The sequence below is a fragment of the Heteronotia binoei genome, chromosome 1, assembly GCF_032191835.1.
Source record: "Heteronotia binoei isolate CCM8104 ecotype False Entrance Well chromosome 1, APGP_CSIRO_Hbin_v1, whole genome shotgun sequence".
Classification (NCBI taxonomy): domain Eukaryota; kingdom Metazoa; phylum Chordata; class Lepidosauria; order Squamata; family Gekkonidae; genus Heteronotia; species Heteronotia binoei.
This window is the reverse complement of record NC_083223.1, coordinates 2,250,689-2,322,777: the sequence shown is the minus strand read 5'-3', so window position 1 is coordinate 2,322,777 and position 72,089 is coordinate 2,250,689.

Here is a 72,089-nt window from a genome sequence, read left to right as displayed (position 1 = left end):
AAACCGCTTGGAAGAGGATCTCGCTTGCTGTGGAAAAACGGTGCACCAACTCGTCGCTCCAGAGCAGCTTGTGCGAAAACGGAGAGAAGCCCCAGGAGCAACAGGACTCCCCACCCGGAACAAGCCTAGTGCAAAATCGGTGTCTGTGTACGGTTTGGGGCAATCTTTCTCCATGTCTTTGTGAACCCCAATGATGGTTAGGAGAACTGATTTAATTGAAACTTTACAAAAAAATATAGCTAACATCAGAGGAAATTGTAGATATTCCCTAATTAAAAGGAGCAGAGAAGAAAAAAAAAAAGCAATGGTCTATAACTATTCACTCGTCTGTATGATAAAACTGACCCACATACTATCAAATCCTCAATCTTAAAGTTATAGGTATATAAAACCCTGACTATGCCCTAAAAAAGAAGTGAGGGCTTGTTTGAAGTCTTAAACTCAAACACCGCATAAGATCTTTTTTAATTGGAAGAATATTACATTGCCTCTTCCTTTGCTTAAACCAGGTCACGTCTGTTACTCTGACGTTTCAAAACTTTTGAAGCTGCTAAAATATCTTCCCTAGGGAGACACCATTCTTTCAGTGATGTCAGTGTAGCTCCTTTATAACTGCAGTATCAGGCACACGCATTTGCACATCTAAATTTCAGAATCAACCTGTCTTTGATCTAGAATACAAAGTAAAGATGACCGAACAGAATGTGCTTTTAGAATATCCAGTAGCAATTTGCTATCTTACATTTACCAAACGTCTTTTATGGCTTATGTATAGGAACATTTTGCAGATTATAGATTATTTATTAATGAGAATTTAGTATTTGCAGATTGTTTCGGCTTTGAGGATGAAATGTACTGGTTCCAAGCATGAGGAGACTTAGTTACAGTTGATCACAGCTCTTTATTGGGGATTATCGCATTTTGATGTTGTTCAGTCACGCAGTCAAGTCCGACTCTTTGCGACCCCGTGGACAAAGTCACGCCAGGCCCTCCTGTCTTCCACCATCCTCTGAAGTCTGCTCAAATCATTTTAGATACATCAGAAATGCTGTCCAGCCATCTCATCTTTTGCCACCCCCTTCTTCTTTGGCCTTCTGTCTTTCCCAGCATCAGGGTCTTCTCCAGGGAGTGCTCCCTTTCCATTGCATGGCCAAAGGATTTGAGCTTCAGCATCTGACCTTCCAGGGAACAGTCAGGGTTGATTTCCCTTAGGACTGATTGATTTGATCTTCTTGCAGTCCAAGGGACTCTCAAGAGTCTTCTCCAGCACCAAATCGAACATCTGTTCTGTTCAAAAGCATCTATTCTTTTCCGCTCGGCCTTCCTTATGGTCCAGCTCTCACAGCCATACATTACTACTGGGAATACCATTGCTTAGACTATACGGACTTTTGTTGGCAGGGTGATGTCTCAACTTTTTATTATACTGCCAGTGCCTAGATTCACCATAGCTGCATGGCAACGGTTAAACTAAACCTAAAGAACTGGGCCAAAGGGGCTAACTATATACACTCAAAGTTCCTGTTGTGTCCTAGGCTTAAATGGGAGAACTGTTACTTTTGGAGGGAACTGTTACTTTTGGAGGGAAGCTGAACAAGCCACAGCTTGTACTCCACACCAGGGTTCCAGAGAAGGCCGAAGCGTGCCCAGTCAGGGGAAGGATTGAAACATAAGTAGCCAATCAACATCTAGGCTCATACTGTACCCTGATAGGCCCTTAGGGCCCTGTAAATAGCCAATCTATGTAGATAGTTAAGGACCAATCAGAAGGGGGCAAGAATTGTATAAAAGAGCGGGAAGTTTGAATAGAGCTTAGTCTGTGTGTGTGTTCCTGAAGTAAAGCTTGCTGAAATCACTCTCCGACTCTGGTCTCTTACTGCGCCAACCCCAGTACTTTACAGTTCCCGTGCTTGAATCATTTGAACCAGCAGGGGGCTTGTGATTGGTCCAGGGAAGCAGAGATTTGGATCCTGCTTCTCATTGTTTCCGTGTCCCCAAGGTCATTTCTCGAAGCTACAATGAGCCAGGCAGGAACAAACAACTTCCATTAAAGCATCGGGTCACATACACAACAGAGGAGATGGCTTGGTTTTAATCTCTGTCTTCATTCTTCATCTCTCTCTCTTTTTTTTTTGTCTGTGTTGGTCCCACGTTAATTCCCCCCCTTTCTGTTTATACTGGTATCTTGTATCTTTGTGTTTTATACCAACAGAACCTCCAGGTTTCAAATGGACCCACTTTCTCCCTGAATCTGAGCAGCTTTGAAAAGACATTTTTTTCTGAGCAGAAAGTGTATTAACTCCCATCCAGTCTGAGACCGATTTTGCACTAGGGCTTTTTTTGCGCAAGTTGATCCAGAGCTGCAAGTTGGCGTGCCGTTCTTCTGTGGCAAGCAGAAGCCACTTGGAAGAGGATCTTGCTGCGGAAGAGCACCGCACCAACTTGCAGCTCCGTGGCAACTTATGTGAAAATGGGGAGAAGTCCTGGGAGCAAAAGGGCTCTCCACGCGGAACAAGCCTTGTGTGAAATCGGTCTGATTTTTGTAAAATTAATGTTTTTCTCTCTTTTTTCCCCTTTAACAGCTCGTTGATTTACAAAACTTGAGCAGGAGGGTTGGTTTTTTGTTTTGTTTTTGAAGTTAACTTCATATCTAGAAACATAAATTGTTCAATGCATTGTGTTCTTAATCTCCAGTGATTTAGCTTATTTGGATTCCTGTTCTGTTGTAGATTTGTTAACTTCATCTTGGTAAATACATCCTTGAAGTGGTCTTTCTGTTGCTTTCCATTTGAGGCGGATACTTTCCCCCCAGCGGCTAGGGAAAACTAGATGGGTTGCCTTAATAGAATATTAAACAAAATCTTTAAACTTGTTTGGGTACCTCTTGAACATAATTAAGCAAACACAGCTCTGGAACCACAGGAAGTTTAAACCGTATACCCAGTGAAATTAGTTTTATTATTATTCACTGGCATTTACTGGCTCACATGGAGAAAGTTAGCATGCGTAATTTTACAATGGCAGCGTTTCCTGTAATTTGTTCTATACATTTTAGCTTATTTGCTAAGTGATAAATGTCGCTGAATGGCCATTTTCATTAAGCTTTCATGCAGCGTGAGACAAATTGATAAAGTTGTACCTCTTTGAAATAAGAAATTCCATAATGAAAGATTAATTTCACATTCTAGGTCTTTAGAGAATTCTGCCATATATTTTTAAACAGCTTTACTATAGAACCAGCGGTAAATCATAGAAACTGGAGAATTTTCTGCTTCTCTCTGACAATCATTTTTAAAAAGTCTGTCATGTTTTTAACACTGCCACTTCTTCAGTGGACATCTAAAACATTCTTTGGCCCATTACGCATGCACATCTTATTGCAGATTTTCAGAGCAGTAAGTCTTTAAGTTTGACTTTGAATTCTGTGCCTGCCTTATACACTAATCTTTTTTCCTCCGGTGTATTTATTCTTCAACTTCAATTTTAAAAATGCACTCTTCTAGATCAGGATGGAATGTCACTTGTGACATGTGAAGTGTGGTGTCCATTTTATTTTTAACAGCAATACTGATCCTGTGAACATAGGCAGATCATGAGACGGAGGGCAGAGGGAGGTAATTATGATTTTCCTGCGTTGTGCAGGGGGTTGGACTGGATGACCCCGGAGGTCCCTTCCAACTCTATGATTCTGTGATTCTAAATGTATGTAATTGCAGATGTGCAATAGTGGTCCAGTAAGCGATGAGCTACTCGTCACAAAATTCAGGCTTAAACTGAAGAAAACTGGGGAAGCCATTAGACCATTCAGGTTTGATCACATCCCTTATGAATATACAGTGGAGGTGAAGAATAGGTTTAAGGAACTAGAGTTGATAGACAGAGTGCCTGAAGAACTATGGACAGAGGTTCGTGACATTGCACAGAACACAGCAATCAGCACCATCCCAAAGAAAAAGAAATACAAGAAAGCAAAGTGACTGTCTGATGAGGCTTTACAAATAGCTGAGGAAAGAAGGAAAGCGAAAGGCAAAGGTGAAAAGGAAAGATTCACCCAACTGAATGCAGATTTCCAGAGAACAGCAAGGAGAGATAAGCAAACCTTCCTGAAGGAACAATGCAAAGCAATAGAGGAAAATAATAGAATGGGAAGGACAAGAGATCTATTCAAGAAAATTGCAGAAATCAAGGGAACGTTCCATGCAAAGATGGCCATGATAAAGGACAAAAATGGTAGGGACCTAACAGAAGCAGAAGAGATCAGGAAGAGATGGCAAAAATATACAGAAGAATTATATAAGAAGGATCTCAATGTCCCAGACAACCATGACAGTGAAATCAATGACCTTGAGTCAGACATCCTGGAGTGTGAAGTCAAATGGGCTTTAGAAAGCATTACTAACAACAAAGCGAGCGGAGATGACGGTATCCCAGTTGAGCTATTCAAAGTCCTAAAAGATGATGCTGTTAAAGTGATGCACACATTATGTCAACAAATTTGGAAAACACAACAGTGGCCACAGGATTGGAAAAGATCAGTTTATATTCCAATCCCAAAGAAGGGTAATGCCAAGGAATGTTCAAACTATTGCACCATTTCACTCATTTCACATGCCAGCAAGGTCATGTTAAAGATCCTACAAGCTAGGCTTCAGCAGTATGTAGATCGGGAACTACCAGAAGTTCAAGCTGGGTTTTGGAGAGGTAAAGGAACTAGAGATCAAATTGCCAACATTCGATGGATTATGGAGAAAGCACGGAAGTATCAGAAAAACATCTATTTCTGCTTCATTAACTATGCTAAAACCTTTGATTGTGTGGATCACAACAAACTGTGGCAAGTCCTTAAAGAGATGGGAGTACCAGACCACCTCACATGTCTCCTGAGAAACCTGTATAAGGGTCAAGAAGCAACTGTCAGAATGGGATATGGAACAACTGATTGGTTTAGAATAGGAAAAGGAGTTTGACAAGGATGCATATTGTCACTCTGCTTATTTAATTTATATGCAGAGTACATCATGCGGAATGTTGGCCTAGATGAAGCACAAGCCGGAATTAAGATTGCCAGGAAAAAAACATCAACCTCAGATAGATATGCAGATGACACTACTCTAATGGCAGAAAGTGAGGAGGACCTAAAGAACTTTTTGTTGAGGGTGAAAGAGGAGAGCACAAAAGTAGGCTTGAAACTCAACATCAAAAAAACTAAGATCATGGCATCCGGCCCCATCACACCATGGCAAATAGAAGGGGAAGACATGGAAGTAGTGACAGACTTCATATTTCTGGGATCCAAGATCACTGCAGATGGTGACTGTAGCCATGAAATTAAAAGACGTTTGCTCCTTGGGAGGACAGCTATGGCGAACCTGGGCAGTATAATAAAAAGTAGAGACATCACTCTGCCAACAAAAGTCCGTATAGTCAAAGTGATGGTATCCCCAGTAGTAATGTATGGCTGTGAGAGCTGGACCATAAGGAAGGCCGAGCGCAGAAGAATAGATGCTTTTGAGCTGTGGTGCTGGAGAAGACTCTTGAGAGTCCCTGGGACTGCAAGAAGATCAAATCAGTCAGTCCTAAGGGAAATCGACCCAGACTGTTCCCTGGAAAGTCAGATGCTGAAGCTGAAGCTCAAATACTTTGGCCACCAAATGAGAAGGGGGCACTCCCTGGAGAAGACCCTGATGCTGGGAAAGACAGAAGGCAAAAGAAAAAGGGGACAGCAAAAGAGGAGATGGCTGGACAGTTTTACTGATGTAACAAACACAAATTTGAGCAGACTTTGGAGGATAGTGGAAGACAGGAGGGCCTGACGTGACTTGGTCCATGGGGTCGCAAAGAGTCGGACTTGACTGTGCGACTGAACAACAACAAGCGTCTTCCATTTAAATCCTTGTGGTTCAGGTTTTGCACATGCATTTTAGCATTACTTTGTTGAATGAAAGGGAACAGAAAGCAACATAGGCAAAGGGGGAAAAAAACCAATGTTGAAATTGACAAGACTTTTTTTAAAAACTGACAAGCAGCTGTGAAGCCCTGTTTTCCGTAAGGCAGCGCATTAGGGGATTCCCTGCTGTGAAAAATGGGGGTCACATGATCTCATTATAAGGGGAGAACACGTTGAGTGTACAGAATGCACAACAGAACTCCCCTGACACTGGCATTGCAAGTTGTGATCATGGGCAACATATGTGTGTGTGCACACGCACTAGCGCAAAGTTAGCTGCAACTCCAACACACCTTGCACAGGCTCCTAAATGATGGGAATCAGTCTTTTTTTTCTGAGTAGTTCATAGGATAAGTGAATTGTAGAGGATTCTTATTCTCAGTACTTTAGACATAATGTCCAGGTGTTTGCATTTTGTAGTCTATACCTGCGTGATTTTCTTTGTAAGGGTGATGGTGTTCGCTTCTATGCTGCTTAAAGTGTTACATTCTGTGAAGATAGATCCATGTGGGCAGCCATGTGGGTCTGAAGAAGTAGAACAAAGTCTGCGCCCAGTGGCATCTTTGAGATCAACTAAGCTACAAATACAAGTTGAGGGGGGTGTGAACTGGCAGAGACTGACCAAGAGAGAGATCTTGGGGTCGTGGTAGATAACTCACTGAAAATGTCAAGACAGTGTGCGCCATGCTGGGAATTATTAGGATGGGAATTGAAAACAAATCAGCCAGTATCATAATGCCTCTGTATAAATCGATGGTGCGGTCTCATTTGGAATACTGTGTACAATTCTGGTCACCGCACTTCAAAAATGATATTATAGCATTGGAAAAAGTGCAGAAAAGGGCAACTAGAATGATTAAAGGTTTGGAACGCTTTCCCTATGAAGAAAGGTCAAAACGCTTGGGGCTCTTTAACTTGGAGAAATGTCGACTGCTGGGTGACATGATAGAGGTTTACAAGATTATGCATGGGATGGAGAAAGTAGAGAAAGAAGTACTTTTCTCCCTTTCCCACAATACAAGAACTCGTGGGCATTCAATGAAATTGCTGAGCAGTCAGGTTAAAACAGATAAAAGGAAGTACTTCTTCACCCAAAGGGTGATTAACATGTGGAATTCACTGCCACAGGAGGTGGTGGCGGCTACAAGCATAGCCAGCTTTAAGAGGGGATTGGATAAAAATATGCAGCAGAGGTCCATCAGGGGCTATTAGCCACAGTATATATATATATATATATATATATGTGTGTGTGTGTGTGTGTGTATACACACACACACATATTGGCCACTGTGTGACACAGAGTGTTGGACTGGATGGGCCATTGGCCTGATCCAACATGGCTTCTCTTATGTTCTTCTGTGAAACAGAGTGTTGGACTGGATGGGCTATTGGCCTGATCCAACAGGGCTTCTCTTATGTTCTTATGTGACACAGAGTGTTGGACTGGATGGGCCATTGGCCTGATCCAACATGGCTTCTCTTATGTTCTTATGTGACACAGAGTGTTGGACTGGAGGGGCCACTGGCCTGATCCAACAGGGCTTCTCTTATCCAAGGTATGAGCTTATCCAAGATCATACTTTTAATAAAACTTTGTTGGTCTTAAAGGTGTCTGACTGGACTCAACCTTTGCTTTGCTGGTTCAGACCAACACAGCTGCCCACCTGGATCTATCAGAAATCTATTAAGTCTGAGTGCTAAAGATTCCAGCTAAATGACTGCAACATAAAATCTGAACCTCAAGCTGAAAATTGATTCAAGCTAAAGATGTATCGATAGAGGCACAGTTTATATAGGGTTTCATTCAACTCAAGCGAAAGTTAATTGCCAAACTGGAATCTGTTATAAAATTATACTAGTTCCTTATAGGATTACAGTTTTTACCCTGATTAAAGAGATAATTAAACCACTGGTAAAAATGACCATATGAAGAAGATTTCCACTAAGAGTGCCTAATCAAGACAGGAATAATAATTGATTAAAGCAGGGGTGCCGAACTCATTTGTTATGAGGGCCGGATCTGACATAAATGGGACCTTGTCGGGCCGGTCTGGGCCATGTTGGGCCACACCATGTGTGTACCTATTTAAGATCAGGTAGCAGAGATATAAATCTCCTTTGTTTCTACAGTAATACCAAAGTCCAGAAGGCCTCAGAACGTTTTGCAGCAATGTATCTTCTAATTACTGTGAGGATTCAGGAGCATAAGGTGAAATTCTGTGATGGAGAGCTCCTCCCTTTGTAACACTAAAATCATGCTTGCTTTCATTCATTTGCAGGGCTTTATTTTTGTAGCAGGAACTCCTTTGCATCTTAGGCCACACATCCCTGATGTAGCCAATTGTCTTGGAGCTTACATTAGGTCCTGTACTAAGAGCCCTGTAAGCTCTTGGATGTAATGTATGGCTGTGAGAGCTGGACCATAAGGAAGGCCGGCCGCAGAAGAATAGATGCTTTTGAGTTATGGTGCTGGAGAAGACTCTTGAGAGTCCCTTGGACTGCAAAAAGATCCAATCAGTCAGTCCTAAGGGAAATCAACCCAGACTGTTCCCTGAAAGGTCAGATGCTGAAGCTGAAGCTCAAATCCTTTGGCTACCCAATGAGAAGGGAGCACTCCCTGGAGAAGACCCTGATGCTGGGAAAGACAGAAGGCAAAAGAAGAAAGGGACGGCAAAAGAGGAGATGGCTGGACAGCATTACTGATGTAACAAACACAAATTTGAGCAGACTTCGTGGATGGTGGAAGACAGGGGGGCCTGGCATGACTTTGTCCACGGGGTCGCAAAGAGTCAGACTTGACTGTGTGACTGAATGACAACAACAAAGCTCTTGGAGAATTGGCTACATCAAGGGTGTGTGGCCTAATATGCAAAGTCGTTCCTGCTACAAAAAAGCCCTGTTCATATGTTATGCTTATAATTTAAGCCAATAAAGGTACTGATATGAAATGAACTGAGCAGTCCACTAAAGCACCAATTACGTCTTCTTGGGAGTGAAAAAAGCTCTCTACTTCAAAGCCTGCAACTATAAAAAGGAAGACAACATATACTTCTGGAAGCTGTATAGATCAATTTAATCACCATGATCCAAGACCAGCCAATCAGGAAGCTGTAAAGTGGCAAGCTGTTTATTAAACGCGTTACCCTTAGCTTCCAGGGACATATATTAAGACAGAATATAATGAAAGGTCAGATACTCTGATAATGTGCTTGGATCCAGTGCCAATCACTCTTCATTCAAGCATGTGGGCATCCATGTAGACACCTAACCAGATGTCCACTTTCCATGCTGTCCTCTTTCTCTATTCTGGGGGGTGCCCACAATTTTGCACCCACTGTGCTTCATAAGACAGTGTGTCCAGTGATATAGGAGGTTCTGCTGTACGTTTGCATGCAAAAGACTATTCTAAAATAGGTCAATGAGGACATCTGACCACGGTTGCCATTTCCCTCCCTCTGAGAGGAGAAAGAGCAGGTCTTGCCCCAATTTAAAATCTGTCATGACCGGTTAGGAGCTTGGCATGTGTGTGTTTTAATCTTTTTCCAGTGATGATATTTGCCAAGCGATTTGTTCGGTGAATTGCCTGCTGTGTGCATTTCTACCAGAATGAGTTTAATTAAGGTTAATTGATGCAGAATTGAGATTGAATATTAGGCATATAAGGAGACTGGTTGGGAAATGAGCAGTAGACAGGGCTTTTTTTTTCTAGCAGGAACTCCTTTGCATATTAGGCCACACACCCCTGACGTAGCCAACCCTCCAAGAGCTTAAAGGGCTCTTCTTCCAGGGCCTACTGTAAGCTCCAGGAGGATTGGCTACATCAGGGGTGTGTGTGGCCTAATATGCAAAGGAGCTCCTGCTAAAATTCTACCCCTGTAGCCAATCCTTCAAGAGCTTACAGAGCTCTTTTTACAGGACCTACTGTAAGCTCCAGGAGGATTGGCTACGTCAGGGGTGTGTGGCCTAATATGCAAAGGAACTCCTAAAATTCCACCCCTGTAGCCAATCCTTCAAGAGCTTACAGAGCTCTTTTTACAGGACCTACTGTAAGCTCCAGGAGGATTGGCTACATCAGGGTGTGTGGCCTAATATGCAAAGGAGCTCCTGCTAAAATTCTACTCCTGTAGCCAATCCTTCAAGAGCTTACAGAGCTCTTTTTACAGGACCTACTGTAAGCTCCAGGAGGATTGGCTACATCAGGGTGTGTGGCCTAATATGCAAAGGAGCTCCTGGTAAAATTCTACTTCTGTAGCCAATCCTTCAAGAGCTTACAGAGCTCTTTTTACAGGACCTACTGTAAGCTCCAGGAGGATTGGCTACATCAGGGTGTGTGGCCTAATATGCAAAGGAGCTCCTGCTAAAATTCTACTCCTGTAGCCAATCCTTCAAGAGCTTACAGAGCTCTTTTTACAGGACCTACTGTAAGCTCCAGGAGGATTGGCTACATCGGGGTGTGTGGCCTAATATGCAAAGGAACTCCTAAAATTCCACCCCTGTAGCCAATCCTTCAAGAGCTTACAGAGCTCTTTTTACAGGACCTACTGTAAGCTCCAGGAGGATTGGCTACATCAGGGGGGCATGGCCTAAGATGCATAGGAGCTCCTGCTACAAAAAAAAAAAGCCCTGGTGGTAGAAAAAGCTTCTGTTCAGCTTAAAAGGACCAAAAATATTGTGAAGAGGTGAAGAGCTTGTCATTTATCCATTCTTGGGGCTTCTGGGTAGTTGTACTTTATCACAGTAAACGTTTTATTGCTGGCAGTAACGTTTTACCACATGAAGCTGCCTTGTACTGAATCAGACCCTTTTGGGTCGCTCAAAGTCAGTATTGTCTACTCAGACTGGCAGCCGCTCTCCAGGGTCTCAGGCTGAGGTCTTTCCCATCACCTGCTACAAGGGTCATTCACCTGGAGATGCCAGGGATTGAACCTGGGACCTTCTGCATGCCAAGCAGAGGCTCTGCCAGCCAGCCACAGCTCTGGGTGTATAAAACCAGAATACTTGTTTTAATAATTTGCATTGTGAACATAAGAGAAGCCATGTTGGATCAGGCCAATGGCCCATCCAGTCCAACACTCTGTATCACACAGTGGCCAAAAATTTATATATATATATATATATATATATATATATATATATATATGCATACATACATACATACATATTCATGCACACTGTGGCTAATAGTCACTGATGGACCTCTGCTCCATATTTTTATCTAACCCCCTCTTGAAGCTGGCTATGCTTGTAGCTGCCACCATCTCCTGTGGCAGTGAATTCCACTTGTTAATCATCCTTTGGGTGAAGAAGTACCTCCTTTTATCCGTTCTAACTCGACTGCTCAGCAATTTCATTGAATGCCCACGTGTTCTTGTATTGTGAGAAAGGGAGAAAAGTACTTTTCTCATTTTAAAACAATTTATTAATAACATATGGTTGCAATATCTAATTATATCCTTGCTATCCCTAACCCATATCATATTTTCAATCCCCCCTCCCTCCATAACTAGACTCCCGCCGAGGTTATATACTTAGATTCAATTATAAAGGTACCCTTAACCAATCAAAATTCAATGTCTTTCTTTTCTCACATTCATATTAAAAACTTGTCCAATGTCTTTTTACATTCCTCTCTTGCTCTATGTATCCTCTAAATTTCTTCCGCTCCTTTTTAAACACATCCAAATCATAGTCTCTTAAAGTTCTTGTTAATTTGTCCATCTCACTCCACGATAAAACTTTCATAATCCAGTCCCATTTCTCTGGTATTTTTTCTTGCTTCCACAACTGCGCATACAGTGTCCTAGCAGCTGAGAGCAAATACCAAATTAAAGTCCTGTCTTCTTTAGGAAATTTTTCTATTTGTAATCCTAGCAGAAACGTCTCTGCAACTTTCTTGAAATCATAACCCAAAATTTTGGAGATTTCTTGTTGTATCATCCCTCAAAACTTTTTCGCTTTTTCACAAGTCTACCACATATGAAAAAAAGAACCCTCATGATTTTTATATTTCCAACATCTATCCGACATCTTTTTACTCATCTTTGCTATTTTTTTCAGAGTCATATACCACCTATACATCATCTTAAAACAGTTCTCCTTAATATTCTGACATGTTGATATCTTCATCGAGTTCTTCCAACGGTACTCCCAAGTATCCATTTGAATTTCTCTGTTCACATTGATTGCCCATTTGACCATTTGAGATTTTACTACTTCTTCTTCAGTAGACCATTTCAATAATAATTTATATACTTTCGATATTAATTTTTCATTGTCTCCAAGCAGGACCCTTTCCAGTTCTGTTTGCTCACGTCTAATTCCATCTGACTTAATATCATTTTCCATCAAATTTTTTATTTATTGCATTTGAAACCAGTCATACTTGTTGATTAATTCTTCTGCAGACTTTAATTCAACTTTGTCACCTTGGATCTTTAGCAGTTGATTATATGACATCGCTCTTTCATCAGATTCAGCTATTATTTTTATTACTTCTGCTGGCACTATCCAGAGCGGCTTTCTCTCATCACCATATTTCTTATATTTTATCCAAGTGTTTAATAAGCTATTTCTAATATAGTGGTGAGAAAAAAGACTGTCCATCTTATTTTTCCCATAGTACATATAAGCGTGCCAGCCGAATTTATTCCCGTGAGCTTCTAACCATAAAAGCTTTTTTATCTAACAGCATTATCCAATCTTTAATCCATGTCAAGCAAACTGCATCATGATACAATCTTAAATCCGGAAGCTGAAAACCTCCTCTCTCCTTAGCATCTGTTAAGATTTTCATCTTAATCCTTGGTTTCTTCCCGGCCCATACAAAGTCAGAAATCTTCCTTTGCCATTTATTGAATTGTTTGCTATCTTTCACAATTGGAATAGTTTGGAACAAATACATTATTCTTGGCAAAATATTCATCTTGATTGCAGCAATCCTGCCTAGCAAGGACAATTTAAGTCTGTTCCATTTCATCAAGTCTTTGTCCATCTTGCACCATAGCTTTTCGTAATTATTTTTAAACCGGTCAATGTTCTTCATAGTTATTTCTAAGCCCAAATATTTAACTTTAGAAGTAACTTCACATCCTGTCAAAGTCTGCAATTCTTTCTGTCTGTTTGGTTGCATATTTTTACATAAAAATTTCGACTTCTCTGTATTTATATACAATCCTGCTATTTCTCCGTATTCTTTTATCTTGGCTAACAACAAATGTGTCACTTGAATCGGATTCTCGATTATAAACACAATATCATCTGCAAATGCTTTATATTTATCCAATCCTCTGTTAAAGCGGGCTATGCTTGTAGCTGCCACCACCTCCTGTGGCAGTGAATTCCACATGTTAATTACCCTTTGGGAGAAGAAGTACTTCCTTTTATCTGTTTTAACCTGACTGCTCAGAAATTTCATTGAATGCCCACGAGTTCTTGTATTGTGAGAAAGGGAGAAAAGTACTTCTTTCTCTACCTTCTCCACCCCATGCAGAATCTTGTCAACCTCTATCATGTCACCCTGCAGTCGACGATTCTCCTAGCTAAAGAGCCCCAAGCGTTTTAACCTTTCTTCATAGGGAAAGTGTTCCAAACCTGTAATCATTCTAGTTGCCCTTTTCTGCACTTTTTCCAGTGCTATAATATCTTTTTTGAGGTGCGGTGACCAGAATTGCACACAGTATTCCAAATGAGACTGATTGTGAGTATTAAAGGATGGTTCAGGAATAACATTCATTTTGATTTCAAGATGATTCCACATCAAAGTCGGATACACAATGGCAGGGTTTGTTTGTTTTAGCAGGAACACACAGGAACGCAGTTCCAGCTGGCTTGGCATCAGGGAGTGTGGCCTAATATGCAAATGAGTTCCTGCTGGGCTTTTCCTACAAAAAAACCCTGCCTGCACAAAGCAATGGTGATGTCAGGGGTGTGGCCTAACATGCAAATGACTTCCTGCTGGGCTTTTTTGACAAAAAAAGCCCTGCAAGATGGGCTTTGTTCTAAGAGAGGTGACAGTGGAATCTCTTTCCGTTAGTAGACCTCTCCTTGGGTGAGTATCTTTTTCACACTTCACGTTTGCCAGTAGTACCCTTAAAAAAAATCACAACATGCTAGCAGGCCAGAAATGAAGACGTTTCCACCGATTGCCAGAAGTCAAGCATTCACTATTTATTGGAAGGAAGAGTGGAGAAGAGCCATGCTGAAATAGTACGTTTTAGTTTCAGAGAGAATGACAGCTTCAAATTCTACTGCAGAGGATGAGAGAGTGAAGGAATTCATCTTTCTAGGGGTTGTGGGTATTTAGCTTCACATGGAATAGTGTTCTTGTTTACTGGTAAATGGTTTTTCAAACAGTGTAGCCCCAAATCAAATTTTAGTAAAATATTTATACTCTGCCTTTCTCACAGGCCAAGGTGGCTTAAAAATTATTATTTTTTTCTGAGAAAGAAATGGAATGCAAGAAAACATATACCTATAGACCACTGAATCTCCTGGCAAAAATAGATCAGCTCTGCAGAGCCTCCTAAATATTGAAAATACTGAAAATTTTGTTAGCTGAATGCCACAAGGAGGGAAACAAATGTGCCTCATCATAATGTAAGAAAACAGAACCTTTGATTTCATGAACTTCACTGCTTAATTTTGCATTCATGCCCTGTCCTTATGCAGCCCAGTAAGTTTTCAGACTAGCTTACAAAACTGACCACGAAGCCCTTTAGAGAGTCCATGAGAGCCAGTTTGGTGTAGTGGTTAAGTATGCGGACTCATCTGGGAGAACCGGGTTTGATTCCCCATCTCTCCACTTGCAGCTTCTGGAATGGGCTTGGGTCAGTCATAGCTCTCAGAGGAGTTGTCCTTGAAAGGGCAGCTGCTGTGAGAGCCCTCTCAGCCCCACCCACCTCACAGGGTGTCTGTGGTGGGGGGAGACGATATAGGAGATTGTAAGTCGCTCTGATTCAGAGAGAAGGGCAGAGTATAAATCTGCAGTCTGCTTCTTCTTTAGGTTTTTTTTTTTTTTTAAAGATCAGTTTTAAAAAAAAAACAATGAAAACAATCCCAACCCAATAACAGCAGATTCTGGGGTTTTGTGGTGTTTTATGAATAATCCATGATAGAATTTTAACTGTATTTGCCCAGCACATATCATATACCAACCACCCCATGTCCTCCTAGCATGTGCTCTCCTTTGTTTCTGGGTAGATATGTATTCCATATACCAGGTTCTGTAATTGTTGGCTTTATAAATAGAACAGTTTATTAAACAGTTTGATTGAAAAGAACAAAGAACTTGACAAAATGTTTTCATTTGTGAATATTTCAAACCTTTTTCTAAGCACTTAAAGAACATCAGAAGAGCCCTTCTGGATCAGACTGGTGAGGGTCCATCTAGCCCAACATCCTGTCTCACACAGTGGCCAACCAGTTCCTCTGAAGGGCCAACAACAGGGCAGAGAGGCTGAGGCCTTCCCCTCAGAAGAACATCAAAAGAGCCCTTCTGGATCAGACCAGGGAGGGTCCATCTAGTCCAGCCTCCTGTCTCACACAGTGGCCACCCAGTTCTTCTGAAGAGCCAACAACAGGGCAGAGAGGCTGAGGCCTTCCCCTGAGAAGAACATCAGAAGAGCCCTGCTGGGTCAGACCAGGGAGGGTCCATTAGTCCAGCCTCCTGTCTCACACAGAGGCCAACCAGTTCCTCTGAAGGGCCAACAACAGGGCAGAGAGGCCGAGGCCTTCCCCTGAGAAGAACATCAGACGAGCCCTGCTGGATCAGACTTGGGAAGGTCCATCTAGTCCAGCATCCTGTTTCACACAGTGGCCAACAACAAGGCAGAGAAGCCAAGGCCTTCCCCTGAGAAGGACATCAGAAGAGCCCTGCTGGATCAGACCAGTGAGGGTCCATCTATTACAGCATCCTGTCTCATACAGTGGCCAGCCAGTTCCTCTGGAGGGCCAACAACAGGGCAGAGAGGCTGAGGCCTTCCCCTGAGAAGAGCATCAGAAGAGCCGTGCTGGATCAGACTGGTGAGGGTCCATCTAGCCCAGCATCCTGTCTCACACAGCGGCCAACCAGTTCCTCTGGAGAGCCAACAACAGGGCAGAGAGGCCGAGGCCTTCCCCTGGAAAGAACCTCAGAAGAGCCTTGCTGGATCAGACCAGTGAGGGTCCATCTATTCCAGCATCCTGTCTCATACAGTGGCCAGCCAGTTCCTCTGGAGGGCCAACAACAGGGCAGGGAGGCCGAGGCCTTGCCCTGGAAAGAACCTCAGAAGAGCCTTGCTGGATCAGACCAGTGAGGGTCCATCTATTCCAGCATCCTGTCTCATACAGTGGCCAGCCAGTTCCTCTGGAGGGCCAACAACAGGGCAGGGAGGCTGAGGCCTTCCCCTGAGAAAAACATCAGAAGAGCCCTGCTGGATCAGACCAGGGAGGGTCCATCTAGTCCAGCCTCCTGTCTCACACAGTGGTAAGGTTGCCAAGTCCAATTCAAGAAATATCTGGGGGCTTTGGGGGTGGAGCCAGGAGACATTGGGGGCGAAGCCAGGAACAAGGGTTTGACAAGCATAATTGAACTTCAAGGGAGTTCTGGTCATCACATTTAAAGGGACAGCACACCTTTTTAAATGTCTTTCTTCCATAGGAAATAATGAAGGATAGGGGAACCTTCTTTTGGGGCTCATAGAACTCGACCCCCTGGTCCAATCGTTTTGAAACTTGGAGGGTATTTTGGGGAGAGGCACTAGATACTATACTGAAAATTTGGTGCCTCTAACTCAAAAAATAGCTCCCCCAGAGCCCCCGAAACCTCCAGATCAATTCCCCATTATACCCTATGAGAAATATTTCACATAGGGAATAATGACGACGTTTCCCTCTCCTCCACCACCCCCCCCCTTCTCGCAGATCTGATGTAGGGGATTGGCTCTCTACTCACCAGCCAGCTTCTTCATAGCAACACAGACACAGAAAGTTGAAGCCTTTCACCACCGGAGGTGCAAAGGCATATGGTCCGTTGGGGCGGGGCAGGAAGCAGCCTGGGAAAGCTCCGGCTGCTGCGATGGAGCTGGGGGGGGGAAGGGGAGGAGCAAAGAGAAGCTGCTGCGATCAGAGGTGAGAAGGGAAGGGGAGGGAGGAGGAGAAGCATCAGGGGTAGTGGAAAGGGAAGAGGAGAAGCTGCTGGGTTCTAGGTCACCATTCCCCCCGTTTTCTGGATTTTTGCCAAGCGGGGGGAGGAGGCTTCAAGTCGGGGGGCCCCCGCCCAGGCGGGGGATTTGGGAAGCCTACACAGTGGCCAACCAGTTCCTCTGGAGGGCCAACATCTGGGCATAGAGGCTGAGGCCTTCCCTGAGGTTGCCTCCTGGCTCTGGGATTCAGAAGTTCACTGACTGCCTCTGAGCATGGAGGTTCTCCTCAGTCACCATTGCTAGTAGCCACTGATCTAGCTAAGCAGTTCCTAAATATGTATAAAGAAGCCAAAACATTGCAAGAGGTTTGTGTGTCCAATTGTGTTTTCGGCTTGTAAGTGAAATTATTGCACACTAACACAGAAATGGGCATGTTTCTGGCAAACCTACTGCAACTCTTGCACTGCCCACGGCAATCGCCCATTAATTGAGGATTGCTGAATGAACAGGGATTGCTTTTTGGATTGCTTGAGGAGACATCACTGAGCCTATGGGAGGGCTTAAAAATGCCACTTCAGAGTCTCCTAAGCTTGAGCAAGAGTGAAAAAGAAGAGAGACATCTCTGCAAGAAAACACAAAGGGAACTGGGTTAGCAGGGTCCACAGAAAGAGAAAAGAACAATAGCAATTGTCCTTAACTGCAGAAAAACAAACTGCTATTGATCTCAGTAAATGTAACCATATCTTAACAAGAATGAACTGTTTACGAAATAAGTCACAACTGTTACAAAAAAACCCAAACTTTTATTCGGTGCAGACAATCCCCATAAACAGTAATAATTTCTTGGCAAAAATACAGAAGGCTAAACATCCAAATAGCAAATTACAATGAATTTACTTAGCGTGGAAGTGAAAATTTCACAAGACTAAATGGCCTGATAGAAAACGTAGTGTCATAAATTGATGGTTTGCTGGGTCGTTAACTCGCCATTTTGATTTCTTCTTCTGAATTATTTTTTTTCTGTTGCGGACCTGACGGAATCCGGCCTCGTGTGGTTGTTGTGAACACTCTAATAGAAAACCAAAATCAAAACTGTATGCACAGAATAACATCTAAGTGAAGTAATTACGGCAAAGGAAATAACAATGTTTGTTTCAGCCAATTGTAGTAGGGGGGGGAGACCATTTAAACATTTAATACAATGCAAGCTAATTAGTTGAGTCAATTAGTTGAGTCAAAAGTACAGAGAAAAAGAAAGCTGCAAGAAGAAGTTAAAAAGCTCACAATTAGAATTCTAAAGATACTTCTTGTAATACACCTTTTCAGGTACAGTTGTGGAGGGGCTGTGACTCAGTGGTAGAGCAAGCAAAATGTCCCAGGTTCAAGCCCCAGCATCTCCATTTAGAGAAGGCCAAACAGCAGGTGAATGCAAAGACCTCTGTCTGAGATCCAGGAGAACTGCTATGAGTCAGAGTAGACAATGGTGACCTTAGTGGACCAACGGTTTGATTCAGTATAAGGCAGTTTCATATATTCGTGTGACATCCCCAACCTATGGCTGATGGAAGGAGTTGACTTGGTGAACACAAGGATCTTCCTTGCACTATTTATTAATTTGATTTGATTTATACCAACTCAGACCCTTGGTCTATCAAGGTCGGTATTGTCTACTCCAAAGGTGTCGAACTCATTCGTCATGAGGGCCGGATCTGATGTAACCTTGTTGGGCTGGGTCATGTCAGGTTGAGCCAGGCCATGTCAGGCCAGGCCATGTGGGTATCTATTTAAGATTAAGTAGCAACAAACTTTATGAAGGACACAGACAAACACAAACATATAGGGCGTTTTCGCACTGACCTTCAAGTGGTGCGACCACCCTCCTCACGCCGGCGGATCTGCAGAGATTTCGCACCAGAAGCGCCGGCGCACCCAAAAGAGCCGGCGACTTCCGTCGCGAAACCAGCTCAAACGGAAACCGCCAAGAAGCAGGAAAACGTTTGAGCTGGTTTCGCGACGGAAGTCGCCGGCTCTTTTGGGTGCGCCGGCGCTTCTGGTGCGAAATCCCTGCAGATCCGCCGGCGTGAGGAGGGTGGTCGCACCACTTGAAGGTCAGTGCGAAAACGCCCATACATTAAAAAAAAACAGCTTAAAACATGCTTAAAACGTTAGCACTTGTTAGTCTTAAAGGTGCTTTTTTTGTATTTCTCTCACGGGATCCAGGGAACTGGGCAAAGGAAGCTCTGGCTCTTTCCTTCCTTCCCCAGGGGACCAGGTGGGATAAAGAAGAGAGGCTTGGCTCAGTAGCTCTGCTGTGTGATTGAGAGACCCAATGGAGAAAATAGAGGTTTTGCTCTGCAGCTCCTGTGCGATTGAGCAAGCCTTGCAAAGCAAGCTGTTATGCAAAAGGCAGGAAGGGATAGGGAGAAGGAAGCAGATGACAGCCAGTTGCTTGGGGGCCAGATAGGAGCCCTCAGAAGGCCTGATTCAGCCCCCGGACCACATGTTTGACACCCCTGGTCTACTCAGAGTGGCAGCTGCTCTCCAGGGCCTCAGGCAGAGGTCTTTCCCATCACCTCGTGCCTGGTCCTTTGAACTGGAGAAGCTGGGGATTGAACCTGTAACTTTCTGCATGCCAAGCAGATGCTCTGCTACTGAGCCACACCTACAGCCTCTCCTAGACAAATTTAATTTGTCTGTATTTTCCCCCTTGCTTCTTCAGTATAAGCTCAGTATAAGTGACAGCACATCTATGCTTTACTTCCAGTTTTCTTACTTGAGTAGGCCATGTTTGACACTGTATTTCCTTCCCCACCCCCACTTCTAAGATAAGCTAATGCACTTGTAAGCACTCAAAAACGTTTGCAGCTTCCCATACTGAAAAATAGGTGATATCCTGTTCAGCATAAAACTGGAAGTATTACTGAAATTCAGTTTGGAGTTCCCTCCTCATCCGGGCTAAGAGTTCATTATTTGAACGTTTCAGTTTTCATTTTTTTCCCCTTAAAGGAGCAAATCCTACAGTAACAGGTCATCATGTGTATAGATATTAGTCTCAATTTTTACTTGAATGATTAATTTTGACAGAGAACGTGAACTGAAGAGCATATCTACGAGAGAGTAAGAATTGTGTGTTGCAGATAAATATGAGTAGTTTCTTACTGTAGGGTTGTCAGTATTGGGTATATGTATTGTTTAGTATGAAAGAACCCAGTGATGCAGAGTGGTAAAGCTGCAGTACTGCAGTAAAACTCTCTGCTCACGATCTGAGTTCGATCCCGGCAGAAGCTGGGTTCAGTTAGCCAGCTCAAGGTTGACTCAGCCTTCCATCTTTCCGAGGTCGGTAAAATGAATACCCAACTTGCTGAGGGGGGGGGGAGTGTAGATGACCAGGGAAGGCAATGGCAAACCACCCCGTAACAAAAGTCTGCTGTGAAAACGTCGTGATGGGACGTCACCCCAGAGTCGGAAACGTCTGGTGCTTGCATTTTATTGGTTAGTGTATAGCAACGTTGCACAGTTGGGAAACCATGGAATCATGTACAGTGAACTCTCCAAGTCGGTATATTGCAAATGGGGAAAAAAAAACCTTCTTTTATTGAAGCTTATTCATATTCACATGCAATTGTAGCAGAAGAGGAAATAGAAACCTAATCTAATGTATTTATTTATTGTTTATTTATTTCATGGGATTTTTATCCCGCCCATCCTACCAAGACAGGTTCAGGGTGGATCGCAGATATAAATATGGTACGGTGTCACAATAAAAGCATAAAAATCACAATGTATTATACCATAATAACAAAGAGTTGGCAGTATCTCCCAAGTCCATTCAATAGTCTTCAAATCAGAATTCATTCATAAACGTATGGCTGATATGGGGAGGTCTGGACAATGTAGACCCCTGTTCAGCAGCCACAACAATTAACAGCCGTGAGCAGCAAGTTTACAACAGGAGGGGCCGATAGTATCATATGTCCATGGCCTCAACTCAGGGTCTCAGTTAAAAGCCTGGCAGAAGAGCCTTGGCCCTAGTTGAGGCTAACTGGACCTCTTTTGGGCCAGGGGCTGCCGGCCGACATTGATCAACTGACCTTAAAGCCTTTCATGGGACATATGGGGAGAGGCGGTCCTGCAGGGATGTTGGTCCCTGGCTGTTTAGGGCCTTGAAGGTTAACACCAGAAGGTTAACTGTAATTGGTCTACTATTTTTGTTTATTTAACTTGCATACACGTTATAGCACCCATTCCGTTCTTTTCTCATTGCTTTGCCACTTTTTAGGAATGTGCCTTTTCCTTTTCTCTGCTTTTCATAATCATTTCTTCAAATGCCTTAAGTTCTGTCACCAGAAGATCTAATATTTCCGAGAGAAAAGGAAACATTAGTTATCGAGTCTTTTCCAGAATATGCTGGCGTTCCTTTTCCTTGGTACTTCTTCTCTTTCTTCATATTAAAAAAGGGCAGGCTAATTTATCAATTCTAAGTAATCAGATCTAATATAATTCACTATTTTTTGTTTATCAAATATATTGTTAAATTCATGACTTTGTCATGCAAAATTAACAATTAATTAATATTAGTATTTTCTAATAGTACAATTTACATCTTATACATTAATCTTGTCAACCCCCCCATCTGATAAATCACAATTAATTACACATCTTTATAACTAAACATGAATCGACAGAAGTCTAACAAATCAATTAAGTAGAATCAAACCCATTTCTTTGTGACGTTCTCTCTTTCTGGCTTCTTTTGGTCAATTTTCTATTTGATGTTAGACAAAGAGGATAACCACATCTCCAACTCAGTTTTAAAGTGTTAAAGTCTTTCTCCTTTCCTCTTTAATGCATACAAGTCTTCGGCTACATTCAGTCTTCTAAGAGTGAAAGATCCAATTATTCTAACTCATGTTGATAAGGAAGGAGAGACAGCAACTTGACAGCTGGGAAGCCTTATTAATCACTGATCAACAAAAATGACCTTGTCAACCAGCAGAGTCAGATCATTTGGTACAATCCTAGGTCCATACTTGAGGGCTACACCCTTCTGATGTCACCCTTGTGGCATTGTTTATGGTGTATGCTCATAGCATAGCCACAGGCTGTGGCTCAAAGAAATATCTGTGGCCCAGGCAGGAGGCATTTGTGTCGCTGGCCTCAGGACCTCTATCCCCTTATGGGAGCAGAGGGTGAAAAAAGTGTCATTCTATACGGGCACTTGGACCACATCCATCCGTGGGTGGTGCAAGAACCTTTGTGAGAAGAACATTGCTGAATAATTAGTAGGCTGTGTTTGCAGGCCTGTTCATTCATGCTGGGGTGAGTCTCTTATATTCGATATGTTCCCTGGAAGGTCAGATGCTGAAGCTGGAGCTCAAATACTTTGGCCATCCAATGAGAAGGGAGCCCTCCCTGGAGAAGATCCTGATGCTGGGAGAGACAGAAGGCAAAAGAAGAAGGGGACGGCAAAAGATGAGATGGCTGGACAGAGTTACTGATGTAACTAACGCAAATTTGAGAGGACTTTGGAGGATGGTGGAAGACAGAAGTGTCTGGCATGACTTGGTCCATGGGGTTGCAAAGAGTTGGACTCGACTGTGTGGCTGAACAACAAAAACTTCATTACATAGTGATAAGAGTTGGTGCATGTTATTAAGCTTTTATTGTATTATAAACAGTTCTGATCAAGAATTGTTGAATGTAAATTTCATGTTGGAAAAAAGTTCGAAGAAGCTGTTACACAAAACCACCCTTAATTTGGAGGGGTGTGTCCCTGCCATCAGTTTTGTGGATGTACTTCGTTTTTCTTCTCTGCATATCTGTTTGATGGATGTAATCAGCTTAGGAAATAATTTCTTCTCCTGAATAAAGAAAGCCGCAGTGTGGAGAGCACTGTTCCACTATACTTAAGGAAATGGCTTGAAGACAAGAGAAGAAGATGAGATTGGATTTATACCCTGCTCTTTGCTAGCCAAAGAAGTCTCAGAGCGGCTTACAAAACTCCTTTTCCTCCCCACAACAGACACCCTGTGAAGGTAGGTGGTGCTGAGAGAGCTCTGACAGAACTGCTCTTGAACAGAACAGCCTTGAGAGAACTTGTGGCTGACCCAAGGTCACATCAACAGGTGTATGTGGAGGAATTGGGGATCAAACCCGGTTTTCCCAGATAAGGGTCTACACACTTAACGACTACACCAAACTAGGTCTCAGAGCCCTTTTGCTGTTGCTCTTTGGCTCCTGCTGAGAGCATCTCAACTCTGGCATCAGCCATGGTCTAAATATTTTTTACCTGCAAGGAAGTCTGTTCTCCCTCCCCCCCCCCCCCCCCAATTATGATTGTTACTTGCAACTTGTCCAAAATAAACTTTCACATGCTTTAAATTCACATCAGAACCAATCGGGTGTGTTAGGAAACTCCCAGCATATAAATTCACCTTGAAGTGCTGTCCCTCTAATCTTCCCCCTTGGATCTGTTCTGATTGTTGAATTCTTACAGTGAAGTGTTAAATTGGCAATGCAAATAAGAGCGCAGACAGAGGCTTGAAAGCTGGCAATACTTTTGTGGTTGCCTAGCACTGATTATAGTGGAAATCCATGTCTTAAATCTATAGCACTCCTATCATTTTAGGTTAACCATTTGTATGTTTTAGATGTCAGATCTTTCTGCAGCTAGATCCAGTTGACCAACTACGTTGGGTAGCTGTTTTGGTTTGAAGCGATAGAACAAAGTTGGAGTCCAGCAGCAACAAGGTCCGGCCCCTACCCAGCCGAGCCTGCTTGCAGGAATATAGGCTGGGGGCCGTCTTTGCCCCTCCCGGAAGGAGGGAGGAGCAGGATCACCCGACATACGGGTGTTTGTTAGGGCGGGGAATCGGGGCTTTATAAGCCCCGGCTCCCGCCCTCTTCCTACGCAGTTTGTTTCGGCTCTCTGCCCACCCACCCTCCCTTTGACAGTACAGGCATTTGCCGGTCACCGTATTTTGGGGCCAGGTAGGAATTTTTTCGCTTCCACACAATTGGCTCATGTGGGGGTGTTTTTTGCCTACCTTGTACTGCCTTGTAGGTTAGGAATTGTTAATGGTATTTGTTTTGGTCGCAGGCTAGAGGAGGTTGGCCACAGGGTTTTCCAGGGGAGCACCTATGGCCTAGCACCGTCGGTGTGGTGGTCTGTATGAACCGTAGATGGGCTACACGGCTCAGTGCGGGGATTGCAGACCACAGGGAGCCTCACCTGGGCAGATCTTTCCACGGGGATTGATGCCAGCCCGGATAGTGGTGGCTCGAGGCCTGGCCGCTCAGCTACAACCCGAATTTGGCGGGCTTGTGCTGGGGGCAGGGTGGCTCGCCCTTTGGACAAGGCGGGGTCCGGGGTTGACCCCAGGGCTTGTCTGGTCAGGTTTTCACCCCCCTGCTAGTTATTGTTATTTAATGTTCAATAAAGCGGCCCGGTTTTAAACCCAGTACTTGTGTCTGCTTCTTCATTCCGACTAGGGGGGCAAAGATCAACAAAGTTTTATTCAAAATGTTAGCTTCCATGTGCATGCACACTTCATCAGACGATGAAATAGGGTACAGTGAGACAATGAAATGGGGAACTTGTTAATTTCACTATTTTGCCATTGGATTTTAACTTTGTACTATTTTGCATGTTTAGCCATTGCCCACTAGGGTCACCAAGTCCCCCATGGTCTCTGGCAGGGGACTTTTTTCTTGTGCGCATTACACGTGTGGCACAATGACGTCGTCCAGAAGTGATGTCATCACACCGGCGACGCCACATGCTGGCCACTCTAGACATTTTCAGGAAAACTCTATGGTTTTCCCGGACGCTCTAGCAATTTGGGAGGTAAAAACTCTATAGTACCTATTGACGTCATTGCGCCAGCGACATCGGGGGAGATTCCCCTTGTGGGCCCAATGTGGGCTGGCAGGTTGAGAACCTCCATGGTGGGAGAACCCCCGCCCGGCCCGGGGCCTTGGCAGTCCTACTGCCCACCAGCTATAAGTAGCTCTGCTCACTGTACCTCATTCCTCGTCTGAAGAAGTGTGCTTGGAGCACATGAAAGCTTACGTTCTGAATAAAACTTTGTTGGTCTTAAAGGTGCCAGTGGAATCCAACTTTCTTCTTTCTGCAGCTGTTTCAAGTTTCTCCAAGACCTGCCTTGTCTGTTTGTGGCTCCAGTCTCTGTCTTACAGTGTCCACCGATCTGGCCATGTTGAGAATTAGCGATGTAGATTATGGAGGCCAGGCCTATCTGTGCAATGAGGCAGTGCAGCTCTGAATACCAGCTGCTGGGAGAGAAATCAAATGGAAAGATTTTGGCTTTCGCAACCTGCATGTGGACTTTATGGTGACTGCACATACATGGCACAGTTTTGTACTGCCTCATGGGAACTGTAGTTTAATTCAGTAATTTAAATCCATCTGCCCTGATTTGCAGTATATATAGTTATTACAGAACTGGAAAGGGAACTAAATCCTTCAGGTCTTGGCCAGCTAATCAAATCCTTTGTTCACATTTGTTGTTGTTCAGTCGCACAGTCGAGTCCGACTCTTTTTCTGCTGATAAGGAAGATTTGCAAATATAAGAGATCCCTTATGGATTAAGAATTTCTACAAACCATTGTTGGAATGCAGTAGGTTGTTATGTAAATCCTTTTTTTTCAGCTTAGTAATTGAAAAGTCCTAAGTCACAAAGTCATAGTTACAGGCTTTTGGCTTCTCCTGCATCAGCAACCAAAGGGTGTACTATTATGATACTGAGAAAGCGTCTGTAAAGCTTTAAGTGGCTTCTTTGATTGTACCATGTGTTACGTTTAATCCATTTTTTCTCCTCTTCCTATTGGGTGACAAACAGCAACATTAACTTTCTAGCTTTCTTGCCCCCTATACTTTCAATTATTGTTCTGCTACAATTGCCTAATTAGTAGTCTTGGAAAGGAGGGGGGGACCCTACAAGATTCAACAACTAATTATATTATTATGGACATTCTACTTGTGTTGGGGAATTAAAATACTCAGCATTTGAGGTCCAGCCAAATATTGTTTTTGTTTTTTTTAAACCCAGCCACTTAATTGGATGTAATAAATTTTATGCAAGAATTGAGTTTTGCGCTGCCATGTTTATGGCTTTGGAAATAATTGTAGTGATCTTTCTTCTCAAAGCCCTCCACTACAAATTATGTACAATTGGTTTTGCAGAATATGTTTCAAGCTGCAAGTTGCAAGTGTTTGTAACAAGAATATGGCTTTCGCTAGAGGATTTCAAGCCCTTTTTTGAGCAGGAACGCAAAGGAATGCAGTTCTGGTTGGCTTGGTATCAAGGGGTGTGGCCTAATGTGCAAATGAGTTCCTGCAGGAACTCATTTGTATATTAGGCCACACACCCCTGACATCACCATTGTTTCACACAGGGCATTTTTTGCAGAAAAAGGCCAGTAGGAACTCATTTGTATATTAGTCCACACACCCCTGACATCACTATTGTTTCACACAAAGCTTTGTCGTAGGAAAAGCTCAGCAGGAACTTATTTGCATATTAGGCCACACACCCTGATGCCAAGCCAGCCAGAACTGCATTTCTGTGCATTCCTGCTTAAAAAAAAAGCCCTGCTCTTTAATATCTTTTAAAAAGAATTTCTTGTTTTCTTGCATATTTATTTAGGTAATTTATTACCTCTGATAGGGGCCCAGAGTAGCTCAAAAACACCTTACTTATTCTTATTTTAAATAGAATCTACATTAATAAATACAAATTACAAATCATTACCATAAATAGTCATAAAATATTTGCAGTTCATTCATTCATATGTACTTAAGAGAGCTGTACCACAGCATATCAAATTTCTCTATAAGTTTGCACTGAATCGTCTGTTTCCACACATTAGTATTCCTCAAACTGATTGTGTTGAATGGTATAGTTCCTGCGTAACTTTAATAAAAACATTTCTAATGCATAAAGAACTTTAAACTCGACAACAATGGTGGTCACATTTGGCGTTATTTCCCAGAAGTCCACAGGCGCATGAGCAGTTCCACCAAATGTGATTTTAAAAACACGTTTTGGATCAGGGGGAAACCTTTACCATGATTCCTGATTTTTGTGTAGGACATCAGTAGTTCTGGATTCACATGTCTGTCCCTCATGCCCCAGGCCCTGGAGCTGATTATTTTCAAGGGGGGAAGCAACTGAAGGTCTGGTGTAGCTGTTTTGAATGATAACGGCATCAGATTTGCATAGAATACTGTTCTTCTAATTGAAAGACCACCACCTCCCCATTTGAGGAAGAAAGGATAATGGGGTTTAATTTTACATATCCCTGAAGTAGGGCTTATTGGTGTAGGCATGCTTCTCTCCACTGATTCCCATGGAGGGGGGGGGGGATGGTGACTCAGCAAGAAATGTCTGTCTGTCTGTATAAACATTCCTGTCTGCATTTGGTTTCTTTGTGTAGTCTTACAGCGACTGGCTTCTAATATAGTGAAAGTCAAGAGTGGTCATATACAGCCCTCAACTCAAAACAGTTCAGTGCATCATTGACAACCTACAACCTCTACTATGAGAGCTCTCTCACAAGCACTGGGGGGACCAGATCTTTTCTTCCACACAGACAGCCCCCCAATCTTAGACAACTGATGAGGGGCAGAATTGGAGGAGAGGGCTGTTTCTCTCCTGGTCTTTTTCCTGATTTTTTTTTTTTAAGTGTGCAGTTAGTTATATAACTTTGGAGCTAACACTAATAATACTGAGCCTAAGCACTTGCAGCTTGAACTCTTCCATGGAAATTTCTTTTGTAGCACTTCAAGAGTGATTGGTGGGGAGAGCTTGCCTCCTGATCCCTGCAAGGAACTAATTAGAAGGGAGAAATGCCATTTTCTGGGAAATCAGGAGAATCAAAGAAAAACAAGACACCTGCTGATGATAACAATGACTGTAAGCACCCAAACATCCACTCTGCAAGAGATATTTCCTTAGTAAAAGTCTCCTCTCATTAAATGAAGTGACTATTTACTCTGCTGCCTGATTTAATAGTAATCATGTACTGTACCATAGAAGATATGATTGATCAATTAACAAATGGAGCTAGGGACAATGAGGAGGATTTCTCTATAAACCTGAATAAAATCCCAGGTTTGCAGAAAAATCTTAAGAAAAACAAATAGGATATAAAATATAAATAATTCTTATATCGTTAAGAAAAGAATGCCAACTGAGCTATTGGTGGCCATTTTGGAGGTTGCTAAACAACTGTAGCTTTATTGCCGAGTCTTTCAAGACTTGGTTTCCGTGAAAGTCAAAACAGCCCAGGAAACAGCCCATCATGTCTTCTGAGGGAAGAGAACTTGTTTGGAACAGGTAAATGTGGAGGAGGATGACTTCTCCAATGCAAAAATGAATTTTTGTAGAGGATGATGACTTCTGTAATGCAAAAATGAATCTTTATCAGTGGATTTTGTATGTGACTTGATGTATTACTGACCTTCATGAATATACAACTATGTCCAAATATCAAGGTACCCTATTTCAGAGATACTTGAATAATGAGAACATTTAATGATAGGGGGAAGATTGGAATATAAATTTGGGAACTTCACGTTTTCCCTTGAAAATGATGGCTACATCATCAATAAAGTGAAGGTACAAAACTAATCATCTCAAAAAAGTATTTGAGGAATGAAAAGTATGGTTCTGCTCAACTAGGAACATAAAGTGGTAATAATAGACGCAACTACACTACCTATAACCATATCTTGACCCCAATAACAAAAATTGCTTCTGAAATTGAAAATAGTTCATTGAATAGAAACCCTAGAAAATTCATTAATCAAAAAGGAGACAGTGAATGTCATTATTTGCTGAATCACTTCTTCATTTGCAAAGTCTGAAGTTATAACGTAATAATCCTTAAAATATGTTGTGGTATTACCTGTTTTGATTCATTCATACATATCACAGAGACATGCTTTGTTGTTGTTTTAGAATTATAGGCAGGACTTTCTGATGACTTATTACTGAACTAGGAATAAGGCCTGTTGTGAAGAAAAATGCAACAGGCTCTAGAAAGAGGCTTGAGTGAGTGCCCCCTCACCCTTGCTGTCTTCCATTCACCAAAATGGAGGCATTCACTCCCCCCCTTCACCTCCAGGGGAGCTGATGTCCGTCATCTGGAGTTATAATTCTGAGTGATCTCCAGCCTCCGCCTGGAGGTTGGCAACAATGGCTCACCAGGAGGAAATGACTAGTTTGGAGGGTGGAACCTATGATATTGTACCTGTCTGAGACCCCAACCCTTCTCAAATCCCATATTGTCCAGGCTCCACCCCTCAAATCTCCAGGAATTTTCCAACCTGGAGTTGGAAACTGCTAAGACACACTGGCTGTCATAGGTGGGCTACTGCTGAACAGGAGCAAGCACCCAGATCTAGTTAAGTCATGCCAGTCAGAAAAATAATTGTGGGGAGGTCAGGGGGGCATGATGACAGTCACATAGATGCTGAAGCTCAGCGTTCCTTTTGTTTGTAGCATTTTGCTGCCACCTTTCCTTATCATATTCAGCCTTGAGGCATTTAGCATCAGTGTGAGCTTGTGGTATGATCTGGGGTTTTTTTTGCCTGGCCTGGTTGTGTTATAGTATAACACAGAGTAAGGGAATTGATCTGACTTCAGCGTTTCATCTTCTCCCCCATCCCTGCAGCCTCTACCTAGGAAAAGTACAGTCTTTCTCTACAGTGGAGACCAAAGCAGGAACTCTCCTTAAGTTACCTTAAGGGAAAAATCCCCATAAATATTGTTGAAGAATCCCAGTTACCCCCTCTTGCTTTGTCTCCTTTGGTGTAGTGGTTAAGTGTGCGGACTCTTATCTGGGAGAACCGGGTTTGATTCCCCACTCCTCCACTTGCACCTGCTAGCATGGCCTTGGGTCAGCCATAGCTCTGGCAGAGGTTGTCCTTGAAAGGGCAGCTGATGTGAGAGCCCTCTCCAGCCCCACCCACCTCACAGGGTGATTGTTGTGGAGGAGGAAGGTAAAGGAGATTGTGAGCCGCTCTGAGACTCTTCGGAGTGGAGGGCGGGATATAAATCCAATATCTTCTTCCTTTAAGCTAATCCCACCCCACCCCCCACCACCCCCATTAAATAGGAGACTGACAATTTGGGCAACAGTGAAGCCAAGGAGCCAATCTTCAGGCTGTTGACCATGTTGGCATTAATTTCGCACTGACAACCCTTCAGATCCTTTACAGACATAGTTCGGTATATTCTGTAAAAGTAGATGTGAAAGGTAAAATATTCACATTAACAGCTGTATTTCCCAACAAATGATAAAATAATCCACCCGTCAGTTTGCCTTGACTTTTTAAAATGCTGTGTCACAACTGGGTTTTTTCAGGGCTTTCTTTGTAGCAGGAATTTTCCCTTTGCATGTGGTCCTGCCTTCCATCCACATAATGAGAACAGGGGCATGACCTGCAAATCAGAAATGGAATAGAAAGCTCATACAAGAAACAAAATATGAACAAAATACACACACACACCCGTGATTTCTTGAGTCGTCCTGGATCCAGTGGGACAGCGAGAGTTGCCACCTCAGAACTGGGAAGTATCTGGAGATTATTGGGATGGAGCCTGAGGAGGGCGGGTTTGAGGAGGGGAAGGAAGCTCAGTAGGGTACCCTGCCATAGAGTCCACCTTCCAAAGCAGCCATTTTCTCAAGTGAACTGGTCTCTGTCGTCTGGAGATCAGTTGCAATAGTGAGAGATCTCTACCAACCACCCGGAGGTTGGCAGGCCCAAAATCTCTTTGATTCCTGCTGTTTGGCTCACGTCTTTGGTCGCATCTCATTATGCATAGAAACAGGAAGGGAAAACAAATGCTCAGTGCCGATGTTAAAGCTGCCAGTCACATTCCTCCCAGCCTTTCCTTAAAGAAGACACAATAATACCCATCGCATAAAAGAAGTGTACCGTTACCTTTCTTCCAAATTGTGGTATGTGAGGGAAATGAACAATAGGCTTGTTGCAGATTTTGTGACTTGTGGTACCAATCAATTATGTCATTAAGACAGCATAATAGCATAAACTTAAAACCTGAGAATGCTAATCCTCCTTTCTGTTTATGGCCTCATGTATCAAATTTAATTCTGGGTTTCTTCTTAGCTCACATGAGGGCATTAATTTCGCACTGACAACACTTCAGATCCTTTACAGACATAGTTCGGTATATTCTGTAAAAGTAGATGTGAAAGGTAAAATATTCACATTAACAGCTGTATTTCCCAACAAATGATAAATTAATCCACCCGTCAGTTTGCCTTGACTTTTTAAAATGATGTGTCACAATTTGGGGTTTTTTCAGGGCTTTTTTTGTAGCAGGAATTTTCCTTTTGCATATTAGGCCACACACCCCTGTTGTAGCCAATCCTCCTGGAGCTTACAGTAGGCCCTGTACGAAGAGCCCTGTAAGGAATTCTAGCAGGACCTCCTTTGCATATGAGGCCACACACCCCTGATGTAGCCAATCCTCCTGGAGCTTACAGTAGGCCCTGTACGAAGAGCCCTGTAAGGAATTCTAGCAGGACCTCCTTTGCATATGAGGCCACACACCCCTGATGTAGCCAATCCTCCTGGAGCTTACAGTAGGCCCTGTACGAAGAGCCCTGTAAGGAATTCTAGCAGGACCTCCTTTGCATATGAGGCCACACACCCCTGATGTAGCCAATCCTCTTGGAGCTTACAGTAGGCCCTGTACAAAGAGCCCTGTAAGAAATTCTAGCAGGACCTCCTTTGCATATGAGGCCACACACCCCTGATGTATGTAGCCAATCCTCCTGGAGCTTACAGTAGGCCCTGTACGAAAAGCCCTGTAAGGAATTCTAGCAGGACCTCCTTTGCCTATTAGGCTGCACCCCCCTGATGTAGCCAATCCTCCTGGAGCTTACAGTAGGCCCTGTACTAAGAGCCCCGTGAGCTCCAGAATGATTGGCTACATCAGGGGGGCGTGGCCTAATATACAAAAGTTCCTGCTACAAAAAAGGGCTGGGTTTTTTTGCCCTGATCTAGATGGCCCAGGCTATCCTGATCTCATGAGATCTCAGAAGCTAAGCAGAGTCAAGCCCCAGTCAGTACTTGGATGGGAGACCACCCAGGAAGTCCACGGTTGCTATGCAGAGGCAGGCAATGGCCAACCACCTCTGAAGGTCTCTTGCCTTGAAGACCCCACGGGGTTGGCATAAGTCAGCTGAGATTCAACAGCATCTCCCATCATAACCAGTTAGTTTTACGTAATTCCTTGTTGCTGTTTTGATACAAATGCCATATTGGTATTTCCCTAAAAGGAAAGGTAGTCAAGGTTTCTAATGACCTTTCAATTGGGGGAAAGAAACAACTCTTTACTGGGAACTTTTGGCACATGAAAAATGACAAAAAGCAAGTGGTTGTATATAACCTAGAAGAGTGCCAAGGGGGGGGGGGCACAGGCTGTCAAGGGTCCTTGCCATTTTGTTATTTCTGTCTGTTGGGTGCATGAGGGATGGGGGGGGGGGAGGAATGCATTGAACCTGCTTCTCCCATGCTTTGCCTCTCACTTTGTAACAGTCATAAGTATTCATTTATGCCCTACAAAAGGGAGTAAAGCCTGGCTTTTCAAGGCCATTTTCTCTCTTTGTAGAGACAGCTCCACCACCCACTGTCTGGTGTGAGCGAGGTGTTGGTGGGAACCGATTTGTCTTTCTTTGCACGGGCTTTTTGCACTGTTGTTTTGGTGGACTGCTTAATAAGGTATATAAGACCTGGTCCCTCACAGGTGAGCAGTTCTGACAGAGTCGTGTATGGCTACTGCTCTATCCAGGCCTCAGATTCAGCAGGAGCTCACAGGAGCACAGCTCCTGAACCTTTCTGAGGGTTCCCCCTCTTCCTCCCCACCTACCTTGTCCATTGAATAGTAGGTGCAGCTGCATAACAATCCCAGGATTAGGAGAGCGAGCAGCCACCCACCCACCAGGGGCTTTGCCACGCCCCCAGCAGCCCTCATTAACCCCTGGAGAAGTCCACACCACCCTTTCTCCATTTCTTATGTGATTTTGGGTGGCGGGTGGCTTGCTGGCAAGGGGTGGCCCAGGAGAGCCCCGGGCAAGTGAGGCCTGCTTGGGCTGGCTGGATCTCTAGCCAGTCCAAGCAGGCCTCGCTAGCCTGGGACTCTCCTTTCTTGTATCGCAGGGGTGGCCAATGGTAGCTCTCCAGATGTTTTTTGCCTACAACTCCCATCAGCCCCAGCCATTGGCCATGCTGGCTGGGGCTGATGGGAGTTGTAGGCAAAAAACATCTGGAGAGCTACCGTTGGCTACCCCTGTTGTATTGGGTTGCTTTTGGCTGGGGAGGCACATATGTTAATGAATTATGCTAATAAGCTCGCCATCTATTTTTCTTCAAAACGACCCCTGGCTCTATCTATCAATGAAGACAGCTTTCTGATCACACTGGAAACCTTCTTTCATTGAGGATAGTCACAGAGAAGGTAAAACAAAACTCAGGCAGGCCGATGTGACTCAGCACAGCCATGGAGCAAACCTTCCCAAAATAATAAAAAAACAAAACAAAACTGCCCCTGCTTAGGTTCCAAGATCTGATGAGATCAAGTCAGCCTGGGCTTTCCTAAGACTTGATCAGAAACAACACTGACATTCTGGCTTGTGATGTATTAAATATGAAAGTGTCTATTTCCCCCCACCCAGTATCAGCACGGCTGAGGAGAGCCAAAGTTATTTGGAGTGCCAATACTGTTGGTGAAGTTGCAAGTTGTCAGGAAGTATAAAGTGTGGGAAACCAGAGAATAAGCAATTTCTTTAATAACAACATGTTGTCATTCATAGCCACACTGGGAATGCACAAAAACAAAAACTCAACAACAACTTTTTTTCTGTTTTTGAATTACTGACACGTCAGTTGCTCTTTAACTGCAGGCTCCTTTCACTGCAAGAAGGTGTGTGTGTGTGTGTGGGGGGAAGAAATCCATCAATGGATTTTTTTAAAAAGCAGGAAGAACGTTTTGGATCTCATAGGCGATTGATTAAGTCATTTGTGCAATGAAACTTGGCACAGGAGTTAGTATAGCTCCACCACTCTCTATGCCTATAAGAGGATCAGTGGGTCTTGAGTCGGGGGAAGAGTTTGGGTCTCCACATTGGGCCGTCTGCCTGAGCATGAGCAATTTTGAATGCCGGGCGGAGGTGTATTATCCTTCTCGAAAAATATTCGGTTTTCACGAATATTCTGAGAAAGGGGTTGTACGAACCCTGTTGACGAATTCATGGCAGTCCATTGGAAAGGAAAATCTCGCTTACTAGGGAGAACCGAAGAACTGGGATTTATTTTAGTGAAAAGTAACATGTTCAGCATGTGGGAAGGATGGTACAATTATATGCAACTTTTCCTCCACAGAGCTCAAGGAGTTGCACCCATTCTCATTTCTCCCCAACAATAAACCAGTGTGAGAGGTTAGGCTGGGAGACAGTAACTGGTTCATGATCACTGGGCGAGCTTATGGCCCCAGTTCCAAGTTCTGAGGGGCTTAAGTAGAGAGTTCCAAGAGTCCCCTTCTTCTACCCATTGCCAGCCCCCAAACATGCCCTCCTTCCCTTCCCCTTTTTCAGATGCATGGAGGGTGTAAAGTAGTGGGTTCAGACATTAGAGTGATTTCAGCATAGCTCTTTATTATTGAGAAACACCACTGAACACACTCATGGCAAGGCCCAAATATATAGACAGAAACTCCACCCAAACCACACCTCCAGCAATGAACAACCCAATAGAAAAACAGGCTCTCGGAACCCTCATTTGCATGGGCTGCATTCAAATGGATATTACCTGATTGGCTGGCTCAACAAGGGCAGTCACTTTGAGGGCAGCTGCAAGGAGTCTCTCAACAATGGGCTTCATTCAAATGGATATTACCTGACTGGCTGGCTCAGCAAGGGCAGCCACTTTGGTTGCAGCTGAAAAGAGCCTCTCAAACAAAGGATCTTCATTCGAAGCTCTCAGTACACTACAGAGGATATTACCCTCCATGCATCTGACGAAGAGAGCTGTGTTTCTCAAAAGCTTCTGCTACAATAAAATTGGTTACTCTTAAAGGTGCTGCTGGACTCCCCCTAGGATTTTCTGAAGGAGAAACTGGGCTAATTGCTCAGTTGACCAACTTTCCCCTCTGTCATTCTGCTTGGCTCCACCCAGCTGGATTTTGCTACACACTCCAGAACTGCCAATGATTAGAAATTGGGGGAGCTGGGGATCCCCTGGAATTACAACTCATCTCCAGACTACAGAGATCCCCTGGAGAAAAATGGGTGAGGAGGAGGAGGAGGAGAAGAAGAAGATGATATTGGATTTATATCCCGCCCTTCACTGTAAATCTCAGTCTCAGAGTGGCTCACAATCTCCTTTATCTTCCTCCCCCACAACAGACACCCTGTGAGGTGGGTGGGGCTGAGAGAGCTCTCTCAAAAGCTGCCCTTTCAAGGACAACTCTGGGCTATGGCTGACCCAAGGCCATTCCAGCAGCTGCAAGTGGAGGAGTGGGGAATCAAACCCAGTTCTTCCAGATAAGAGTCCACGCACTTAACCTCTGCACCAAACTGGCTCTCGTGATGAATGGTATAGCCTTATTTTTCTTACAACCCCCTCTTGTTTACTGTCATCTACCTTTTTGTAAGCCAGGCCAAAAATTAGGGGAAACGAGTAAAAACTTTCAGCATAGGACCCTTCTGTTGAGAAAAACATTGGATAAGATACACGTGGAAGGTTTTCTGCTGTTCCTGCAATTGTTGGCAATCAGGTTCCTAAGTGAGAAACCTCTCTCCCATTTAGCTGAGGTGGCTGGGCTTGTTTTTTGCTGTCGCAAGTAGTTTGCATAATTTCTCTTTTGGCTCGGTAAATTTTTAACCGTAGAATCTGCTCAGCGGCAGCTCTGCTTGGGAGGCCGACCTTCATGACCTTGCCTGCTCTCCAACGTATGCACTCCTCATCCTCTGGCCACGCCTTGGTATCAAGGACACCAATTTTTCACTAATTTGTAGGCTGATATTCTTCTCGGAAGTGCATCCACCAATGCTGCAAGAAATTGCTCAGGTGTTATTTCAGGCCATTCCCTGCTCCCATCTGCAGGGTAATTCCCTTCAACGCTGGCTCCTGCTCAGCTAACTGTTTCTGGCTTAATGCTTTCCTGGAAGTCTTTCCACCTTCCTTTGTCATGGCTTCGAGAAGAGAAGTGGTTTGCAGAACTGCTGAAAAGGCATCACGGGGCCGTGCTCTCCTGAACAGCAGGAGGATGTAACACAAAGTGACTCCTTCATCCATCGTGGCCAAACTTTTCACAGCTGATGCAGAAGCAAGACTGCTGTGAAGTTCTGAGGACTTGCTCTGCTCCGCTTGAGAGCATTTTGGGTGATAACAGACGGCAGGGGTCGTTTTGTAGAAAAATAGGTGGTGGAGCTCATCCAGGGATTGTTATGTAGCTGTGCCTACTATTCAATGGACAAGGAGGTGGAACTCTCAGAAGGAGAAGATGGAACTCTCAGGAGGAGGTGGAACTCTCAGAAAGGTTCAGGAGCTGTGCTCCTGTGAGCTCCCACTAAATCCGAGGCCTGACAGATGGGCATATCAGGGTGGTTGGGAGGCTTTCTGAATAGGGCCGGCTCAAAAAGAGCCGCCCTGACACTTCCACATGCCCCCCCGGCGAAGCGGCCCCATCCCATCTGCAAGGTGACTTGGCGAGTTCAGATGGGGAGGTGCCTCAAAAGCCAGACTGCTTTTTTTTCTCCCCTGAAGAGTCAAGTGCTTGTGAGCTCATGTGCTCAGGCGCTCTGGTTAGGTTTTACCCAAAAAAAGCTGGAAGCAGCTTGGGGTGGCTTGGCGTTTTCACGCTGCCAAGGTGCCTCGCATCCGCCCTGCTGCTTTGAGATGCCAATGGAGCGACTGGCTGTTGGCGCAGAAATTTGCTACCACTTTGGAAGCAGTGGTTTTTTTAGTCATCCTGTGGAGGCCAGAGGATGGGGTGGGTGCGAGATGGAGACTGGTGGCAGATGCTTGTGTGTGGTAGGGTTTTTTGGGTTGATTTCAGAACTGTCTCTGAGTCGGCCCAACGTGCTGGTCTATAATCACCCTTTGTGTCTTTCGATGCCTCACTGAAGTGTCTCCAAAGGGCAAGATAGTACATCCCAACAGTATGGAGCACATTTTAGGGTTTTGATGTGTATTTAGAGGGGCATTCCATTATGAATGACAAACCTTACCTGAGGTATAAAAGTCTAGAAAGAACTGATACAACGGATGCAGCTGGTTGAATGGTGAGCCTCTGGAGTCAAGGAGTCAGCTTTCAGAATCTTGTTGGATGAGAAGCAAGAAGTGGGAAGCTTTCTAGTGAAGGTTGAAGGGAGTGATGGAAACTAGGGAGCCAGAAAAGGGTTTTTTACTTCTTTAAAAAAATATAGAGAACCAAAAAGTCAAAATGCAAAATTCTAATAAAGCACCAGGAAGAGAAGTGGCATGGTATTAGCCTGTTCTTGTCAGATCTCAGAAGCTATGCAAAGTCAGTATGTGTTAAGTGAACATGAGCTAGATCATGAACTGAAGTTTGTGATGAATTTTGGCAGGTTCATGGTTCATGAACTGAAGTTCGAGGCAAGTCAGCCATCACAAACATTCCAAGAACTTTCAGGCGGTTCGCAAATAGGCGCATTTCCAGACAATTGTCTCCACTCAATCAAACTGTTTACCAAACTTCAAAGCAGCAGGGGGAGCAGAATTCTCCAGTCTTGGAAACACCTAGGGGTGGAATTCTAGCAGGAGCTCCTTTGCATATTAGGGCACACCCCTCTGATGTAGCCAATCCTCATTTATGCCTTGCCTTTCATCCCAGTGGGGAGTCAGAGAGCCTCACATCATTGCCTTCATTCTATCTGAAGACAGATCCAGGTGGGTAGCCAAGTTGGGCTGGAGAAATATTTGACGAAGTGATCAGCAACTCACAGAAGCTCCTCCCCTGCCCCACAAATCTTAAGTCTGAAGAAGGGAGCAGTGGCTCCCAAAAGCTCCTGCCCTGCCACAAATTGTGTTAGTCTTTAAGGTGCTCCTAGACACTTGCTCTTTTCTACTGCGACAGATAGACTAACACGACTACCCATCTTGAACCAACGGGTTGAAATTAAATCAAAGAGTTTCTGGCTTAACATTAGGAAAAACTTCCTAATGTTTAGAGCGGTTCCTTAGTGGAGCAGGCTTCCTCCTCGGGAGGTGGTGGGCTCTCCTTCCTTGGAGGTTTTTAAACAGAGGTTAGAAGGCCATCTGACAGTGATGAAGATCCTGTGAATTTGGGGGAGGTATTTGTGAGTTTAGAGCAGTTCCTCAGTGGAGCAGGCTTCCTCCTTGGGAGGTGGTGCGCTCTCCTTCCTTGGAGGTTTTTCAACAGAGGCTAGATGGCCATCTGACAGCAATGAGGATCCTGTGAATTTAGGGGGAGGGGTTTGTGAGTTTAGAGCGGTTCCTCAGTGGAACAGGTTTCCTCCTTGGGAGGTGATGGGCTCTCCTTCCTTGGAGGTTTTTAAACAGAGGCTAGATGGCCATCTGACAGCAATGAGGATCCTGTGAATTTAGGGGGAGGTGTTTGTGAGTTTAGAGCAGTTCCTCAGTGGAACAGGCTTCCTCCTTGGGAGGTGGTGCGCTCTCCTTCCTTGGAGGTTTTTAAACAGAAGCTAGATGGCCATCTGACAGCAATGAAGATCCTGTGAATTTAGGGGGAGGTGTTTGTGAGTTTAGAGCGGTTCCTCAGTGGAACAGGCTTCCTCCTTGGGAGGTGGTGGGCTCTCCTTCCTTGGACATTTTGAAACAGAGGCTAGATGGCCATCTGACAGCAATGAGGATCCTGTGAATTTAGGGGGAGGTATTTGTGAGTTTAGAGCGATTCCTCAGTGGAACAGGCTTCCTCGGGAGGTGGTGGGCTCTCCTTCCTTGGAGGTTTTTAAACAGAGGCTAGATGGCCATCCGACAGCAATGAGGATCCTGTGAATTTAGGGGGAGGTGTTTGTGAGTTTAGAGTGGTTCCTCAGTGGAACAGGCTTCCTCCGCAGGAGGTGGTGGGCTCTCCTTCCTTGGAGGTTTTTAAACAGAGGCTAGGTGGCCATCTGACAGCAATGAGGATCCTGTGAATTTAGGGGGAGGTGTTTGTGAGTTTAGAGTGGTTCCTCAGTGGAACAGGCTTCCTCCGCAGGAGGTGGTGGGCTCTCCTTCCTTGGAGGTTTTTCAGCAGAGGCTAGATGGCCCTTTGACAGCAATGAGGATCCTGTGAATTTAGGGGGAGGGGTTTGTGAGTTTAGAGCAGTTCCTCAGTGGAACAGGCTTCCTCCTTGGGAGGTGGTGGGCTCTCCTTCCTTGGAGGTTTTTCAGCAGAGGCTAGATGGCCCTCTGACAGCAATGAGGATCCTGTGAATTTAGGGGGAGGGGTTTGTGAGTTTAGAGAAGTTCCTCAGTGGAACAGGCTTCCTCGGGAGGTGGTGGGCTCTCCTTCCTTGGAGGTTTTTAAACAGAGGCTAGATGGCCATCTGACAGCAATGAGGATCCTGTGAATTTAGGGGGAGGTATTTGTGAGTTTCCTTCATTGTGCAGGGGGTTGGACTAGATGACCCCGGAGGTCCCTTCCGACTCTATGATGCTATGATCTATCCCCTGTGAAGTAAGTTAGACTGAGAAGTGATGGGAACTGCACTACATTTGACTAGTGTGGAGGCACCAATAATATAGTCCAAGGAACTTTCCATAGTTAACACTATTTTCCATCCCGACTAGCATAACGGGAGAAAGCTGCCAAATTCCTAACCCTCTGCCTCCTAACTCAGAGTCACGACACTGTCCCCCCCCCCCCCGCAGCCTTCTTGTTCTCTGCCTCAACTATTAGTCAGAACAAATGAGCTGTTCCCTTGAACCAGGATGTTAACTTAGAACGGGATGTCTTTTCATCTGGTTCCGACAGGCTGCACTCGCCAGATTGCTCCTGGCGAAAGGCCAGCAGCTGAACCCAGCTGGCACAGATAAAATAAGGCACAAAATATTGGAATTCTATACCCTTCATTGGCAGAACGCTGTGGTGTAATTCCACAAAAAAAAAAAAAATCAACTACGGAAGAGCATCGCAAGAAGGACTTGCTATCAGCTGAGTCGGCAAAGGAGGGGGGAGAAATCTGCACCGAAGCCTGGAAACAAGAAAAGTTGAAGCATATCTGGAAAAAAAGTGAATTATTATAAATCCAGTGCATTCTGAAATGGAAGAAATATCCTGTCATAAATGTGCAATAATAAAATGACCGTAACAGATACAGCTCTCCTATTGTCAGTCGTAAGATGGAAGATCAAATGCATTTGGACAAGCCGTCTTCATTAGTAGTCAGCCACACAAAATCCTTTCTAAAAAATACATCTGATTCGTCTGCCAAGAATGCGTGCGAAACATACCAACCACTGTCTATGATAATCAGAGAGAATGGAGACCACGATGCTATGAACTCGGCATATCTCATTGGGCCACAGCCAGTGAATATTCTTTTACAAGCTCATTTTCAGTAACCTAATAATACAAGTGCAGATTGGTTAAATTAGTTTTGATATAAATTTCTAGTTTTAGCTTTATTACATGGGGCCCCAAAGGCCCCCTACAAATTTCATATACAACCAGGAAATAAAAAGAAGGTCACACAACAAACAACCCCAGCTGAAAACACTAAAACCAGGTTGCTTCCTGAATACGTTAAAAGCATCATTAAAAAAATTATTACAAAACAGTTAAAATTGATTTTCTAAAATTCTATAAAACCTGAAAAAATGAAGAATGTAAGGACATAAGAAGAGGCCTGCTGGTTCAGAGTAGTGGTCCATCTAGTCCAGCCTCTTGTCTCACACAGTGGCCAACCAGTTCCTTTGGAGGGCCAACAACAGGGCAGAGAGGCTGAGGCCTTCCCTTGAGAAGATCATCAGAACAACCCTGCTGGATCAGACCAGTGAGGGTCCATCTAGTCCAATCTTCTGTCTCACACAGTGGCCAGCCAGTTCCTCTGGAGAGCTTACAACAGGGCAGAGAGGCTAAGGCCTTCACAAGAGCCCTGCTGGATCAGACCAGGGAGGGTCCATCTAGTCCAGTCTCCAGTCTCACACAGTGGCCAACCAGTTCCCCTGGAGGGCTAACAACAGAGCAGAGACTCTGAGGCCTTCATGAGAACATCAGAAGAGTCCTGCTGGGTCAGGCCAGGGAGGGTCCATCTAGTCCAGCCTCCTGCCTCACAGTGGCCAACCAGCTCCTCTGGAGGGCCAACAATAGGGCGGAGAGGCCGAGGCCTTCCCCTGAGAAGAACATCAGAAGAGTCCTGCTGGATCAGACCAGCGAGGGGGCATCTAGTCCAGCCTCCTGTCTCACACAGTGGCCAAGCAGTTCCTCTGGAGGGCCAACAACAGGGCAGAGAGGCCGAGGCCTTCACCTGAGAAGAACATCAGAAGAGCCCTGCTGGATCAGACCAGTGATCCATCTAGGCCTCATTTTGGGCAGAAGCTCACAGGAGCTCCTGAACCTCTAAATTTTATTGTGCTCTCCGGGGCTTTTTTTTTGGAAGCAGGAATGCCCAGGAACGCAGTTCCGGCTGGCTTGGCATCAGAGGGTGTGACCTAATATGCAAATGAGTTCCTACTGGACTGTTTCTACAAAAAAAGCCCTGTGCAAAGCAATGGTGACATCAGGTTAAAAAAGGGTACTAGACTGTGCAAGCACCAGTCGTTTCTGACTCTGAGGTGATGTCACATCACGATGTTTTCATGGCAGACATGGACTGCGGTACTGCAGCTTACCACTTGGCACCACAGGGCTCTTTTGACTTCAGGAGGTGTGGCCTAATATGCAAATGAGTTCCTGCTGGGATTTTTCTACATTAAAGAGCCCTGGCGCTTTTTCTTTCTTACCCTCCCCCCCAAAAAAATACTTCGGGACTCCATTGTTCAAACCCCTTGTGACAATTTTGCTGAACTCTAAGATTTGACACACTTTCTAATATTTCCCCCCCCACAAAAATGGGAAAATAACCAAATCATTTAAAGCAGAAAGATGGAAAGCTTCATCATGCTACTGTAGCCACAAAGGAGGAGGTAATTTTAAAAGTATTATGGGAGCGATTTTTTATTATGACAATTATAATTCAAGAAGCCGACCTATGTGCACAGTTCAACCTTTATATACTAAACAGATCTCCCCAACACAGCCCTGCCGGCCAATTTACTTATATGGAGAGCCAGTTTGGTGTAGTGGTTAAGTGTGCAGACTCTTATCTGGGAGAACCGGGTTTGATTCCCCACTCCTCCACTTGCACCTGCTGGAATGGCCTTGGGTCAGCCATAGCTCTCACAGAGGTTGTCCTTGAAAGGGCAGCTGCTGTGAGAGCCCTCTCCAGCCCCCACCCACCTCACAGGGTGTCTGTTGTAGGGGAGGAAGGTAAAGGAGATTGTGAGCCGCTCTGAGACTCTTCGGAGTGGCGGGCGGGATATAAATCCAATATCTTCATCTACCTCACAGGGTGTCTGTTGTGGGGGAGGAAGGGAAAGGAGATTGTGAGCCGCTCTGAGACTCTTCGGAGTGGAGGGCGGGATATAAATCCAATATCTTCATCTACCTCACAGGGTGTCTGTTGTGGGGGAGGAAGGCAAAGGAGATTGTGAGCCGCTCTGAGACTCTTCGGAGTGGAGGGCGGGATATAAATCCAATATCTTCATCTACCTCACAGGGTGTCTGTTGTGGGGGAGGAAGGGAAAGGAGATTGTGAGCCGCTCTGAGTCTCTTCGGAGTGGAGGGCGGGATATAAATCCAATATCTTCATCTACCTCACAGGGTGTCTATTGTGGGGGAGGAAGGGAAACAAGATCGTGAGCCGCTCTGAGACTCTTCGGAGTGGAGGGTGGGATATAAATCCAATATCTTCATCTCCCTCACAGGGTGTCTGTTGTGGGGGAGGAAGGGAAAGGAGATTGTGAGCCGCTCTGAGACTCTTCGGAGTGGAGGGCGGGATATAAATCCAATATCTTCTTCTTCTTCTTCTATCTCAACGCACGGTTGCAGTGTGGTAGATTATGCGATCGCCTCATTAGATCTTAAAGAACACATCACGAAATAACAAACTTAAATTCAGCACTCTGAATTTGTGTTCATTTTTTTTAAAAAAAATATGTCTAACCACCAGTATTCCCTTAAGCAAAGATACTGTGAACTAGCTCACAGGTGTTTTTTTTTAGCTTCTGGCTCACACATTCTTGTCTCAGCTCAGGAAAAATGGCCCCAGAGCAAACTAACTTATGCAGCAGCTCACCACTTGAATGCCACTGGCTCACAAAGCAGAATTTTTGCTCACAAGACTCCGCAGTTTAGAGGGAGCATTGATGACAACCACTTAAGGCAAAGGTGCAGGACCTTATTTTCCTGGCACACGCCAAAAATTCCTTCCACAAGAGGTGCTGGGAGTCCTCTATGGTGGCAGCTCCAGGGGTGGAATTCTAGCGGGAGCTCCTTTGCATATTAGGCCACCCCCTGTGATGTAGCCAATCCTCCAAGAGCTTGCAAAAAGGAGCCTTGTCAGCTCTTGGAGGATTGGCTACATCCAGGGGTGTGTGGCCTAATATGTAAAAAAGCTCCTGCTAGAATTCCACCCGTGGGTACTTCAACATGACAAATAGAGTATGTAGCTAGAGAATAAGTTGGGGAGCAGGAAGAAACCATGACGCAATAACGAAAACAATATAATCCAGCAATTCTTTAACAAGTTTTTTAAAATCATATGGGTGAAATCAGGAGACAGTTGTCAGAGTCCAGTATGAGCTTTTGCATGTACTTATGATGGTAAGTTATCAAAAGAAAATGTAAATTTTAAATATTAATTTTGCTATCTAATATGGGCTGTGTTATGGTTCCTCCTCTTCCTCCCCATCTACCTTGTCCAAGCAGCCCTCATTAACCCCTGAAGAAGCCCCTGCCCCCTTTCTCCAGTTCTTATGGGATTTTGGGCGATGGGTGGCTTGCTGACCTTTTGACTGGGGGTGGTTGGGGGACAGGTGGCCCAGGAGAACCAGCCCAAGCAGGCCTCGCTCGCCCAGGGCTTTCCTTTCTTGCATCAGGTTGCGTTTGGCTGGGGGGATATGCTAATGAGCTCCGCCACCTGTTTTTCTACAAAACGTCCGCTGCCCAGAACTGAATTTCAACATCCGTATGTTTTGCAGCAACAAAATGATTCTGAAGCATGCTGGAGTCTTTGTGCTTTAAAAACCATCATGCTGGGTCCTTTTGTTAACCTTGCCTACACAAATGAGCTTAGAAGGATGTCCATACGGTGTGAAGAACTCACCTAGGTCTGCAGCTCACAAAACCCAGTGCGTCCTTTCACACATGGGCAGCAATGACTTCTTTGCGTGGGATTTTGGTGCACCTTAGAATCTCCTCCCTCCTGTAGGTTTTCTGCAGCAGAGGCACACAGGGGGTGTTCCTCAGGAGAGGAGAGGTATAAACGGTTCATTGAAAAGAGAAGATGTGAAGAGCACAGCCAACAAACAATAAGGTCAGATGGGAGACGCCTCTCCTTCTTGCGTTCTCCAATATGTTCTCTATCAATCAAGGCACCGTTGTGAGAGACTGACGTTGAACAACTGTAGACTCTTCCTTTTAGTAGAACTGGGTGTGTCTCTTGAACCCTGTAGCCCTGGCCTGGACGGCCCAGGCAAGCTCAATCGTGAAGCAGGGTCAGACCCGGTTAATACTTGGATGAGAGACCACCAGAGAAGTCCAGGGTTGCTATGCCGAGGCAGGCAAAGGCAAACCACCTCTGCTTGCTTTTGGGATTGAATAAGGACTTGCCTTCATCCTGCCTTCCTTAGCCTGGTTGTCCTTTCCCCCTTCTGACCTCCTTGCCTGCCTCATCTCCTTTGTGATGTCAACTGGGCCTGTGATGTCATAGAGAGCTTGTGTTGCCAGGGAGTGTCATTGGCTGTCTCTAATGGGAGGGGGCAGGGGGGTCCTTTCCCCTTCTGACCTCCTTGCCTGCCTCATCTCCTTTGTGATGTCAACAGGGCCTGTGATGTCATAGAGAGCTTGTGTTGCCAGGGAGTGTCATTGGCTGTCTCTAATGGGAGGGGGCAGGGGGTCCTCTCCCCTTCTGACCTCCTTGCCTGCCTCATCTCCTTTGTGATGTCAACTGGGCCTGTGATGTCATAGAGAGCTTGTGTTCCCAGGAGTGTCATTGGCTGTCTCTAGTGGGAGGGGGCGGGGGGTCCTCTCCCCTTCTGACCTCCTTGCCTGCCTCCTCTCCTTTGTGATGTCAACTGGGCCTGTGATGTCATAGAGAGCTTGTGTTGCCAGGGAGTGTCATTGGCTGTCTCTAGTGAGAGGGGGCAGGGGGGGTCCTCTCCCCTTCTGACCTCCTTGCCTGCCTCATCTCCTTTGTGATGTCAGCAGGGCCTGTGATGGCATAGAGAGCTTGTGTTGCCAGGGAGTGTCATTGGCTGTCTCTAGTAAGAGGGGGCAGGGGGGGTCTTCTCCCCTTCTGACCTCCTTGCCTGCCTCATCTCCTTTGTGATGTCAGCAGGGCCTGTGATGTCACAGAGAGCTTGTGTTGCCAGGGAGTGTCATTGGCTGTCTCCAGTGGGAGGGGGCAGGGGGGTCCTTTTCCCTTCTGACCTCCTTGTCTGCCTCATCTCCTTTCTGACGTCAGCAGGGCCTGTGATGTCATAGAGAGCTTGTGTTGCCAGGGAGTGTCATTGGCTGTCTCTAGTGAGAGGGGGCAGGGGGGGTCCTTTTCCCTTCTGACCTCCTTGCCGGCCTCATCTCCTTTGTAATGTCAGCAGGGCCTGTGATGTCATAGAGAGCTTGTGTTGCCAGGGAGTCTCCTTGGCTGTTGCTAGTGGGAGGGGCAGGGGGGGTCCTTTTCCCTTCTGACCTCCTTGCCTGCCTCATCTCCTTTGTGTTGTCAGCAGGGCCTGTGATGTCATAGAGAGCTTGTGTTGCCAGGGAGTCTCCTTGGCTGTCGCTAGTGGGAGGGGGCAGGGGCCTCATCTCCTTTGTGATGTCAGCAGGGCCTGTGATGTCATAGCTCGTGTTGCCAGGGAGTGTCATAAAGTTGGTTGCCCTGTTTTTGTTTAAAAATAAAAATATAAGCTGCATAACTTTGACCTGGATGGGCCAGACTAGCCCAGTCTCATCAAATCTCAGAATCTAAGCAGGGTCACCTCTGGTTAATACTTTTACAGAGACCACCAAGGAAGTCCAGGGTCATGAAGCAAAGGTAGGCAAATGAAAACCGCCTTGGTTTGTCTCTCATCTTGAAAACCCCGTGAGGGTTCACCCTAAATCAGCTGTGACTTTGCAGCACTTTCCACCTTCTTGAATCATGTCCCTTTCGGCAAACAGCTTTGTGGACAGTTCAGTGGAATCCCCATTTTCTTGTTTGTACGTCTCAGTAAGGAAGAAGGCACAATCTTTCCCTCAAGACATGTGGCAGAAAGGAGCCACCGACGTTCTCTCCTTGCCTGTGTCCTAGGAACAGGTGTGCTAAAGTAATGAATCCCTCCTCCATCCCAGGTCCTCCCCAGTGGGTTGCAGTAAAACAGTCATCACTATTTAATCCTGGAGTCTGGATTCTAATTTAAGATTACGGGGAACAGGAGGCCTTTTAGCAAGGGAGGATGCTGCATTTAAGAGCGAAAGCAGAGTCTATTCTCCATCTGGTGGCCGGTCGTTAAAACTGCAGCACTTCCATGTGGGGTGTTTGAGGTTTACTTGGTAAGTGCTGCCTTCTTCTGTCGTTCCATCCGCTTTTCAGAAGGCTGCATCGTTCTTTCTTCCTGAACCCAAGGCCGTGACAGAAATATCAGGAGTTTCGTTTTAGTAATACAATCCATGTGCCAACCCAAACCAGTCTATTGAATTCCCTTACAAAGGCTCTATGGTGCCTTCAATGTTCTTAAAAATATAGCAAAGCATTGTTACACAAAGGCCTCATTTTGGCAGGAGCTCACAGGAGCGGAGCTCCAGAAACTCTAAATTTTATTGTGCTCTTTCTTTCTTATCCCTTTCCCCACACACACACAAAAAACTTTCTTCTGGGCTCCATTGTTCAACCCCCCCCCGCCCCGTGAGAATTTTGCTGAACTCTGACAAACTTTCTAATATTTCCCCCCACCAAAAAATGGGGAAATAACCAAAATATATAAAACAGACAGATGGAAATCTTCATCACGCCCCTGTGGCCACAAAGAAAGAAGTAATTTTAAAAGTATGACCATTATAACTCAAGGGGTGCGGTCACATGTACCATTAGTGGCGACACAGCTCCGTCTCGCTGACGGATTAAATGTGTTCGTCCACACATCCACATCTGGCAATCGAGAGTCATCCAGGGTCATTCCGACTTGCTGCGGATCAGTGCCGCATTAATTTGACAGCGCAGAAAGTCCGGCCCTTTTTCAAAAAAGCAGCACAAGATCGGCTTTTTCCTGTTTGGACAGCTCACGCACGACACTGCCCCTTGGAATGTTTACCGCCCCTCCCACTTTTTTTTTTTTTTTTTTTAAAAAGCCCCAGCAGACATGCGCATTGCCAGATCATCCAGGAATCTGTGACGCTTCTGCTTCTCCAATCAACACAGGATCGGAGGGGGGGCAGAAACGTTATCCCACTATTCAGAATAGGAAAAAAAATCTTTTTTTTTTAGTGTGGAGGATTTCCAGATATCATTGTCACTGCCAATTGCTAGGAAAGTAATTCCTGGTAGTTCCTTGGTTTGAATCGGCAACATTAATTCTGGAAACTTTTCCCCTTCCCCCCTGCCTCTGAAGCAATGTTTGATTTCCCACCTCCAAACAGTTGGGCGCATGTTCAATGGACCCCCCCCCCCACTCCCAGAAATCACCATCTGATCACGCATGCTCCAAGAAAAGAGCGTGATAGTATTGGATGTCTGAACGCTCAACAACAGAATGAGTAGCATTCTTGGATGCTCGTCTGAATGACCCTGCATCGAATCAATATTCAGCGGTTCAAATTTGAGCTCTACACACCCGCTTTTAATGTGACGTGTGACCGCACCCAAGAAGCATTTGAAGGTAGATGCTGAGCTGATAGAATTGAGTCCACCTTCCGGTGATGTCAGGGGTGTGGGGCATAGGCAAGTGAGTTGTGCTAATGAGCTCCGGCACCTCTTTTTTATTAAATGACCCCCAGCAGGAGGAGAGGCAATGGGATACATTTGCACGCATCTGAGGAAGAGGTAGGGCGAGATCCTAAAAACTGAAGAATAGCTGTGGATTCAGTTGCACAAGCAGGAAACCCACAAGCAGTCATGGGTGGCATTTCATTTCCTTCGGCCCTTTTCCTGCTTCCACTCACCAGCCGGCGAACCTTTATCTGCCCCCATCTTCAGCCTTCCCTCCTTCTTTCCCTCTGGCACCATCTACCTGAGAAAACCAGTTGCGCGGTGCCAGTCACCAGGCAGAGCCTGGTTGCTCAGTGGAGAACCTGCAGAGATTCATTTCCTCCTGTATCTCCTTCTCCACAATGATTCCTCTTTTTTACCTTTCTTTTCTGACAGGAGTGGTGCGAGGGCTGAAATGCCAGGATAATTTCTGGGGCCCTTTCTGGTCTATTAAAGCGAATCCTCCTTCAAAGGCCAAAACAGGGTTGCTAGACCCCTTAATGGAAATGGGGGTCACCTGTCTCTGGTTCCCACCTCCCCACTGCAGAACAGTGACCCTGTATCGAATCAATATTCCATGAGGGGGAACTTACCAGTGAGGCCAGTGAGGGGGAACTTACCCCCCCCCCAAAAAAGAGGGGGATCCATCCAACATGAAGCGATGTGTCTACATCACTTCCTACATGACCAAGAAATGAGGTCAGACATTGGAGGTAACCCTAACCCTAACCCTAACCCTCTGGTATTTGGGCCAAAATTCTGTGGTAGAAATCTTCTCAAACATCTCCCACTTCTTTTGCCTACGTCGTGGAGAAACCTTAAGGCATTAGTTCAGGGCAATCATGTCACTCTGTCTCCAATTGCAATATTTGGTATAACTGGATTTACCACAGCTCAATCTCTCGGTGCGTTTTCATGGATTCAAACTGCACACCCAAGATGCTGGACTGCTCACTTTTCTCCCCAGACCTCTGATCTCCTGGACTAGTAACTATAATTCCCTCCAAATCCTCATCTATCCCTGCTCCCACCTATATATCCTGTTTGCTTGTGTGTGTGTTTAAATGTATGCTTTTATGTATATGTGCAATTTATTAGTTGTTGTAGATTTTCCGGGCTGTATGGCTGTGGTCTTGGCATTGTGAGACCTGATGTTTCGCCAGCAACTGTGAGGTGAACTGGGTTTGCCAGCAACCCAGAAAACTGGAGTTCTCTCTGGGTCAAAGTGAGAAGAAGATGGTAGGCAGGTAATTTATATTTACTCAGGCAGGTGCAGTAGGGCTGAGTCATTATCTTGTGGGAACTTCCTGGGCTGTGACATGCTAATGGAGCTTTCCTGAGGAGGTTCTTTTGTATATGGATTGGCTGTTGAAATGCTAATCTTATCTGTAGCGCTGTTGTAAAATGTAGAGCATTTGGGGTTTTTAGGACTGGAAACCATGCCCTATTCGTTTTTAAACTCTCTTATTTCCTGTTGAAATTGTGTTTGTGTTGATGGATTTCAATGGCTTCCCTGTGTGATCTAACATGGTAACTGGATGTCAGCATTACAGTGTATTGGAGTTTATCTCCCCCCCCCCCCCCCAATTCAATAAAAATAACCCTTTTCTGTTTTAGCCACTATTTGGTTTATTTCAAGAGTTCTCTAAAATGGAAAGATCCCTATAAACGCTGGTAGGCAATCTTGCTAGATTACCTCTCTCTCGCATCCTCTATCTCCTAGCTAATCCTGCCCCCCCCCCAATGGAATCTCTCTTCCTCCTCTCCACCATCTTATCCCCCTCCCAACTCTTCCCCTGGCCACCACTGTTTCCTCCCCACCTTTCTGATACACCCTTCCATCCTTCACCCTGCTTCTTCTTCTTCTTTAGCCTTACCTGTTCCTCCTTCTCCAGTTTTCCAATTCTATCCCCATTTTATCCCTTTCAGTTTATTTTCCCCTCCCCTAGTATTGTTACTAATTGAGGCTGAGAATTCTCAGCAAAGTTGGACGTAAGATCTGTGTTGTTTAAACATATCCTTACTCTACTTACTCTACTTGCATGTCTCAATGAACATTATTTCCTTATCTATTTTCCCTGTTGGGCAATAATCAAATTGAGTTGGATGGATGTATTGGCATAGGGAAGAAACGAAGTATTAACAGGATCTTCTTTTTTTTTTTTTAGTCTATCCTTGATTTTATCCCGAATTTCGATGTTTATAGTTTTAAATGACATTTTCTTTTATTATATAATTGTATTGCCTCCTACTTCCTACTACCTGGATTCCTATGAGCAAATGCCTAATAAAGGTTTCAGTATCAAAATGAGATGTCCCTTTTGGTCAATACACATCAACACACAGCATGTGGGGTAACAGAAGAGTTTATACCCTTATACCAGTGTTGCCCGGATGCCCTAGAAGTGATGAGGTCAGTTCTGGGTCATGTGGTCAGTGATGTAGACATATTACTATATGTCAGATGGGCCTCTCGGCTGCTTCCGGTAAATCCCTCCTTCATCCCCTAACAGGTGTCTGGATGGACTTGGAACGCTAGCTAGACCTAACCCCAATGACTCCTCCCTCAAATTCCAAAACCTCCCTGGAAACAAAGGCTTCAACTGGCAATAGAGTTGCCTAGCAATGGTCACTGAGAGCATTTGTTTCTTAAAGCTACAGGTGCAGCTTCTATTATTTGAGGAGGTTAATCCCCAGCAGGGTTGGGTTTTTTTTTTTCTTTTTAATTTCAGATTTTTCTGCAAGCTTGGGTCTTTCCTTTTACAGAAAGATCTGTCTTGCCCGTTCACAGCTTCAGTCTCTGGATCTAAGCATCCTCAGATACAGCCAGGTTGAGAAATAAATATATTTATTTCTTAGCACAATGGGCTCCCACTAGGTTGAAATTGCCTTTCCGCGATCAGCAAATGCTAAAAGGTAAAGGTAGTCCCCTGGGCAAGCACCAGTCGTTTCCGACTCTGGGGTGACTTCGCATCACGACGTTTTCACAGCAGACTTTTTATGGGGTGGTTTGCCATTGCCTTCCCCAGTCGTCTACACTCCCCCCCCCCTAAAACCTTGATGTTTTCAAGCCATTTAAGAGAGTTGTTTCTCAAGAACGCTTTTAAAAGCCACTCATCCCATGATGAAGCAGAAGCCAGGACTTCACAATCCATTTGCTCTTCCCGCCTCCGTGATGATGAAAATATCCATTTTAGATTAATCTGGCTCCTGAAGACTGTGGCTGCAAAAGTACCTGTTTTCACAGGTTACGTGACCGAGTAAAGGAGGCATGCAAATGCAATTTCAAATCATGCTTCTTTCGCTAGGCACAATGGCATGGAGTTATAAAGTGAGCGACCCAACCTGCAAAAGAAAGGGACGTAAATCTAGTGAGCAATCTTTTCTCTTGTAAGGTATTCGTATAAGGGAAGAAGGGGGTTGTCTTGGTGTGTATGAAATTAAGGATCCAGCAGAGGGCAACAGCAGACCGATTTCCTTGAGACTTCTAGAAGTGGAAGTCTTCTGTCTACAGAAACAGGGATATTGGCTGTTTATCTCATTACATATACTACTTTAACCATTTTCACTGTATTTTATTGTATTCTTTTTTAATTTTTTTTTTCTCCTAATGGCAAACTAGAATGATGTTTCCATGTTAAATAGTAAATTAAGTGAACAATAACATCACTATCCAATGCATTTCTCTTTTAGCTGTATTGAGATACTCAAATAGGGATTTTGGCTGTTTATCTCGTTACGTATATATCTTCCACTATATTTTAATCTATTTTTCTTCTAATGGCAAACCATATGTATGTTACATGTTAAAAGATAAATTGGTCGGATGGGGAAAACGTCTGAGAAAGAAATGCCCTCTTTTTGGCCCAGACATAACAATTAGAGTGATTGACAGACATTCTCACATTTTGACATATTACTGTTTCAATGCTTTCTCACACTTGTGCTACGCAGATCAAAAGTTTGCTCAATTTCTTAATTTTACTATTTTGTCATTGGATCTTAAATTTGTATCATTTTGCATTCTAAACCACTGCCTACCAGCTATATGTAGCTCTGCTCACTGTGCCTGTTTCCTCGTCTGATGAAGTGTGCTTGGAGCACATGAAATGTTCTGAATAAAACTTACTTGGTCTTAAAGGTGAACTTGACTCCTACTTTGTTCTTCTGTCGACAGGCCCTCTTTTCCTCTATTCCCTGGATCTGAGTAAAGGTCACTGTTCTATCTCCCTTTACAAAGTAGATTAGGAAAAGATGAAAGACGCCGTTCCAGCCAGATAACAAGCAGACTGAGTGCTGCCGTTTTTCATTTTCAGATCCGGTTTTCTCATAATTCGGGCTTTTTAAGAGCGCCAATCAGAAGTGGTTTAACAGAAGATCAAACGCTGTGCCATTAGCCAACTTTCCACATTGCTGCATCGTTTTCTCCCCCACCTTAAATAACGGGACTGTTAAATACTGGGTTCGATGCGTCGGAGTAAAACAGGAATCGTGCTTTATTGGTAACTACATACTAAGACAAAATGGCGGGGCCACCTATATACATATTCAAGAACAACCCCCCAGATCCCCATACCAAATCACGGCAATCAAGCTTCACACCAGAACCGCTCATTGGCTTCCTATTAAAGTCCAAACTCATAGCGTATCCCAGAGTTCTTAGTGTTCCCGCGGTAGCCCAGGTGCTCACAAAAACTACCCACCAAACATAAAGTTCAGTGCATAACAGGGACTTTCCACGGGTGTGTGTGGGGGGCATAGTTATGAGGGAGAATTGCAGTCCCATAAACAGGATTTTTTCCTCAGGGCGGCGCTGGGTGGGGCACTGATTAAAGTAAATTAAAATTAAATGGAAATGGAAACGATAACAAACCAGTGCAAATCGAGCTCTCCGTCCCTCCCCCTCCCCTCCCCTGCGCCTGCATTGGCTCTGCTGCTCCCGTCCTGGCAGGTGTTGGCTGTTTCCACCCCTGCCAGGGGCTTCCCAGCACTATTTTGTAGCTGAACTGGCTGCTAGGATGCAGCGGTAAAGCTTACCCGCTCTCCCTGCTTCCCAGAGAGGTCCCATGCTTCCTTCCCTTCCGCTACCACCAGGGCTTTTTTTTGTAGCAGGAGCTCCTCTGCATCTTAGGCCACGCCCCCTGCTGTAGCCAATCCTCCTGGAGCTTACAGTAGGCCCTGTAAGAAGAGCCCTCTAAGCTCTTGGAGGATTGGCTACATCAGGGGTGTGTGGCCCAGGGATGGAATTCTAGCAGAAGCTCCTTTGCATCTTAGGCCACGCCCCCTGCTGTAGCCAATCCTCCTGGAGCTTACAGTAGGCCCTGTAAGAAGAGCCCTCTAAGCTCTTGGAGGATTGGCTACAATGGGGGGCGTGGTCTAATATGCAGAGGAGCTCCTGCTAGAAAAAGAACACCACAACCTCCTCTTGTGGGCTGGAGAGCGAGGAGGAGGAGGGGTTAAATGTGGTATTTCAAAATTAAAGGGAAAGGGGGTGGGGGTAGGGGTGCCCCTAATTTGAAAGGGGGAACTGCCCTCTGCCCCACCACTGGTTATGGCCCTGGAGAAGTGGATCTCCTGTGGACCCTCGTTCTCTAATAAATAACAAAGCACCCCGTTAACTGTCTCAGAAGCCATGATTTCGCACTATGAACCTCAGCCGCCAGTGGGGAGGGGTGGGTTGCAGTTAGATGGCTGGAGTAGGGCAGGGGTCTCCAACCATTCTGAGCCTGCAGGCACCTTTGGGGTTCTGACTCAGTGGTGGGCGCAGCCACAAAAAGCCCACTGTGGGTGGTGGAGTCACAAAGACCTGTAGACACAGAGGAAACCCAATTGCAGGGTTTGTGATAGAGTAGAACCAATACTGAAGCGACAGCCGCTGCCCAAACGTCATTATTATAATCTGCACAGTCAATCAAATCTCCAGTGGCCAATCAGAAGGCCTACAGGAACCCCACATGGCACCTCCCCCCTTTCTCAAAATACTTGGTGGGCACCAAGAAAGGTATCAGAGGGCACCGCAGTGGACTAGGATCAGGGAGACCCAGGTTTGAACCCCAATTCTGCCATGGCAGCTTGCTGGTGAACCTTAGCCTATCACACACCCAGCATAACCTGACCTTGTGAAGAGAAAATGGAGGAGGGGGAGAGCTCTGCGCTACTGAGACTTCTCTGGCTTCTTGGCTGAGCATGAAAGGCAAATTCAAATTCTTGAAGCCTTTTCAGTCCTCGTAATCGACATTGGGTCTCCATGGAGAGCTAGTTCGGTGTAGTGGTTAAGTGTGCGGACTCTTATCTGGAAGAACCGGGTTTGATTCCCCACTCCTCCGCTTTCAGCTGCTGGAATGGCCTTGGGTCAGCCATAGCTCTGGCAGAGGTTGTCCTTGAAAGGGCAGCTGCTGTGAGAGCCCTCTCCAGCCCCTGGGAAACAGAACCAAAGATTCAGCTATGGAGGCTAATTTTTTTATAGAAATTAAAGTAACAGGTTTAGGGGATTGAGGCTCATTAGCATATTTCATCATTGTTTTACGTTTCAGCTTTTCCCTGCATTTCATTTTACCTTTGTATCTTGTTAGGGGAGTATAGATTTTCTTGTCTGGGATACTTTCTCTTTATCTCATCTTTCTAAAGGTGTATTGTTTTAGAAAGGGATTTGTGTAGACAATAGACTGAAACAGTCCCAAATTATCACCCCAGGACCTGTGTATGGTCGTAAAAGCGTAGAGGACCAAACATGGAGATTGATTTCTCCCAGGTTCTGGAGTTATGGAGGCTATAAAGATTTTGCGTGAATTGTCAGCTCCCACAGTGGCCTCAAACTTCACCTTTGGCTTGGTGGCTGAATGGTGATTCGAACCCAGGTGTCCCTGGTCACAGCCTGACATCTTAACTATCAAATGTCTGGGATGTGGTGGTGGGCTCTCCTTCCTTGGGAGGTGGTGGGCTCTCCTTCCTTAGAGGTTTTTAAACAGAAGCTAGATGGCCATCTGACAGCAATGAGGATCCTGTGAATTTGTGAGTTTCCTGCATTGTGCAGGGGGTTTTATTTATTTATTTATTTTATTTATTTAATGGACTTATATCCCGCCCTTCTCACCGAAGTGTCTCAGGGCGGCTCACAACACAATGATTCATACAATTCCATTTAAAACATTTACAGATACAATAAAAGCATAGTTCATAAAACAAGATAAAATAAAGCCAGCGGTCTATAAGAGCATTTTGTTCCATCCAAAGATGTTCCATCCAAAGTATCAGTTAGGTGTTATAGGCCTGCCGGAAGAGGGCTGTCTTGCAGGCCCTGCGGAACTGCCCTAGGTCCCGCAGGGCCCGCATTTCCTCCAGCAGCTGGTTCCACCAGTAAGGTGCCGCTGTTGAGAAGGCCCGATCCCTGGTGGTTTTTAGGCGGGCCTCCTTTGGCCCAGGGACTACCAGCAGATTTTGTGAGCCGGAACGTAGTACTCTCTGGGGAACGTGTGGGGAGAGACGGTCCCTAAGGTAGGCAGGTCCTAGGCCATACAGGGCTTTAAAGGTAATGACCAACACCTTGTACTGGACTCGGAATGTTACTGGCAGCCAGTGCAGATCCCGGAGCCCCGGCCGAATGTGCTCCCATCTTGGGAGCCCTAATAGCAGCCGGGCAGCAGCGTTCTGCACCAACTGCAGTTTCCGGGTCCGGCACAAGGGTAGCCCCATGTAGAGGGCATTACAGTAGTCCAACCTCGAGGTGACCGTAGCATGAATCACTGTTGCTAGGTCGTCGCGCTCCAGGAAGGGGGCCAACTGTCTCGCCCGCCTAAGGTGAAAAAAAGCGGACTTGGCAGTGGCTGCTATCTGAGCCTCCATCGTCAGAGAAGGCTCCAATAGCACCCCCAGGCTCTTGACCCTGCCCGACGCTGTCAGCGGCGCGCCGTCAAAAACTGGCAGGGGCATTTCCCTTCCCGGGCCGCAGCGACCCAAGCAAAGGACCTCTGTCTTCGCTGGGTTCAGCTTCAGCCCGCTCAGCCTAAGCCACCTAGCCACTGCCTGTAACGCCCGGTCCAGATTTTCTGGGACGCAGGCGGGCCGGCCGTCCATAAGCAGATAGAGCTGGGTGTCATCCGCATATTGGTGACAACCCAGCCCATACCTTCGGGCAATCTGGGCAAGGGGGCGCATATAGATGTTGAATAACATCGGGGAAAGTACCGCCCCTTGAGGCATGCCGCAGTCAAGCGTGTGTCTCTGGGACAGTTCCTCCCCAATCGCCACCCTTTGTCCCCGACCATCAAGGAAAGAGGAAAGCCATTGCAAGGCCAGCCCCTGAATCCCAGCGTCGGCAAGGCGGCGCGCCAGAAGCCGATGGTCGACCGTATTGAACGCTGCCGATAGGTCCAACAACATCAGCACCGCTGAGCCGCCTTGATCCAGATGCCGCTGAAGGTCATCCACCAGGGCGACCAGCACCGTCTCCGTCCCATGGCCCGGGCGGAAGCCAGATTGGTAGGGGTCAAGGATAGAAGCATCCTCCAGGAAACCCTGTAGCTGCAACGCCACTGCCCTCTCAATAAGTTTGCCCAAAAAGGGCAAATTCGAGACCGGCCGATAGTGTGCCAATTCGGCCGGATCTAATGTTGTTTTCTTCAAGAGGGGACGGACCACCGCCTCCTTAAGCACTGATGGAAAACGCCCCTCCAGTAGGGATCTATTTATGATATCCCGTATAGGATATCTTAGCTCCCTCTGGAAGGTCTTAATAAGCCAAGAGGGGCATGGGTCCAATTTACAAGTTGTCGGGCGTGCAGATAGGAGGATCCTGTCAACTTCCTCCAGGCTGAGCGCACTGAAGCCGTCCAGTACACAGTCCGAAGACAGGCACAGAGCCTCAGGTTCGCTAGCTGTATCTAATATGACAGGGGAGTCGGAACGGAGCGATGCGATTTTATCCGCAAAAAAATTCGCAAAAGCCTCACAGCCAATTTCCAATTCATTAGAGTTTGGTCTGCCCTGTGGCAGTGTTGTAAGGGTCCGAATTGTGTTGAACAGTTGTGCCGGGCGCGAAATTGCGGACGCAATCTCCGCCGCAAAGTATGTTTTCTTTGCGGCCTTGACTGCCATCTCATAGGACTTCATAAACTCTCTATAAGATGTTCGAGTCGCTTCGTCTCGAGTACGCCGCCATTGCCTCTCTAGTCGTCTGAGTCCCCGTTTCAACCGCCGCAACTCCTGGTTATACCAGGGTGTCGGCCTTGAACGAGGGCGCAGAGGACGCCTAGGTGCGATCTCGTCGATGGCCCCAGCGAGCCTATTATTCCAGGACTCAACCAGGTCATCGAGGGAATCGCCAGGGGGGCAGGGATCCCGCAGAGCCGTCAGGAACCGTTCCGGGTCCATCAGGCTCCGCGGGCGAGCTAAAATAAGCTCGCCGCCCAAACGGGTTTGGGGTGGGACGTCCATACGAGCCTTGAGGGCATAGTGATCCAACCATGGCACTGCTATAGAAGCAAGATCGTTCACTAAGACTCCCGACGCGAAGATCAAGTCTAACATGTGACCTGCCTGGTGGGTGGGTGTCGTAACTACTTGGGAGAGTCCTAGTGTCGCCATGGAAGACACCAGGTCCATCGCCTGATTGGAGGCCACGTCATCGGCATGAACATTGAAGTCACCCAGGATCAAAAGCCTCGGGTGCTCCAATGCCCATCCTGCTGCGGCCTCCATCAGGGATAGTAAGGCGCTGGCCGGTGCGTTAGGCGGTCGGTACACCAGCTAGATCGCCAACCCCTCCCCAACATCCCACGCCAGGCCGGCACATTCAATGCCCCTGATCTCCGGAGTCGGGAGGGCCCGGAAGGAGTAAGCCTCTTGGACTAGATGACCCTGGAGGTCCCTTCCAACTCTATGAGGCTATGATTCTTTGATTCTATGTATGACTGTGCCTCTTTTTGGGTGTCAATCTTGGTCTGAAGCAGTAGAACAAAGCTTGTATCCAGTGGCACTTTTAAGACCAACAAAGTTTAATTCTGAGTATAAGCTTTCATGTGCACGCACGTAAAAGCTTATAACCCAGAATTAAAATGTATTGCTCTTAAAGGTGCCAGCTGCAGTCAAACTTTGTCCTATGCATCCTCTTGCTACTTTCTTTTGTTGTTTGTTTTCATAAGCTGTCAATGCAAACTTTTTCATTTACCCATGTTTGTTTCTGGTGTGCCCAAGTCCTTGCTTCCTTTGATGGCATTTCCTTTTCCCGCTATTTAAGTATCATCAGTGGAAAAACTGATGATGTATACATTTTACTGACAGGAACTGTGTGTGAGGAAAAAAAAAACAATGTGATAATAAATACTGGCCCTTTCAGCTTCTGCGTGGTAAAATAAAAGGAGGATTTTTGCACTGAATATGGGAGCAGTCTTAATTTGCTAGACTTGTAAGGAACTAGGATGCATACCAAACAATGGGCATTTGAGGACCAAAGTGTTTCAGTTGTTTTTTCTTTAAAACAGTGAGGGGAAACCAGGAAGCCTCGCTTACATGTGGTCTCAATCTCTTCTCTCTTTCTTTGGCGAATAACCTTCACACTCTTCCCTTTGAAAAGGTCATCAGATAAACAGCGGAGTTGGGCCTTTCTCACAAACCCAACGCTAACACTTGCCTTCGGGTGCTGTTGTGCTATAACATGGGAAGTTAAATTAGAAGCATGTATTCCATTAACGGCACCTTGAAGGGGAGGGAGGGGTGGCTTCAAACAGCCTCTGGCTTCATTGAGGAATGAAGGGCCTTAATTGGTGAAGACAAAATTCTTCAGAAAAGTCAATCTAAAAATGGCATTTCCGGTCAATCCCCCCTCCCCATGGAAATGATTCCCCCCCCCAAAAAAAAAAATGTTCTTCAAAACTTTTTCTGAATACTTCTCAGGAAGTATTGATACACGGTGGATATTCAGTAGGCGACGTCAGTAAACGTTAAATTATTTGACAGTGGAGTGGGCCCCCACCCTGTTGGAAGAAAGTTATGGGGTTTGGGTTTGTGAAGAAGATGGGAAAGCTGAGAACCTCCAGGGCTTTTCTTCAACAGCTAGCAAAACACTGTTCTTCTTTTTTGTCTTTTGAGGGGAAGATTATGTTCCAAGGAGGATGGGCCAAGGGAAGAGGTAAGTTGTTCAGGTCGTTGGACTCCCAGGGTAGCAGCTGACTGCTCAGCAATTTCATCGAATGCCCATGAGTTCTTGTATTGTGACAAAGGGAGAAAAGGACTTCTTTCTCTACTTTCTCCATCCCATGCATTATCTTGTAAACCTCTATCATGTCACCCCGCAGTCGACGTTTCTCCAAGCTAAAGAGCCCCAAGCGTTTTAACCTTTCTTCATAGGGAAAATGTTCCAACCCTTTAATCATTCTAGTTGCCCTTTTCTGGACTTTTTCCAATGCTATAATATCCTTTTTGAGGTGCGGTGACCAGAATTGCACACAGTATTCCAAGTGAGACCGCACCATCGATTTATACAGGGGCACTGTGATACTGGCTGATTTGTTTTCAATTCCCTTCCTAATAATTCCCAGCATGGCGTTGGCCTTTTTTATTGCAATCACACACTGTCTTGACATTTTCAGTGAGTTATCTATCACGACCCCAAGATCTCTCTCTTGGTCAGTCTCTGCCAGTTCACACCCCATCAACTTGTATTTGTAGCTGGGATCCTTAGTTGGATCTTCTACTATGGAGATGAGTTGATCAGAAGATTCCTGTGAGGTTTTGGAGTGCAAGGTGAAATGGCATTTGTTCCTAGGCTCACCTGGCCAGGTGATGGGTCAGTTAGCAGATCTTGGGACGCTGCCTCTTCGTAAAAGGCTAAAATAACTGTGCTATGTTAGCCTTTTATGTTTTGAACAGATATACTGGGTTGTTGTTTGGTTGATGCTAAAGAGGAAGATCCCCCCCCCCTGCAAATCTCCCTTTGTGCTCTTTCAATTCTGTTTTGTGTGGGTCTTCTGAGGGCCAACGGACACAATCCCTGTGCCCCCCTCATCTTCCCACTCCTTCCCTCCACCTTAATCTCCCCCTCCTTCCCCCCCACACCCCAAATCTCCCCTCAGCCCCCCACTCCTTCCTAAATGTGCCTTTGGAAGCCATGAATGTCCTCCAATCTTTGATGGTGCCAGATTTCGATCCTGCACTCAAGCCTGCAGCAGGAACCACGTGGCTCTGCGCAAAAGGGCCAAGCTGGTCTTCGTAGGGCTGGAGTGCAATTGTGGGGTGGGTGGGGTGGGGAAGCAAGGAAGAAACTAGGGATGGGTGCTTTCTCTCACCCCTTTGCTGCACCCACCTTCCTTGCTGTCTTGCATTGCAGACCCCAAGCCTCATATTTTCACTCCCCAAGCCGTTAGCAGCTTCCTTCTTCTTCTTCTTCTTTGTCCAACTTAGACCATGTAGCTGACCCACAAGTTTTTAATTGTTCTACAAAATGGAAGAGAAGACTAGCACCCTATATTGATAGCCTTTAAGTCTCAAATGTGGAACCGAACACATCATTCATTATTATAAATCTGATCCATTGATGGACTCCAAATCTTAGGTAGCTACCGGCCATGCCCATGAACTTTAACGGTTCTGTCTTATCCCTGCAATCTCCCTTTCTGTTTGTCTTTACAGCTCTCTCTCCTGTCAATGGACCTCAGAACAAAAAGCAGGGTGGATTATTTCAGCAATAAAGATGAAGGCAAAGGGCATTTCCCAAGAATTAATGACCGGCTGGGAAACTGGAGGGCTTAAGATAAAAAAAGCGATGATGACATTCGGCGTCTTTATTGTTACCATTTCGTTCGAGTGAGAATCGGTGCTCTCTTCCTGCGGTCTTCCCAAGATTCCTTTCTTCTGCCGTTTCTTCTATGCACACCGGTTTGATTCGCACGGATTTTTTCCCCCCTCTCTCCTTGCAAAGTTTATTACACTCTATGCAATAATACAAAGTCCGTAGTTCAAAGGCATCTTAGATTATTCTCATGGTCCGTATTGACGCGAGTCTTACCGCAAGAGGACTGGGATTCACCGGCGCTGTGCGTTGAAGAGCAAGGAACAACAGATGAGCAAATCAAATCCGTCCGAACAGGGCTTTTTCATAGCAGGGACTCCTTTGCATCTTAGGCCACACCCTCCTGATGTAGCCAATCCTAACCCTCCCCCCCCAAAAAAAACCCCCTCAACACCCTGAAACTCTAGACCTTGAGCCGACAACTCTCGGCCTCTTGTAGGGGAAAAAATGTGTATTTTGAAATAATAAGTTATTTATTTATTTATGATGGAGCAGGCCACTTAACCACATATAGCTCTAAGTTTACCAACATCCAGGTGAGACCTGGGGATCCCCTGGAATTGCAGCTCATCTCCAGACTACAGAGATCAATTCCCCTGGAGAAAAATGGGTAAGGAGAAGGAGAAGGAGGAGGAGGAGAAGATGATGATATTGGATTTATATCCCACTCTATACTCTGAATCTCAGAGTCTCAGAGCGGCTCACAATCTCTTTTCCCTTCCTCCCCTACAATAGACACCCTGTGAGGTGGGTGGGGCTGAGACAGCTCTCACAGCAGCTGCCCTTTCAAAGACGACTCCTGCGATAGGTTGGCTGACCCAAGGCCATTCCAACAGATGCAAGTGGAGGGGGGGGGGACTCAAACTCAGTTCTCCCAGAAAAGAGTCCGCACACTTAACCGCTACACTAAACTGGCTCTCTTGGGAGGGTGGGCTCTATGACGCTGTACCCTGCTGAGGCCCCAGCCCAACCCAGTCTCCATCCCCAAATCTCCAGAAATGTCCCAAACTGTATCTGGCAACCCCCATCCCTCAGTGGTTGCTGGGGAGACCTGGAAACCCTATATTTGTTCACTAACTCCTGTGCTGTGTTTGCATATTGTCAATCAAGAATTTGTCGCTTTTATATTCAGCAAGTTCAGTGGTATTTTGGGACTCCCGTTTTCTCCTAGGAAGACTTTCTCACCAATTTCACAATGATCCACTTCTTATTTTCTCCATTTCAACTCTGAGCCTGTCGTAAGCCTAAGCTCTGTATACCCAAGCCTGGAGCAGCCGTGGCTCGTGCTGTGCTCATTCTGTCTCTGACTGCTTTCCCAGTAATGAGGATTTGGTAATAAAGTCAGGACTGAAGTAGAGGCGTAATAAAACAAGGCCTGCCTCCATCCTGTTCTTGCCACATTGATCCTGGGAGGGCACACCAGGCTCTTGCTCGGCTGCCGCTATTTTGTGCCTTGCGATTGTCAAAGCACAATTGTGGTGTGATCCCAGCTGGAATGAATGGGACTTTCTCCCCTCCAGAAATCTTTTTAACAAGTTTACAAACTTTAAACGACTCGCTCACTGGAAGCGGGAGGCCTGCAGGCCGACAACTGAGTTCCTTCTCATTGTGCTGAATCGATTTCTGCGGTATGACGAACTCACATCGGAGACAAATACAAAATCTGCAGAGCTTCATGTCCAACACTCTGTGTCACATAAGAACATAAGAGAAGCCCTGTTGAATCAGGCCAATGGCCCATCCAGTCCAACACTCTGTGTCACATAAGAACATAATAGAAGCCCTGTTGAATCAGGCCAATGGCCCATCCAGCCAACACTCTGTGTCACATAAGAACATAAGAGAGAACATAAGAGAAGCCAAGCTGGATTGGGCCAATGGGCTGATTCAACTGTGTCACACAGTGGTTAAAAAAAAAAAAAAACAGGTTCCATCAAGAGGTCCACCAGTGGGGCCAGGACACTAGAAGCCCTCTGTCTTTGCCCCCCCCCAAGCACCAAGAATACAGAGCATCACTGCCCCAGACATAAGAACATAAGAGAAGCCATGTTGGATCAGGCCAGTGGCCACTCCAGTCCAACACTCTCTGTCACACAGTGGCCAAAAACCCAGGAGCCATCAGGAGGTCCACCAGTGGGGCCAGGACACTAGAAGCCCTCTCACTGTGCCCCCGCAAGCACCAAGAATACAGAACATCACTGCCGCAGACATAAGAACATAAGAGAAGCCATGCTGGATCAGGCCAATGGGCCATCCAGTCCAACACTCTGTGTCACACAGTGGCCAAAAAACCCAGGTGCCATCAGGAGGTCCACCAGTGGGGTCAGGATACTAGAAGCCCTCCCACTGTTGCCCCCCCCCCCCAAGCACCAAGAAGACAGAGTATCACTGCCCCAGACAGAGAGTTCCAACAATACGCTGTGGCTATTAGCCACTGATGGACCTCTGTTCCATATTGTTTATCCAGTCCCCTCTTGAAGCTGGTTATGCTTGTAGCTGCCACCACCTCCTGTGGCAGTGAATTCCATGTGTCAATCACCCTTTCGGTGAAGAAGGACTTCCTTTTATCCATTCTAACCCGACTGTTCAGCAATTTCATCGAATGCCCACGAGTTCTTGTATTGTGAGAAAGGGAGAAAAGTACTTCTTTCTCTACTTTCTCCATCCCATGCATTATCTTGTCAACCTCTATCATGTCACCCCTCAGTCGATGTTTCTCCAAGCTAAAGATCCCCAAGCGTTTTAACCTTTCTTAATAGGGAAAGTGGACTCTATGACAGTGTATGGGAGAATTATTTAGGTGGGCAAAGATGGCAAAATATACGGGGTCGATAGCCTGTGTATAATTGAGTCCTCCAAAGGAGCCCTTTTAAATAATGAGATTTTATACTAAAAATGGATTTTTATTGAGAAAAACTGTTCAATCACACAAGAAACACAATTATCAGCAATCACACAGATCTAGGAAAATAGGTAGGAAAATGGATTGGTGTCAGACACTTGAAAAATACTATGATATAATGTAATGCTTGATTTAAACTGTGGTAACATGTTTAGCCTAACTGACTCCATTTTTTAACCTATGTCACTAACCCTGAGGAGAGACCTTGCATATCAAAGTAGATGCATAGTTATTACTAACACTGGTGTGAATTCCTGTCCCTGAAGCTAACAAAAGCAACATCCCTTTGAAGATAAGATGCCTCCAGGAATGGCGGTTTGACCATCCCTGTGAGATCAAGAACCACAAAGAGATAAGAGAAGGTAACCGTGTGAAATGTATCACTTTATACTGGGCATGCTTGGGAATGTAGATTTGTTTAGAATCCTTTGATGTACAATTCTTTAAAGTATCTCCTCATTGGCGGGAAAGTATCAGTTCCAATCTTCCTATGCTCAGAAACTATGAACTCTCAAATAAAGTTTTAACTTTGTGTCCAATGGAGTCTGGCTGATTTGAAGTTCCATTGTCTGACAATAGGGACATATGAGGGAGGACAAACAGGGTTATACGTTACTTCTCAGCGATGGAAGAAGGACGATCCTCCAGCAAAGATGGGAAAGGGCAGGATACTGTCAGAGACACACCTGGCTGGCCAAAAATCTGGCCTTCTTATAGCCCATTTCATATCTTAAGATGATGTCATGTGATAGGTAACATCTACCTGGAGATGGGTCCCAGGAGAGAAGACAAAAGAATCTGATGGGTGACAGTGGTTTGCTGAGCGCAAACAATATTCTACAGAAAGGAACTTGAGTGGTCAATTTAGGGCCAAATTTTTCTCTATAGTTACACCTTGGATGGAGCAATGATGAAACAATAGAAAGGGGACGTGTGGCAGGATGTGGCTAAGGACAGACGATTTTCAATGTTGATCTATTGTGTAAGAAGCTTGTCTTGAGGGGCGACAGGAAGATTCTTATTGTTTGGTGAGGAGATGTTTCAGCAGCTTCTTGTGGACTGTTTGCCTCCACATCTGCCTTTCCAAAGCGTTGGCTGGGCTCTGGGATTTAGTACGTGATGGAGAAACCTCCTCTGCTTGGCAGTTTGCAGGAGAGAGTGTTGTCTTTTTGGGACGTCTCAGGAACATGACTTCTCCCAGGGCTGCTTCTGGTGCTGTCTTTTCAGTGACAGGGATGCAGCTGTTGTCATGCAGGTCTGAGCAGCTTGTCAGGGAAGCACGGTCCGGTGTCCTCTTAACGTGGCAGGTATAGGCAGACACACACACAAACACATATCATACCAGGCACAGGCGGGACGTTTGCTGAGGCACTGTTGGCTTGAAGCACTGCTGTACAGTCCATAGAAACGGAATGTCCATAGTGAGTCTGACATAGGAGCCAGATTATTATAGTCCATAATAGTTGGAGAGGGGGTCCAGAGCTAATGGTTTACTCAGGTTATTTAATATTCCATATTTAGATGAGATCTCAGAAGGTCTCCCCTGGTCAGGCAACAATAATTCCACTAGGTCATTAAGAACATCAGGAGAGCCCTGCTGGATCAGGCCAATAGTACATCCAACCCACCATCCTGTCTCACCCAGTAGCCAGCTTGTTCCTCTGGACAGCCAACAACAGGGCAGAGAGGCCAAAGCCTGGTTGCATGATCTAAGTTTTTCCACTTTGCCCAGGGATGGAGCTTGTAATGTGGGTAATGGCGGAAGAGACTCCTTTAAGCTCTTCTCTCTTACTTCGAGATGGGTGGCCACAGTGGTCATTTTGTAGGAAAAAGGGTGCAGGAGCTCAGTAGCATATCTCATTTGCATTTGCCCTGGGATCTGTGTGCAGTGGGGAGAGAACTCCCCCACTGCATTCAGACCATGGCTGGAGGTTCAGGAGCTGTGCTCCTGTGAGCTCCTGCTGAATTCAAACCCTGGGTAGCCATGTTAGTCTATCTCCAGCAGTAGAAATGGGAAAGAGTCCAGGAGCAAATTCAAGATTTAAAAAAAATTGTGGCAGGGGAGGAGGTTTCACGAATCATCACCCATTTCTTCAGATCTGAAGAAGCGAGAAGCAACTCACAAAAGCCCCTCCCCTGCCACAAAATGTTGTTAATTTTTAAGGTTTAAATTTTAACCTGGACTCTGGTTCCCTTCTGAAGTGTGCATGTGCATGAAAGCACATACCCAGGATAAAATTCTGCTGGTCTTTTGTTGAGAGTCAGTTTGGTGTCGTGGTTAAGTGCACGGACTCCTATCTGGGAGAACCAGGTTTGATTCCCCACTCCAACACTTGCACCTGCTGGGATGGCCTTGGGTCAGGCATAGCTCTTGCAGGAGTTGTTCTTGAAAGGGATGCTTCTGGGAGAGCTCTCTCAGCCCCACCCACCTCACAGGGTGCCTGTTTTGGGGGAGGAAGGTAAAAGAGATTGTAGGCCACTCTGAGACTGATTCAAAGAGAAGGGCAGGGTATAAATCTGCAGCCTTCTTGGTCTTCTTCTTCTTTTTCTTCTTCATTGTGCCTGACTGGACTCCAACTTTTCTCCCTTGTGTGGTAAGATTCTTACAAAGCCCCAGGTTACTAGCCAACATTGGGAGGAGACTCTTCTTCCTTCATGAGCTATTCCTCTAACCACATAATATTTTTTTTTTCTCCTGGGCCATCACTAGGGGTCAGAATGGAACCACTCTCTTTCCTGTTTATGCCTCCTTTTAGGATTGTCTCAATTTGCTACAGACTTTCAGAGGCTCTTGTTTTCTTCTCCCCAAATTGCACTGGCAAAAAATCAATTTCCTGGGAATCCAAGCTTAACTAACGTCTATCTTATAAGGGGGCTCTTTCCCCACTGTTTTCATTTCTTATGCGTGGCTCAAGCAATGTGATTATTAGTTGCAGGGGCCGGGGGAAGATCTAGCCACCAGGAATTTAAAAGATAGCCCATAGCACACAACATGCTATCAAAATAGATTTAGATTTATTAGATTTATTTCTTTCTTTCTTTCTTTCTTTCTTTCTTTCTTTCTTTCTTTCTTTCTTTCTTTCTTTCTTTCTTTCTTTCTTTCTTTCTTTCTTTCTTTCTTTCTTTCTTTCTTTCTTTCTTTCGATTTATATCCCGCCCTTTCCCAAATTGGGCTCAGGGCAGGTTCCAACATATCAAACAGTAAAACCAATAATCACACTATTACAATAAAACAGTAAAACAGTTAAACAATTAAAAACATTAAACATTAAAACAGTTAACCCAGTAACAGTGTGGATAGTGTGGACACTTAAATACACAGCCTGGTGTCCAAAGATGCCAACTATATCGGCCCGGTTTTCTCCTCAATCCAGATGGTAATCGGTATTGGTAGTCGGTGGTATCAGTGTTGAAAGGCCAGTTAGATGGTATAGCAAGATGGTGTAGTATTTATATCCCGCCCTCCCGCCGAAGCAGGCTCAAGGCGGCTCACGACCAATAAAATCACAATAAAACATACATATATACATAACAATTTCCTTTGTTGGCATTATAAAACCGTTAGTATAGAAAAGAGTAGTATAAAAGCAAATGCGGAAATAGAAGAATTCAACCACATTAGTTACATATGAACATTTCATCAGGTCAGCAGTTCATAATTAAAATTAAACAATCAAAAACAGTTTGGTGCTGATATCATTTGGTGTCATTTCATTTCCGAAGGCGTTCAGTGCTTATTACATATCGTTTCCTACTACTATATCGGCAATTCAGCCGGAATAGTGTTGTCTTGACGGCCTTGCAGAACTAGGCGAAGTCCCGCAAGGCCCTAACCTTCTCCGGAAGCTGGTTCTAGCAATGGGGGGCAGCAATCGAGAAGGCTCGGGGTGGGGGAGGGGGGAAGTTACGCCAGCTGAGCAAAGGAAGAAATAAAAATGAGGAAAGGAAAAAAAAGCCCACATCCTATTATTTATTGTCCTAACATATCGTAATATGTGACATGGACCGGCATCAACCTTTACAGAATCTTCATGTGTTTAATCCATATCTATGGGGTAGCCAGGGGATTCTCATTCCTGCTTCTCACCCTCTCCAGTCCTCTTTGTTTTCTCTTTGCCTTGCTTCACCTCTCTTTACTTGCTAAGCTCTAACATCAATTATTGGCTTACTGTTGCATTTGGGAATTCTAGAAAGTTGTTTTTGATGATGATGATATTGGATTTATATCCTGCCCTCCACTTTGCATCTCAGAGTGAATCACAATCTCCTTTACCTTCCTCCTCCACAAGATATACCCTGTGAGGTGGGTGGGGCTAAGAGAGCTCTCATGGAAGCTGTCCTTTGAAGGACAGGGTCTCAGAGCAGCCTACAATCTCCTTTCCCTTCCTCCCCCACAACAGACACCCTGTGAGGCACGTGGGGCTGAGAGAACTCTTCTAGAAGCTGCCCTTTCAAGAACAGTGTCTCCGAGTGGCCTACAATCTTCCTTCCCTTCCTCCCCCACAACAGACAGCTTGTGAGGTGGGTGGGGCTGAGAGAGCTCTCATGGAAGCTGCCCTTTGAAGGACAGCTCTGCGAGAGCTATGGCTGACCCAAGGCCATTCCAGCAGCTACAAGCAGAGGAGTGGGAAATCAAATTCAGTTCTCCCAGATAAGAGTCCATGAACTTAACCACTACACCAAACTGGCTCTCTAGTTCAGCTACTAGAAAAGTCTTAATCCTTCTGTCCACTAGAAACACATTGCTTCTCTCAAGACACAAAATGGGCTGGAAGACTCATATCAGCAGGGCTTTTTTTTGTAGCAGGAACTCCTTTGCCTATTAGGCCACACCCCCATGATGTAGCCAATCCTCCAAGAGCTTACAGGGCTCTTCTTACAAGGCCTACTGTAAGCTCTTGGAGGATTGGCTACAGCAGGGGTGTGTGGCCTAATATGCAAAGGAACTCCTGCTAAAATTCCACCCCTGTAGCCAATCCTCCAAGAGCTTACAGGGCTCTTCTTACAAGGCCTACTGTAAGCTCTTGGAGGATTGGCTACATCAGAGGGGTGTGGCCTAATCGGCAAAGGAGCTCCTGCTACAAAAAAAAAAAAAAAGCCCTACATATCATTGTTACTTTGTCCAACTTTGGCAGCAGGGGTCACTCCTGCAGGTAATTTTGAGGCTAACTTCTGAGCATCAGCAGTTCTCAAGTCCCCCATGAGTGAAATGATTCCTCATCTCACCAGTAATTTGGAAAATTGGCTCATTAAAGCTGAGAGATCACTTTACCACCTGGTCTGCTGCGGCCTGCGGATGTTAGCTTTCGACTTCCTTGGAATGCCAATAAGATATGTTTAAATCTGAATCTTCCTTTATCACGAAGAAGATAATGGATTGATATCCCGCCCTCCACTTCGAATCTCAAAGAGGTTCACAGTCTCCTTTATCTTCCTCCCCCACAACAGGCACCATGTGAGGTAGATGAAGTTATTGGATTTATATCCCGCCCTCCACTCCGGAGAGTCTCAGAGCGGCTAACAATCTCCTTTCCCTTCCTCCCCCACAACAGACACCCTGTGAGGTAAATGAAGATATTGGATTTATATCCCGCCCTCTACTCTGAAGAGTCTCAGAGCGGCTCACAATCTCCTTTCCCTTCCTCCCCCACAACAGATACCCTGTGAGGTGGGTGGGGCTGAGAGGACTCTCACAGCAGTTGCCCTTTCAAGGACAACTCTGCCAGAGCTATGGCTAACCCAAGGCCATTCCAGCAGCTGCAAGCGAGGAGTGAAGAATCAAACCCGGTTCTCCCAGATAAGAGTCCACGCACTTAACCACTACACCAAACTGTCTGGGGTAGGGATTAGGTTTTGGTAAAAGTGTGGACAGTGTGCCATGGTCTCGGAGGCCACCCTTAGGAATCTGGATACTGCATTCTAGACCAGTTGTGGTCACTGAATAGTCTTCAAGAGAAGCTCTCCATGCTGCATTGGCAGTAATCTAGACGAGCATGACACAGCTGCTGGGTGCATGGCAAAGCCCCTGGTGGCTGGCTGGCTGGCTGCTCTCCTAATCCAGAGATTGTTATGCAGCTGCACCTACTATTCAATGGACAGGGTAGGTAGGTGTGGGGGAGAAGGGGGAACCCATAGAAAGGTGAGCTCCTGCTGAATTCAAGGCCTGCCTATAAGAGAAGAAAATCTTTTGTATTCTTAATTGAACTGTGGAATGTATTCGTAGTAAAACCTGAAAAGGGCTTTTGTAGTTCTCATTTTTTTGGAATATAAAAAACATACAAGACTTTGATATATTCTGTGAAACTTGTATACATTGGAAGTATTTTCATAGTGAATGGACTGAGATTATAAACAATATTTTTTTGTAAATCTTTGTGTTATTGTATACATTATCCAAGGTTATGATATTGTTAGTATAGTTGAGTACAGATGAGTCTTCCCTCAAAGGCCAAAACAGCCCTGGGCATGACCTTCCTTCTTCCTTTTACTGATAGAGCACAGAGCTTGAAGGCTTGCAATACTGTTGTGGTAGCCTAGCAACAGCCATTGAGGGAATAGGTTTCTTAAAGCTACAGGTGCTGCCGCTATTATTTGGAGAGGATTAACCCCTTCAAAGCTGCTTTTTGTGGGGATTGGGAATTTTAATATTCCTTGCACATCTTGGGCATTTTTCAGGTCTGTAGAAAGATCTGTCTTTTCTGTTCATGTCTCCAGTCTCTGGATTTATGTATCCATAAATTTGGCCAAGTTGAGAATTAGATGTAGTGATAACTGATGCCCATTTTTTAATTTTTACTTGTCTTGGTTTTCTCTCTCTCTCTCTCTCTCTCTCTCTCTCTCTCTCTCTGTGTATATATATATATATATTGTAAAGGTAGTCTCCTGTGCAAGCCCCAGTCATTTCTGACTCTGGGGTGACGTTGCTTTCACAACGTTTTCACGGCAGACTTTACGGGGTGGTTTGCCATTGCCTTCCTCAGTCATCCACGCTTTCCCCCCAGAAAGCTGGGTACTTCTTTTACCGACCTCAGAAGGATGGAAGGCTGAGTCAACCTGGAGCCGGCTACCTGATACCAGCTTCCGCTAGGATCAAACTCAGGTTGTGAGCAGAGGGCTCCGACTGCAGTACTGCAGATTTACCACTCTGCGCCACGGGGCTCTTTCTAAATATAGTATGCCATTAATTGGCAGTTTATGATCCAGTAATTTCACATCGGTTGCCCTTCATCTCATCTTGTTAGTATCTTGGTGTGTAAGAAGGGGGAGGGAGTGGAAGGGCCATAATTGTAACTGCTCTTCCAGAAATCCATCTAAAGAGAGAGAAATGACTTCCAGATGCCTGCATGGGTCATAGCAGCTTAACAGCGCTTTGGATGTCATTTTAAGCTCTTAATCACTTGCCAGAGGGTCTGCGATGACAGAACTCCCAAAAGGTGATTATTACAATAAAAAAATACAATAAAGGTTTTTTGTTATTTTTTTAAAAAAAATAAAAATAAAAACTGTATAAGAAAAAGAGAGCATTCAGCAAAATCAAAGGGAAGAGAGTGTTGAGTAAATTCTTTCTTCTTAGACCAGCAGGGTCGTCTCCTTTTTCCTTTTCAAAAAGATCGAGCACTCGATTAAATACTTCTGAATATCTGTTCAGCAGGGACAAGAGGAAAGGCTTGCGGCATCTTAAAAACAAACACATTTATTATGGTGTATGCTTTCTAGAAATCGTAAAGAAATCTTTGAGCTACTGAAGCAAAGTTTTTTAAAAATGGATTGTACATTCTGCACTCTTCAGGAGTTAGGCATGTTCAGCATTTTAGCTATGTTGATCATCTGCCACTCTGCCACATCCATTTGACAGACAGACAGACAGACATATATATATATATATATATATATATATATATATATATATATATATATATATATATATAGAGAGAGAGAGAGAGAGAGAGAGAGAGAGAGAGAGAGAGAGAGAGAGAGAGAGAGACAGAGTCAGAGAGAGAGAGAGAGAGAGAGACAGAGAGACAGAGAGACAGAGAGACAGAGACAGACAGAGACAGAGACAGAGACAGAGACAGACAGACAGACAGACAC